Source organism: Aedes aegypti, chromosome 1, assembly GCF_002204515.2.
Source record: "Aedes aegypti strain LVP_AGWG chromosome 1, AaegL5.0 Primary Assembly, whole genome shotgun sequence".
Lineage (NCBI taxonomy): Eukaryota > Metazoa > Arthropoda > Insecta > Diptera > Culicidae > Aedes > Aedes aegypti.
Genome location: NC_035107.1, coordinates 284,398,966 through 284,471,054, shown reverse-complemented (window position 1 = coordinate 284,471,054; position 72,089 = coordinate 284,398,966). Strand labels below are relative to the sequence as shown.

Below are 72,089 nucleotides of genomic sequence, written 5' to 3'. Positions count from 1 at the left end.
GGAATTCCAGTTGAGGAGGAGTTTCCAACTGCAGAACAACCACGTCGGTCGAGTCAGCACTAATGGTATGCCACCATTGCTATACAATCAGGAATTGCATCTAGCAAGTTCATGCAACATCGAACCAGCGAGTTTGAAGGATGTAGTTGGAAGTCCACAAACAACACACAACAATGGGTTCAAGCGATGCAAGAAGAGCTACAATCACATAAGGATAACCATACATGGGAACTGGTTGAGCCACCTTCCAACCGGAAGGTCATAGGAAGCAAATGGGTGTTTAAGTTCAAACGTAGCAGTTCTGGTTCCATTATTGGTCGTTACAAAGCACGCCTCGTAGCACAGGGCTACAATCAAAAATATGGAGAAGACTACGAAGAAGTACCGTTTTGTCTCATATTCCGAACACTTAGTTTTTGTATGGCGATTTGGCTGAAATGTTTCGGTGAAATATGTCATCAAATTATCAGGAAACGGCAGTCAATTGTAATTCAATTAAACGTCCTCTTATCTACTTTATACTTTAGGAAAAGTGATGATTCTATAGTTCAAGGTCAGTAAAACTAGCTTAGATAAATCAATTTGCGAAATTATTCATTATATGGTTTATTTGCGCTGTTCGGAATTTGAATCAAGGTGTTCGGAGTAATTAAAATTTCCACAAATATCAGCTAATTTAAGCCTATAAGATGTTTTTGAAGTCACTGTTGGCCTTAATATAAGTCGAAACAGTAGTCGCACCCCAAACTCCGAACATTGCTGTCTATCGCTGGTAAACGTGGTCTACATTTGCGACACTTTGATGTCAAAACGGCGTATTTGTATGGAGAGCTACACGACAAAATATATAGGCGCCAACCACCAGAATTTGCAGTTAAAGGGAAGATGTATCTTGTTTGTCAACTTCGAAAAAGTGTTTACGGCTCGAAGCAATCCGCCCGCCGCTGGAACAACGCCGAGTCAGTAGTCCTAAAGTAGCTGATTGGAATGCAGCAAAGAGGGTGCTTCGCTATCTCAAAGCTACAAGGGACAAAAGGTTATATTTCGGTGGGCATGGAAAAGATCTGGTAGATTTTTCGGATGCAGGCTGGGCAGGAGACGTTGCAGCTAGCAAGTCGACGACGGGATATGTGTTCCTATATGGTGGTGCAATACTATAAGCCATTTTACGAGACGTTCAAATGACGTTTTCTGGCGGGCCGCTCATTGTTGTTGTTCAAAAAACTAGCATGATATCTGAATGGCGCTGGTCACATTTTTGTTGCCGATGACTTCCCCGTCTCTTTCAGCGCATGTTTCTACCCGGTTTACATGTATTACAGGTAACGTAGATGAAAAATATCTTCCCTGCCTACTGATTTAAATTTTACATGCGAACATTAAAAACTTTGTTGCATTGCCACCAGCGCCATTATTGAATATGCTCCTTCCAAATGTAGCGCTAGAAGAAACGTAAATAAATCGGCCCGCCAGAAACTTTCAAAGCTGGTAAACAAACGGAAACCATATGATTCGAAACGTCTCATAAAATGGCTTATGGAACAGCCACAAGCATAGTAGTGTGTCGTTATTGTCGATGGAGGCGGAGTACATCGCCCTAAGTGAAGCATCACAAGAAGTGACATCTTTGAGACAACTACTTAAAGACTTTGGAGAAAGACAGTGTAACCATCCTTCACGAAGCAATCAAAGTTGTCTTAGCTTCATACAGTCAGATCGGACTACTAGAAGATCAAATCATATCGAAAAACATCAAAAGTAAGGTCCTTAGGTCTGAGCACAACTTGGCGGATATGTTCACCAAACCTTTGGGACAATCGAAGCGGTATGGATTGAGCACATCTTTGGGGATGGCGGAAACAATCCCAACGATTCTTGAGGAGGAGTGATGAAACTATCAAAGTAGTTAATCATCGTTTGAATGCGCCAGCACCGTTCCATGCGTAACCACCGCGTGTAGCGTGCTGCTTAGTTTTTAGTTTAGAGTTAACCGTTGAATGAATAGGGTAGATGTACCAATAGTGGAGGTACTAAGCACGATTGAACTTCATGTTAATGTTGTAACGGGAAGTAACAACCTGGGAGGGAGAAACCAATACAAAATTTCTCTACGTCACAGTGAGCCGAGATTTTGCTGTCACGAACTGTCACTGTGAGCCCGGATCTTAAACAATGGACAAACATGATAAAAGCGCGTAATTAGCTTAAGCATATTTTTACATTTCATCAAAAGTAGCAAAAATCGAATTAGAATCAATTCATGCACATTCAAAAGTAACTTCACGAGAGCCTCGTTTATTCTTTTTGAATGTAACGTATAGAAATGAGACTTTTTTTACTGTTTTCATTAAAACTGAAAATTAAACGCATAGAAAACTGTGGCCCTTTTTCAATGTTTGTCCAGAAAAATCGAAGGCACACAACAAATGAAAACTAGCGATTTTCACTAAGCCTGCCTTGATTGTCGTTGGCAAACTGGAGTTATCTTGCAACTTGGAAAACAATTGTATCCAATTTCGTGTGTAGTTTCGGTGCCTCCCTCCCAGGTAACAACCATTGACTAAATGAGAAAAATGATTTCATCGCAGCAATCCATGACATGCCAGCGGAAAATAATACCTCCACTATTTGTACACTGTTCCTTTAGTTGCGGTATATTTTTAATTTGTGTTCCTATAGTTGCGGTATCCGTGGTTTTCTTATGGGATCCTCCACTATAGGAACACTTCACCGCAACTATTGGTACAAGTAAGAAAAGTTTTAGCAATTTTAGTAATATTTCATCAGTTTTGAACGCTCTTTTTAACTATTCCGTGTATCAACAAGAAAAAAAGTCGATTGGCAGTGTCGATACAGTGGCTAATGTAATAAAATCAGTGAAAACGGCACTACCGCAACTATAGGAACACCCTAAGTTGTTCTTAATAAATCAGTTGAACTTGCAAACGCGTGTGTCAGTTCTTACGGTTTGACTTATCAACACGATCGCCATATAGCAAAGGTTACACACTAACATTCCTTCCCCCAATCCCACCTAACTACAAGCACGTGGCCGGCGCCGTTATTGATCCTGTATAAATAGAGGCACTGAATTATGCACACTGAAGTAGATTTTGGCCATACCCAGCCGAATTTCTAGTTGATTCTTTGTGCATCTTTAATTCAGTGTAGTCAGTCTAAGCTAAATTTGCCGGGCCAACCCGGCCATCTGCATGCTAGGTTCTGGCCACTAATTACGTAATTCAAAATTGTTGGTTTTTATTAGACTACACGTCAGTTCTTGGTAAGATTTTTTGTCGAAAAATTTAAAATAATTTGTATGGTGCTTAAGAAATCTCAATGCTCCCACAAACCCATACGTAACGTAATGGATGACCCATTACGGCACTGCGGATATGTTAACAATTGTCTTCAACATCAATTACTTTCAGCTGGCTTCACTCAGACCCAAACGCAGCCGGGAAGCTCCGGTCATCAACAGCAACCGCAGCAACAGCAACAGCATGTGCAACACGAGTACAAATCCGAAGAGGACAGCAGCTGGATGGAGAAATCCCTAGACAACATCTCAGTCAACTCCGAACAACAGTCCGGGGGCAAATTCAAGGGCAAGTCCGGCGGTGGCAATCGCTCCAACCGTTCGACCGACGACAAGACCAACTGCCTAACGCCTCGCTGTTGTCCCGTTTGCTCTCGGTTGTACTCCAACGTGTCCAACCTGCGGCAACACATGCGGTTAATCCACAACCCAACGGCCGTCTGCTGTCCCATCTGCCAGAAGCACTTCAATTCGGAACTCTACCTGAAACGGCACTACTCGTCGATCCATTCGATCAACACGGGCAACCAATCCGACGGAGAAATGGTGGACCAGAAGCCAACGACGGCGCAGCTGGCCACCCAGCAAGCGCAAGCCCAAACTCCTCAACAGCAACAGCAAACCACCCAGCAACAACAGCAACAGCAACAGCAGCAGCAACAACAGCAAGCCCAGCAGCAATCCCAACAGGCTCCAGCCCCGGCCACTACAAACACCTGGAATCCATATCACCATCACGACACGACCCAGCTGGTGAACCCCTTCATCAAATAATCACTATTAGTCGCCTCTAGTGGTAAGTCACATGTGCAGGTACAAGAGCAGCAGCAGCAGCAGCAATGTCTTTCTCAGCTGGTCACAATCTGCTCGTTGGGTCAGCTAGCTGTCCGAGACGGTACTCCGCTCCGGCAGTGAATACGGGATGCTTGATTTCGTTTTATTGTAATTATAGGCAATCGGATGTCTAGAGTTGAACGTTTTTTTGTATAGGACTTTTAAGAGTGATTGGTAGACATAATATAGACGGTTAGCAATGGAGAATGAACCGTGGCCTTTTGCGGGCGGCATGGACAGCAATGAGTAAGAGGATGATGGACAGGGAAGTGCTCTGTTTTAAGCAGGGATTTTTCTCCCTGAGCTTGGTAGTCTAGGAAGTGAGGGTTCAAAAGTTTTCTAGATGGGTTCAACAGTATTTCCACCAGGAATTCCTCCGGGGATTTCTTTCAGGATTTCCAAGGATATTTCCTCCAGGATTCCCTCCCGGAAACCCTACAGGTATTTCCATCACAAATTCGTGGATTTCGTCTAGAAATTCCTCCGGGGTTCCAGAAATTTCTCTGGAGATTTTCACCAGTAATCCTTCTCCAAAAATTACTCCGTAGACTACCTCCAAAAACTCTTCCGGGGATTTGCTTACCCAGGAAGAAATTTCGGAGAATTCCTCTGAAGGAAATCCCCGGAGGAATTTCTGGAAGAAATATCCGGAGAAATACCTGTTGCAAATCTCCAAAGAAATTTCTGGAGGAAATCTCCAGATAAACTCTCTAAAAAATCCCCGAAAGAATTCCTGAAGAAATTCCTCAGAGGAATTTTTTAATGAATTTCTGGACGAAATCCTCATAGAAAATCCTGAACGAAATCTCCGAACGAAACGCTGTTGGAAATCCCATGAGAAATTCTTGAAGAAAACCTCAGAGGAGCTCTTGGGGGAAATCTCTGCGGGAATTCTTGGAAAAAATCTCCCGAGGAATTTCTGGACGGCTCCACCGGGAATTCTTTTCGAGCTCCACTGGAAGCTCCTCCGGAAATTCATTTGAAGCTCCACCGGGAATTCCTTTGGATTTTTGCCATAGTTCCTCCAAGGATTTAATAGGAGTTTTTCCAAGAATCCTCCAATAATTCCACGGAAATCCTCCGGAGTTTCACTAGGCGTTTCACTTTTCATCCTTCTGGAGTTACTCGGATAATTCCTCTAAATTTCCCTCGGGAAATCCTCCAAAGTTCCTCCGAGAATTTTTCACGAGTTTTCCCTAGAATTTCTTCAGAGTTCCCTGGAATTCTCCAGAAATTCTTTACTTCCAAAAATTCCTCCGGAGTTCCTCCAGCAATTCCTCTGGATTTCATCCAGCAAATCCTCGGAAGTTCCTCCTGAGCTCTACCAGAAATTGCTGCACAGTTCTTCCATAGCTTCCTCCGAAGTTTCTTCGGATTTCCTTTATGAAGTTACTCTAGAATTTTTTTTTAGATTCCTCCAGAAATTCTTTCATAGTTCCTCCGGGATATCCTACGGAGCTCCACCGTTCCTTCAGCAATTCCGCGGGAGTTCCTCCAGTAATTTCTTCGTAGTTTCTCCAGAAAATTCTTCTGGGGTTTCTCCATGAGTTTCTCTGAATATTTCTTCAGACTTCCTCCGTAAATTCTCCACAGTTTTTTTTTATGGAGACCCTTCAGCAATTCCTCCGAAGTTCATCTGGAGCTCTACCGGAAATTTCTTAGCAGTTCTTCCGGAAAAGTTTCCGGAGCTCCACGGAGAATAACTTCGGAGCACTGCCGGGAATCATTTCGAAGCTCCTCCGCGAATTCTATCGAGATTCATCCGGGAATTTCTTTGCGGTTCATCCGTGGAGTACACGGATTCAAAGTTTCATCGAAATTCTTTAATTGGAAGGTTTGATCAATTCTGCTGTTCAACTCACTATTTGTTTTTATTGATCACATTCGAAATGGATCAGTGCATGCGCCAAGATAAATATTATCACCACTGGGAGATAGAGGAGTATCTTCTCTTCATCGCAGCGTTGTTAATTAACATGTATCCATTCGTTTGCCCAATAACAAGAAGCTACACACTGGGTTACCAATAGCTTTTAGGGCGAAATCATAAATTATTCGAGATTTGCCCCAATAGTTCCTCCTGCGCCGTAGGATTTCAAAGAGTTATCCAGAGTAATTACAGTGGGTTTATTCTACGACTGGCGTGAGGTGACAATTGTCGGTCTCGTATAGCGAGGTGACAATTCTCGACTTGAGTGAAGTGACTCTCCATTTGATTTGCACGGTGAGTCACTTCACTCGAGTCGAGAGTTGTCACCTCGCTATACGACACCGACAATTGTCACCTCACGCCAGTCGTAGAATAAACCCAAAGGAATCAATGGAAAATTCCTGGGGGAGGATTGCCTAGAATAATACTTAGAATAATATCTGGAGCGAATATTTGGGAGGGTTTTCGAAGGAATTTCTGTGGTAATCGCTTGAAGAATAACAGAAAAAAAACGAAGATCCTGGAGGAATTGTCTAGAGGAATGAATGTGGGAATTTCAAAAGTAGTTCTTGGAGAAAACTTTGAAGGAATCTCAGGAACTCAGAAACTTCTGGCAGAATCTTTTAAGTGTAAAATCTGGCAAGGAATCGGATTCTAAATGGCAACTAAGGAATATGGTAAAATGTTATAAAATAAAACAGGCTTCTGCTGGTATGGTAGTCCGTGGTTTGAGAATCTTTCAAAGACATCCTGATGGATTGTCTGGAGAAAACTGAACGGATTTTTGAGAAAAATCCCAGGAGGAATATCTAGAGGAAAAACTTGAGAAGTCCTAGGAAAAACACATGGAACATTTTCTGAAGAAATCTAGAACTTATGGAGAAATGTTTGGAGTAAATCCCGATAGAATCCATTGAATATTGCCTGGAGAAATCTCTTGGAGAATTCATGTAGGAAGGGAATTCAGATAGACGTTCTGAAGATATTCTTGGAAGTATTACGAAAGGAATTCTTGGAGAAGTTCCTATGAAAAATCCAAAGATGAATTTCTGAAAAAGACCATAGAAAATATCCATGAGTCTGGAGGGGGTAAATTACTGGACAAATCTAAACAATCCCTGATACAATTGATAGTGAAGTCCTTATGTGAATTGCTGTAGGAATCGTTGAGTGACTTCCTGGAAGAATACCTTGCGGAATTCTTGGAGAAATCTGGCAGTTGTTCTGGCAGAATTCCTGAACGAATTACTAGCGGATTTTATCGAGGTTTTTTTGGCAAAATACTTGTAGAAGTTACTGATAGAATTCCTGGAGAAATTACTGGCAGAACTCCTCAAAGTAATACTGGCAGAAATAATGGAGGTATTGATGGTGGAGTTTCTGAGAGAACCCCAGGTGTAATTTCTGAAAGAATCCATGACGAAATTGCTGGAAAAATTCCTGTTAGAGTTCCTGAGGTTATTGGTGAGTTTACTGAAGTCATTGGTTTGGCAAAAGACCACGCTCCATACAATTTTCAACGCAATTATATGGCGAGATTTAAGTGGAATCATAGAAGAAATTTTATGGAGAAATTGAGGAGTGTTTACTGAGTGAATCCCTGGTGGAATACCTTCTGGAAAGGAAAATATCAAGATGAAATCTATGGAGGAATTACTGACATTCCTACAGGAGTTTTCGAAAAAAATCTCTTTATTATTTAACGATGAAATTGCCCTAAAGCAATTTTTTGACAAATACCTGAGTTAAAGAAATTCTTTAGAGGAATCTCTGAAAAAAAAAATGCTGGAACCCTGGGAAGTCCTTTTGAGAATTTTCGGAAGAATTCGTGGAAGAGACACAAGTGTACCCCTTTCGAAAATATCTATAATATTTCATGGAGAATTTTTTGAAGAAATTTTCTGAAGGATTTACTGCATTCTCTGAATAAGTTTTTGAAAAATCATTGAATCGTTTCTTTTTCAAATATTCTTAAAGAAATTCGTTGAGAACTCCCTGAAGGAGCTTCTGGAGTAATTCCTGAGAAAATCCTAGAACGAATTCCTTACAGAATTCGTTAAGAAATCCCTAGAAAAATTTCAGAAAGAATTCCTGGAGGGATCCCTTGAGGAACTCTGATGGACTGTCATGGAGAATTCTCGGAGGAATCTCTGGACGAATCCTCGAAGAAATTTCTAGAAATTGAACTCAGATATATGTGCAGTGAAATCATCTAATGAATTATTGAAATGCCTTAGTTATTTCTGTAGGAGTTTCTGAAGGAAAACTGTGGAGGAATCCCTTTGAGAATTCTTTTTTTGGATAAATTACTTGAGGTTTCTTCAGAAGAATTGCTGGGAAATATCTCGAAGACAATTTTTAAGGAAATCCTTGGAGAAAGTAGTGTAATCATTGAAGAAGTTTTCAAAAATAGAAATCTCTAAAGGAGCTCATGGAGGAATTTCTGAGGGAAACTTATTACAAATTCCTAGAGGAATCCTTTTGAGAAATTCTTTAGAGTAATTGCAAACGTGCTTATTCTGCGCGGCGTGTGAGTCGAAACGAGTCGCTCTCACCTCGAGTGACGTGAGACGACTAATGTTAATCAAATGGAAGCGGGTCGACAATTGTCACCTCATTCGACTCGTCTCACCTCACACGCCGCGCAGAATAAGCACAAAAATAGAGAAATTGCAGATGGAATTCATGGAGGAATCTTTGGAGGAACTCTGAAGGAATTCTTGGAGAAATTTATGGAGGTGTCCCTGGAAGAATTCGTTGAGAAATTTCTGGAAAACATCTGAATTATGATATCTAGGTCTAGGGAAAGTGTACCAGTTATGGCCATAGTGGTTCCCTATTTGGCCATATGTGACATTTTGATAACGTTCACATTTGTAATCATTTTGATTGCTTGATGAACATCAAGAAATATCTTAAATCTAACTACTACTACACACACAAATTTTCAAAACTTGAAGACATTAAAGTTATCACGTATGGCGAAATAGGGAACCACTATGTCCATAACTGGTACACTTACCCTAGGTGAAGTCTTTGAAAGAATTACTGAAATCCTTGAAGGAGTTTTCGAAACAATCTCTAAATTATTTAGTGGTGAAATTCCTTCAGAAATCACTGAAGGATTTTCTTGAGGAATACTGTTGAGGTATCCTTCTTCTTCTTCTTCTTGGTATTACGTCCTTACTTGGACAGAGCCTGCTTCTCAGCTTAGTGTTCTTATGAGCACTTCAGCAGTTATTACCTGCGATATTTCTTTGCCAATGTTGCCATTTCCACATTCGTATATCGAATGGCAGGCACAATGATACTTAAAATCCAGGAATCTTGGAAAAATCTCGGGAGGAATTCCTGGTAAAATTCTCGAAAGAATTCATAGAGAAATTTCTGGAAAACATTATGTCGAGTAGAAATCTACGAAGGAATAACTGAAATCCTTGGTGGAGTTTTCGAAAAAATCTGATAATAATCCCTTAGGGTTTTCTTGGAAAAATCTCTGGAGAAATCAGTGGAAGGATTCGGAAAGGAGTCTTTGGAGAAATCGTTGAAGAAATTTCTGAAAAGTATCTGAAATATGTTAAGGTAATTGGAGGAGTTTTCAAAAGAATCTCTGAATATGTGGCGGCATAGCTTCCCTAGAAAAAATCATTTGGAAGCCCTGAAGGATTTTCTAGAAGAATTCATGAAGAAATTTCAGGAAGAAATCCTTGATAAAACCCTAGAAGAATCATTGTGAAATCTCTATGAGAATATAGAACAAAATTTCTGGTAGGATTCTGTAGAGAATTTTCTGTACGGAATTTGTTGAAAATATCTGAATAAATATTTCCTGCCAATATGTGCCAAGAGATACTTGAGAAATTCCAGAAAAAAAACTTCTGGAGAAATTCCTGAGGGAATGGATGGACAAATTCCTTTGTAGAAGAAATTCCTGGTGTATCTCTGGATGAATTCCAGGCGGAGTTCTCGGAGAGGTCCCTGGAAAATGTTCGCACTATGGGTAGGTAAAATCTTTGAAACAACTATTGAAATTCTTGGAAGAATTAGAAAATAATTTCGTGGTGGAACTTTCCAACACAAATTCCTTGACAAATGGCCTTGAAGAAATCCTCGAAGGAGTTTCTGAATAAAACAAAATGAGGCATTCTTTGAAGAAACAGTGGAATCCCTGGTGGAGTCCTTTGAGAATTCTAGTAACAACCTTTTAACGAATCTGTGAAAGAATTCTCAGAGAAGTCTCTGGAGGTGTCAGTGGAAGAATTTCTGGAAAATATCTGACATATTTCTTGGTGAAATTTTTGGAGAAATCATTGAAGGAGTTACTGCATTCTCTGGATGAATAATCGCGGTATTCACTATCACAGATCACTACAAAAATGTTTTTGATTTGCTTCACCATCAGACAGGAGAGTGGATGTTAAATTTATTTGAAATAGTATTTAGATCAAACTGCGGTGGAAGCGTATGAAATTTGTTCATTTTTTGATGGTCTATTTTTTGGAACTGTTATACAATTGGACCAAAAAATGGAGCACCAGTGAAAACGGCCTTAGAATGAATGCTGGTTCAAAATACCTATCCAGGGATTTCCTCAGCGATTACTCTGAAAATTTTCCAAAATCCTTTCCAGGATTCCCTTTACAGGTTATTCTACTGATTGTTTCCAGTAGTTACTCCATAAGATCTTCCAAAAAATCCTATAGGAGTTCTTCCAAAACAATGCCCAAGAGTTTATTGCAGAGTTTTTGAAAAGAAATCCAGGAATTCTTCAAGTAGTACCCACGTCAATTTTTTCTGTCATTTATTCAGAAATTTTTATACAATTTCCTTCGTGTATATATACACGGTTTGTTTCAAGATTAACTCCTAAATTCTTCCAGGGATTATACCTGGAAACCTATTAATAACTACATATTCCAGGAATTTCCCATTGACTTCGACCAATGATTCATCATCAAGTTTTTCCTGATCCTCTAGAAATGTGTCCTTCATTTCATCCATGATTACTACAGCAGCGCTACAAAAGCAATAAACGTGCAATCTTTCCATCAAAATCTTCATGAATCCTTTAAAATTTAATTTGATGTTTAAAACCAGCAAATACTACAGCAATAATTCCGACCATTTTACACAAGTTTTCCAAAAATTCGGTTCAATGTTTTTTTTAGCATTGCCTTCAGAAAATGCTGCAGGATTTTATCTAGGGATTTAATTGATTTTTTTTAACCATCTAAACAAATCATCTAGAGAAACCTCCAAGCCTTCATCAGAGTATAAGTAGTTTTTCAGCGATCCTTGCAAGAGTTCATCAGAATTTTCCTTTGAGGCTTCATCGCAGATTACAATAGGATTTATTTTAGCTATTATTTTTAGATTTTTCAGGGATCTCTTCAATAATAACTGAAAAATATCCTTGACGATTCTCTGGAGGCATCCCTGTAAAAATTCCTTGGATAACTCTAAAAAATCCTTGGAAAACTTCTCAAGGAATTTCTGCTGGACTGCCTGGAGAAACCGTAGGAGGAATCTCTGAAGTAATTTCTTAAAGTATACTTGAACAAATTCTTGGTTGAAATCTTGGAAAAACTGAACGGTGGAAATCCTAAGAAATCAGTATTTGAATTGCTGATTTTCGGCAGAATTGCTGAAAATTTCAGCAAACCATACTGATATTTTAGCGAAAAAATATTGGTGTGTACAGTTACACTTTCTTATGCTATTGTTCCCGAAGAAAAAGTTTGAGAGCAAAAATGATGCTACAAAATTCCTTCTGCTTGTTGTACGATGAGCCGGATAGGTCCTTATGTACAGAAGATTCATCAATCTATAGCAAACCAAAATTCTTCATAGGACATCCATCAAAAACAATGAAAACGTTCACTCGAGAACACGTTCGTTGCTTTAATAGTAAAATAGGAAATAAATCTCTCAAAAACGAAATCAATGCACGCATAGTAAAAGAAAAAAACATTCATTGGAATTGTCTCCCCAAAAGTTACAAGAATCAAAAAATACAATGCATTAAAATATGGCGCTAAATCTTCAATCGTCGCGACTTTTACTCGGAAACCCAACCATGAAACCCCATCCCTTATTAGATAATAAAGCACGATTCATGAAAAAAAGAAACTCAATTCAACAGTGTATAATTGTACTTATAGCATAGAGTGAAAAACTTCTGCAAATTAATGAACTGTAAAAGTGTACAAAAATAATTCAAACGACACCGAGAACCGGGCCTGTCTCCGGTTGATCTACTAGATTACTAGGCTTTGTCGTTTCGCGTAGGTGGTGAGAAGACGTTTCTGTTTTTTTTTAACTATTACCTTTTAAGCTAGCAGAGTATATTGTGGTGTGCTTGTGTTTATTCGTTTGTAGGCCCTAGTTTTTTGAACCCCAACATTTGACGCACTCATCCGGAAATGAAAGTTCGAATTTTATTGGTTTTGTCTATGCAACAGTTTAGATATATTTCAGTGACAAATTAGCACTAAGGCTCCACCGCAAGTTTTGCTAAAGCCACTGAGTGGGCTTGAAGAGCATTCATGGGGGAAAGCAGAGAAATAAACCGGTTAGGTAAATCTAGTATCTAGGTAATTCTATGGTTATTTGCTAGAAGTATCAGTAAATGTTTAAGAATTATAAATAAAAATAGAGAGATAGCAGAGGATTCGCCCCTGGGGAATGGGAACCCTAGTGGCATCATGACCGTCATGTGCATGTAAATACAAGTTATATTAAGTACATTGATTAGAGATGAAATAAAAACTAAAGGATAATTCAAAGTTGAATAAGTATTGTACCTTTGTCCGAAACCTCCCAGCTCGAACGCGATTATGATCGCTGTACAATCCACTACGTCAAGATCATCATAGGAGATTTGAACGCCCAGGTTGGCCAGGAGGAGCCTCCCGTATCGGTACACCAGAAAATAACCTCAACGTTCTGATCGATTTACAGCAGTTTTTCGACATAACCGACGTCAGAACCTATCGTGGCACTAACATTAACTCCGACCACTATCTGATGATGGTGAAACTGAGCTCAAAACTGTCCTTCATCAACGAAGGACGGTACCGGCGCCCGCCTAGGTACAAACTAGCAAGATTGAAACAGCCAGTTGTCTCCAATGTTTACGCGCATCATCTTGATCCAACGTTGCCGGATAGGGCGAGCTCGATGGGGCCGCACTTGAGCCGAACTCATCAAGATTGGCCCGGAGAGGTAGACCGAACAGCTACCAGAGGAGTGGAAGCAAGGCGTTATATGCCCCATCTACCCAAAAAGGGCCAAAAAACTTGAGTGTGAAAATGATCGTGCAATCACTATCCACGCCGCCTACAAAGTGCTATCCCAGATTATCTAACCCAGGTTGCATCGATGGCCGCTCGACAACAGACCAGATCTTTTCCGTAAGGCAAATCCTCAAGAAATGCCGTGATTACCAGGTAGTTCAACGAAGGGAATGGTTTCGAAAGGATTTCTCTACAACATACCGATACCTCTGAAGTCGTTATTTGGGTGAATATTTATTTTGTCATTTCCTTTCACTTTTTTGTTACAGTGTTTCATTTACAACATTCTTATTAATGTTTTTAATGCTATCCCGTCGGTAGCTTTGCCCGAAAATCTCGCTAGTCAATTCGACTTCAATTCTCTTTCGAGATCTTTCAAAGAAATGATTATTCTTACATGCTATTTGTTGTACAGTTGGATTTTTTTTAGCATAGTCATGAATTACTATAAGTTTTAAAATAATGCTTAGTGGTCTTCCCACAGAATTGGGAAGGCCCAACTAACGGGAACAAGCAAACTGCTTCCCCGTTCATACTGTCGTCAAGTAGTTTTTGATTAGGAAATTCAAGCAAGTTTTACATGAGTGTGATTGTTTTCAGTAATGATTGGGTGCAACCTTGCGATTAACGTGGGAGACTGATTTAAGCTTACATTTAGTCTGGAATATCTACTAATTCTGGTTTAGTACGGCCGTTGTCGCTGGTCGCGATTTCTGTCGCTGTAAAAATAAGCAAATGTTAGAAGTTGTCACACAAGTGATATGAACAACTAGGTAGACTTACCCTCCACGCATGGCACCACCACCACTGCCGCCATATCCTCCATCGCGATTACCACCACCGAATCCACCACGACCACCTCCACCGCTGTTTCTAGGACCGCCGCCGAACGATCCTCGGCCACCACCACGGCCTCCAAAACCACCACCTCCGCCTCCAGCGGCACCATCACCTTTCGGAGCCTTACACCGATTGCACTCGTTTCGCCAGGCAAAGTTCTTATTGCTGCAATCTCCGCAGGTCCAATCTCCTTCACGTTCCTGGCCACCACCACCTCCGCCGCCGCCACCGCTTCCGAAGCGGCCACCACCCTGTTGGCCACCTCCGCGAGAGCCACCTCGGTCACCACCATCCCGATCACCATAGCCTCCGCGATCTCCACCACCGCCACCTAAATCATCGAAACCACCCTAATTAATATACAACATATTTCTAAGAACTTAAGGACTTACGGCCACCGAATCCGCCCTTGTTGAAACCACCACGGCTTCCTCCCTTGTTCTGCCAGGTGTTGTAGCGCTGGGCGAGCGAAACCTTCACAACCGATCCGTTGAATTCCTTGTTGTCGAACCAACCGATAGCGGACTGCGCGGCATTGGCGTCCTCGTAGGTGACGGTGGCCTCTCCCTTCATATTGCCGGTTTCCTTATCCTTGTACATCCAGATCTTGGGTTTCATGGTGCGTTTGTCTTTCTGCGATGTAGAACAAATGAACACTTGGGTGTAAGAAAGATGTTTTCCGTCAAATTCCACAAACATACCTTGATCACACCGATCGATCCGAAGCGTTCGGCAATTTCTTCTTCGGTCGTTTCCGTATTCATGCCCTGAATGAAGATCGTATCCTCTTGGGTGACCATTTCACCACTATCTGCTATGGTGTATCGATTCGATGGCAATCATAAGCAAAGCCAAGGTTCAAAAGTAGGAAACAAACAGAGAGAGAGAGAGAAAAGGAACGAGCATTAGTGCTAACACGAAGCTGGAGCTACTAAAATAGGTTTGACTTAACACTAGAGCTGTCTAAAATTTAACCGATTTTTACTCTTCTGTTGCATTGTCGAACTAGTTACGAATACTCTTTTTTTCGAACCAAGGAACACTTTACACTCTAAACGATTGATGTGACCTCTAACGCATTACTCGATTTGTGGAACGCTTCATTACTCGTTTTACAGACTATGGTTAAACCTTGTTTTGCTTCAATACTTTTCATTCGATAGCCAGTGTGTGCTTGCAAAATTGTCTAATTTAGGAATCGTAGAAAGTTGTAGCCCCTCTTGCATTACATATCGCTGGAACCATGTTTGATCTCTTCATTGTCACAGTTCAAACAATGAATCTATTGTAAACGTTTTATGATAATGTCAGCCCAATAGTACGCCGAGGACCTGTGATCAAATCCCATCCCCAAGATAGTCACTTCATATTTAGTTTACAATGGTGACTTTCCGTTGGTACCGAGATGAACTGGCCATAGGGTAAAAATCTCGATAATTATTGCAATAACAGACGCTTCTTCTCAAATGCGTAGGTATCAAAATATAAATAATTGAAAGATCTAGATCTAGAAACTATCATGGCCAGGCATTGCAGAATTCGTTCTCAATTGATTTCGAAGCACGATCAAACATCGCAACTGTTTCGGTCCGTGATTGACAACGTTTCGCAAGTTGTAATAAGCTTTATAATAGCATTAGCGAACGTGAGCCCCAAAGAGAGAGATCGATGATAAAACCCATTTTTTACCATTGCCGTCGCCGAAATGTAAACTGTAGGTACACGATGTGGGATCAGAGTTGCTTAATATCGATCATATCAGCTGATGGCTGATGGTCTAAAACTATCAATATCACTTCGATTTGACAACCAACAGCAGTGATGCGACATCGCACTCTAGATCATAATCACTGCAGAATGAGTGATCACGTGGTAATTGTCCATGCTATGAATGTTTTTCAGTGACCAACAGATAGTTTCAAACTATCTGCAGAACTGTCAAAAATATCGTACTGATAAATTGCCATTTTATCTGCTTAATTTAAGGCTAAACTTAACCCATCAATGATATCCATAGTCTATCGCCATCAATGCACTTGTGATGGAGTAGACAGCATGATGTTGATGTGATATAGATTGATCCGAATTGTATCGCAGTCGGCCTGTACAAATCAGCAAATTTTAAGCGTTGATAGTGACAGCGAGTAACTCTACTGTGGGATATCAAGAGGTTCTGTTGAAGCATCAGATTACAGTCGACTCTCCACATCTCGATATCTCCCTATGTCGATGATTGCTTCGGTCCCTTCATTCTGCATACGATTTCCCTCTCCACATCTCGATATCCTCCTTATCTCGATATCTCCATATATCGATGTGTTCCTGTTGATTTTCCGTTCTCAATTTTCTCTCCATATGTCGATATGAACCAGTGTTGCCACATTTTTTCCGATTCTCATCTGTGTTTTCGACTGAAAAAATCTTTTTTATCTTAAGTCAACCTCTAAAAATCTTGGTTAAAATCTGTGTCACAAAAATACCCAAAATTTTTATTTTTTGACCAAAAAGAAATTTTGAAAACGTATTTTGACTGTTTTTGGCATGTCAAAAATTTTTAATTTGAACTTATTCTTCTAAAAGTAAGTTAAAGGTACATAATAAATTCTAAAATATTAAAATACTAAAGCTTTCGAGAAAAACTAAACATAGTAAAGGCATATCTGATTTATATCTTCCAAAATCGTGTCCTAAACTCGTTAAATATCATAAAATCTTAAAAATCTTTTTTATCTAAAAAATCTGTGATCTGTGATCACAGATATCTGTAGGCAAGAATAGGAAAAAATCTGTGTAATTACAGATAAATCTGTGTATGTGGCATCACTGATATGAACACTATCAATGGTTACTAGACCAAATTTAAGGCTCAAGATTCCATCATTCAATCATCAGAAATCATTGCAAATAAAAAACCAGTTTTTATGCTCAAATTTGAAGCAATCTTCATGAAAATCTATCATTGCATTACAGGTTGCAAGTGTAAATGCAATGATAGATTTTCATGAACATTGCTTTGATTTTGAACAAAAAAAATTGGTTTCGAAAATTTGTAAAACGATGATGGTTATTTTCCTCTTAAGTGATTCAGACAAATTGGTTAACTCGAAATAAAGTTTGTTTATTTATTTTCCTAGTAACGGAGTGATTTTCAATCTAGTGTTCATTGTCGTCAGCACCAGCTGATAGTTTAGTTTACATCTTTCTCGTGACTAATACAAGCAAACACATACCAAGAACCGGACCTCTCCTATGCGACTGATTGTTAGGTACTGCCTATTTCAACAGTGACAACACAGATGACAAGACGATAGAATGGAGAATACCAGTTATCGATGTTGAACGGTTGGTTTAACATGGCTATGACCACTTTTTTGATAACGTATAGTGAATAGACAGCTGATTTTCTCACAGTCAATGATTTTCACACGGGACATTACTGTATGCGGTACGCAGAAATACTGTGCATCTGACCATAGACATAAATTGAAAATTACGTAATACTGTTAAACCTCGACCCAATACAAAAACCTTGACTGCTGTGATGGTCACACTCAACAGTGTTCCAATGCATTTCTGTTCAATAACTCGATATTTTCATGATGCGATAATCCCTCCAACTTTGCCTTTTGAAGATTTGACCACAGACGTCACACTCTCATCATTGTCCATCGACATCCTTTTTAACGGTCGATTCAAATATATTGTAGGTGATCAATCCACCACCCGCAGCGCTTGCATAGTTTTCTGTCGCGTTTGACGTTTGCACATTACCGTCATCTCTTGGTCCATCGGCCAACGATGATTTTAGCATTGGGCGTACATGTTTTCTCGACTATGATTTTGATCGCGAATTGTTCTAAGTGTTACGTCTGTTTGTCTGTGATTTGACTGTATAAAGCAGCTAGATTTTATTTATCACATTTATCAATGAACATGGTTCTGTTAAATTCCTATTGTAGATACCACACCCAAAAAAAAAGACCATCAAGCAAACATTCACACTTCTAATTTGCATTTTGGATCGCTACACTATTTGGTACACTTCATTCTTACAGTACCGTCATTGATTTGAGTATTAACAAAAGCAGTTTTTTTCGGTCAAAATCAAGAAACAAGAAACACAGTGAACACATTTTTATCGCATAATTTTCAGTTTTGAATGGAAAAAATGAATTTGAAGTTTCGATGATGACGATGATTACAATGACGTTAAGGACTACCGGAATATTCTTCATATATTTCTCCGATTAGCGACTGACTGGAAGCTCCGACAAAATATTACAGGGCTGTTACAAAAACTTCAAACTTTTATCCGCGAAAATCGCGACTTCTAAAATTCGATCCACGCCGGGAAGCTCCGATCCGCGCGACAAACAAAAAATCACTCAATTTTTTTATGACGATTACATGTTTGCTCATGAGAAAAACAATCATTTTCGTTACCTGAAGTAATTCTCTCAATCTTGACTTTACGCAAACAAAGTGCTGCGGGGGGCATAAAAGGAATGGAAAATATCTCGAAAAATTATTCATACAGACTCAAGTCAAAAGAGTATACAAACTTACTTTATCAATCCTACGTGTTTCGCAGACGAAATTCTACACGTTTCGCTCTGAACCAACTCATTTTTCACTCTTAGAACGTTTAATTTCCGGATTTACAAAACGACGAAAGTAAGATTTTCAACTTTCGCAACCTAACCACTACTTTCGTCACCCCGCTGTATAGAGAGACAAAGTGACTTAACCACGAATCAAAACAAAACACTACTTGAGTCGATTTTACACTGGTAGAAAAACGTCGAAAGTAACTGAATGAAACGACTTATCATTTTGTCATACAATTTTTGTGGGAAACAATAGGAACTATCTAGTATTTCAACGCGAGCTGAATGCATGCAAAATTTAGGCGATGTACACGGTAAAAAAAAAGTTAAAAAGTGGATTCATTTTAATACAGATTTAGAAGACAGGTTGTGATTCTTCTAAATTAATTTTCTCAAAACTGTATGAAAGTTACTTACGTCTATTTGAAAAAGTAATCGAGATATGTAGAAAATTGTAAAGGGTAATGGTATTTTTAAAAAACCTCACATCTTAAACTTTGAAGAGCTCTCAAAAATTTGTGATACGGTTTTGATTTATCTTCATCTAAATACAAGAAACCTAATTTGTTTTCCTCTATATATCGTTTTACCAGTTTTACTTCGATGTTTTTAGGTTCACTTAAGTGGATTGACATGATTGGATGGAATAAACTCCATTTTTTCTCCAGATTTAGAGCAAAACGTGCAAAATTAGGCAATGCGTTGATCTAGAGCATAATAAATATATTTTAAAACAATTTACGTCAACGTAGAATATGTTGTTCGGAGAGCAGCGTTGATAGTAAATCTACGAGCTGTAAGTGGAATACCTACAAATAGATGAAAAACCGAATTCAATACTATACAATTTGATTCCACTAGTTTGTATCGTTTGGCAGATACGCGTATTTCGACCTCAACTGCAAGGACGTCTTCAGTGTTTCAACCAGCGTGGAGTCGCTGGTTCGAATACGACTACCTTCCATCTAGCGAATCCGACCAGTTAGTTGGAACGACTGACAGCTGGTGAAAATGCTATAGACTAACGCATCTAGAGAGCAAATCGTCACGAAACGCCTTCAATGCGTCGGTACTCAGACGTCAAAGTCAGTTTGACATTTTCTCTTGACATTCGGGTGCTTTTGAGTTGGATTTTTTTTCAACCAGCGAACATCCAACCATCGAGTTATTCCATGTAGTGGACCCCCAACGAGCGAATCTCCAGTGTACTAGACTCGACTTTTTTGTCTTTAGGTCTAGTTTTGGCGAAGTTGAGGGGCTTTTCGCCCTTGGCAAAAACATCGCCAAAACGAGACCCGACTTTATGTAGTTTTTTGTTCCAGAAAAACTAAATTGTAAGGCGTATTACAGAGTGTCTACTCATTAACAGAAATAATATTCCCTGATATTTCCAGGTTTTACCAGGATTCAAAAAATAATTCCAGATATATGAAATTCTTCAAACATAAATGATTGACGAATAGTTAATTTTAGATGACTAAAAAAATTTCCAAACATAGTACTTAACCTAATATCTAACAATGAATTTCATTTTTTCTTTCAATAAAAAAAAAACAATCTGTTTTGTTCTAAACGTGTAGACAAGATGAGGAAAAAAATAAAAAATATTGGTGATTTTTATTTAATTTCCACGAGAAACAAGAATGTTTATCAAATGATCTGAAAGTGCCTTTATGATTAAGTCAGAAATAAAAAAAAAATTAATCTTAAGAAAAATAGTTATTTTCCTTAAAATGGAATTCAGATTTTTGAACATCAGCGACGTACCCAGAATATTTATTAATTGTTCTAAAATGAGAACTTTTGAGACCTCTTGCTTGAAAAAAAAAAAAAAACAAAACGAGTTCTTACATGGATTACCAATACAAAAAGACACCTAACAAGAATAACGACATGAGAGTTTGATTCCTAAGCAGAACAGACATTTTTATAAGATTGTTTCCAAAGCTTTTTTTTTTAATTCCTCGTGACCTTACAAGTATAACTGCTCGTTTTACTATAGATTTCATTCAAATATTACCGAAGATCTCTTCAGGAGATTATTTTGAGATTTATCAAATTTTAAAATATCTTCAGAAATGCTATCTGGATTTTTTCACAGAAATTCCTCCATCAAGAATCCCTCCAAATTTTCTAAAAAAATATGCCATTGATATCCCTAGGACTTCCTCCTTTATTTATTTTTAATACTCAAGGAATTCTTTAAAGATTTTTTTTTCCAGTCATTCATATAGGGGTGTCTCGAGCGAAATGTCAAGGAAATTTTTCAGATTGTTGTGGAGAAAATTGTTATACATATCCGCGAAGAATATCGAAAGAAAATCTTAGAGTAACCTCAGATGAAACTTGTGTGAGTTCTAACTATGCCTTGATAAATTTCTACAAGGATCTCTGAAACAACTCCTATATTGTTTATAATATTCTTCCTAGAAATTTCTTGATAAATTGCTAAGATAACTAAAATATACAATCTCTGAATAATGCCCTACAAGACTCTTTGATGAAATTCGGACAGAATCCATGCAAAAATTATCAATGAATGATCACAGCAACAACTGTAATAATTGTTGTAATATTAACTGGTATTAACTATATTAACTTGAACAAAGTTTTGAAGAATACATGGGGATTTGGAAATATTATTTGATTTCTTTCAGAGAAATGTTGAATATAAATACGCAATACGGTTCAACGCAATAATAATATTTTGATGGGAAGCTGGGAAAATGCCGTGAGAAAGTTCTGGAGGAGCTTAATGAGAAATTAACGTTCAAATTTATCAAGGAACTCTTAGAGAAGTTTGTAAAAGATTTCATCGAACAATGCCTGAAGGATTTTTCGAGCGAATTTTTAGAGTAATCTAGGATGAATTAAAAAAATCAGAGGAGGTTGTGTACAAGACACGACCGCATGACGTAAACTACGCCATAAATTAAAAAAATCCACATAGAAATCATTGTTGGGTTTCTTGAAAAAATGACGAAACGATATTTATTAAAAACTCAGTAATAAACCTTTGCAGAAGAGCTCCTGTAGGATCTGTGTTAAATCTTCTAGAAGTAACAACTGAAGAAATCAAATCGAAAGAATTAGTGCAAAAACATCTGGACGAAATCTTGGGATAATCGGCAAGATTTTTTATTCAGGGTAATCTTTATGAATATTACTGCAAGTTTTTTTTAACTCTGAAATAAACCGTTTTGGACGCGTGCTGTAAGATTTTCTAGACCAAATTCTGAAGATATTTTTCGAAGAAAATACTAGAATTCTAGCATTCTTCGGGATCTGATAAAAATATCATTAAGAACTTGTGGAAAAGTCGCGTAATAGTCTCTGATGGTTTCTCTTGAGGCTAAAGTTTTGCACCAGAATTCACTGCAAGCAGATTCATTAATTACATAATTAAATCAATAGAGACTTGCATAATAGTGAGCAACTCTAGAAAATATACTCTTTTTTACCTTTTGTAAATTTTGCTCTCTTCATACAAAGTTTATTATTATTGCACAAAAGGCAAAAAATAAATTGAAAAAAATTGGAATGTTTCAAACTATGTTTCATAAGCTCATGTACGACACTCAACTGGAACTGATCTTGCCTTTACCAACATGGCAATCTTAAGTTCTGCTTCCTTCCTTGTCTAAACATGTTTTTTGCTGAATATATAACAATCGTTAAAAGGACTAAACATATCATTTAGCGTTTTGATAGCAGCGCAGCCAAAAATTTTCTGGTTGAGAAGATTTGGTGTCACAAAAACGACATATTCTACCATGTACTACTGCTTCAAAATAATTTCCCTGAGTGTAGCTGAAATTCCCTGAGAATTCCAGGTTTTTTTCCAGGTTGAAATAAATTCCCTGATAATTCCAGGTTTTCCAGGTTTTTCCAGGTAGTAGACACCCTGTATTAGGTAGTAAAGTACAGTTTACTCTAGTAAAGCATAAAAAAGATAAGCAGCTATTTTCAACGCTTGAATTACTTATTTCGTGCCGAAATCGTATTAAGTTTAAACATCATGATAATTGTATTGCTGAGTTGGTCTAATCGATAACATTGCAGACAATCAACTCGTTCGATGTTGTAGTCAGGGAATTCCACTAGAGATCAGGGAAAAATAATCAATAATTTTTCCCTGATCTCTAGTGAAATTCCCTGACGTTCCAGGTTTTTTTTCAGATAGTCGACACCCTGGATAATTTACCATATATCTTTTTTAAATCATTCTTAGTGAATGTATTTAGAAAGTGATGATAATGTTCATAGGACCTAAGTATTTGCAGGTGTATTGCTGAGTGAACTCAGCTAACCAAGATCAAGATGGTGTTTTTTATATTTCCGTCGTTCGAATATTGAAAGTTTATGTAATGTGTAGCCAATTTACATTTGGAGATCTCTCATTTATAAGATTTAATGACACCTGCTGATCCGAAATCCAGAGTATTTAGCCCCAAAACATTCCAAGACCGAACGAAAAATGCTCTTTGACGTAACTCACGCTTGATTACAAAAATTAGACAATTCAATGGATTTTTCAAGTATCCTTTGCAAAACACTGCTTTGTGAAGCTATCAAACCATGACTTTGCACCAAACATGTTGACACAAATTCTTTTTACACACTTTTTCCGACATATACCAATAACCTGTAGCATTAAACCTATTCTCTACTTGAAACCAGTAAAAAATTTCTTCGATTTGCATAACCTATTTTAACCATTCGACGACATTACGAAGCGCAGTTAACCACGTTTGTATAGCAACTTAAAATCTCATATTATTTTGAAAACACACGCAAGACATGACCTCGAATGCGACGAATATGTTATTTTTGCTTTACTATTACTTTGTATCTAACTCTTCTTTTGAACCAAATTATTACTCAAACAGCGAAAAGTGAAGTAAAATAAAAAAAAATATATAGATAATATTATCACCGAACAGTCGATCGGTGTTTACCTTTGTTATTATAACCACCCTTGTTGCCGGCGCCACTGCTATAACACACGAAACCAAACCATTGCGTTACACATTTTGCGAATTTTCATTTGTGGTCATTTGATTGTAGGTAGGGTCAGTTGTTGAAAGGATGAACGTTTGATACACACACACGAGTACATTTTTTTTTTCGTTTGAAAGTAGAAGTTGCAAATATTGGAGGGTTTTTAATGAGTGAATAAAGCTACTTCAGTAGATAATTGTGAGAAGGAAACTCTGTGTTGGTTGTTAGCGGGATTTATGGAAAAATTACGATTTCTATATAAGATATTTGTTGATTAGGAAATAGGAAAAGAACAATATTTGGAAAGGATAACATGGTTTGTATTGTTTAGGATAATGTCGTCTTAAAGCTCAAGAATTCATCATCCCATCATCTGCAATCATCAAAAATTAAAAACCAGTTTTTTCGTTCAAATTTAGAGAAATCCTCATGAATATCTATCATCATAGTACAGATGGGTTTGCTGCCCATAAACGCATGTCAGTCCCATGTTTACTGCATTTACTATGCACATGAGACAATTATGCGTTTATGGGCAGTTTGGGTCATTTGGCATAAAGCCATTTGATTTGAGATTATTTGGCATAAATTACATTTGAAATAACAAATGACCCGCTGTCGTACAGATAGCAAGAGCAATGCAATTGTAGATTTTCATGAACATTGCTTCAATTTTGAGAAAAAATTGGTTTTGAAAATTTGTAAAACTATGATGGTTATTTTCATTTTAACCTTACAGTTTGCGATACTCTGAGAGAAGATTTCAAAGGCGTTCAAGCGATTAACCAGGACAGACATTATCCTAATGATCTTACCAACAGAGGTTTTTTATATTTATAATAAGTCAAATTAGGTAAAAGTATACTGGCAAACTATAAAAATGTAAATTACCTGACCCTAATAAGAGAATTTGGTTGAGTATATATAAATATATTGCCAGTTTACTGCTACACTTCCAAATTTAAGGAATTTAAAAACGGTTTCAATGATAGATTGAAAGGATACAGAGAATGTGATGGGCAACTACTGCAAATATGTGTGTGTGTGTGGGTGTGTTTGTGCATGATTTTGTGAACAAGGTCGTCTCTTTTTGAATGTCAGACAAGGAATGGGTTCCTCACCTGTAGCCACCGGATTGGTTACCACCTCGAGGTCCACCGTTTCCGTAGCCACCGCCACCACCTCCGCGGTTTCCTCCTCCATAGCCACCGTCGCGGTTTCCTCCGCCGTAACCTCCGTCACGGCCACCGGATTTGTAATCTGCAAAAACACAACATCAATGTTCACAGGGTGGCCACCAAATATTCAGTTTGAAATTCCCGCTTTTTTCCCGGTTTTCCCGGTATAAATTTCAAAATTTTCCCGGTTTTCAATTGAGAGCCCAAAAGCAAAAAGGGTGACCCTTTGGTCGGTTTCTTGATTGAATATATTAAAAAAAATCAACTTCAAGCTTTTCAACGGAATGTTTAGATGATTTGTCGGTCCAATAAAAAATATCTTTTAAGAAATTTTCGCTTTTTTTTGGCTTCCGTACAATTAAATATTATGTAATAAAAATTACTGAAAACTCTCTACTTTCTCAAACTTACATTTCTGTGCCAATAGGATGGTTTTTACTTTTGGCACTTTTGATTCCCTTCAGCAACGTTGTATTTCCCAGGCCGTAGAAGCTTTGAAAAAACAAAATCCCGGAGTTTATGTCTGATTTGTATTTCCCGTTTTTCAACTTTCTTGGAAGAAAAATATTATTCCACTCAAACACGTCAGAAAAACAAAAGTGAAATAATTGTTCGAATCGGTCGTCCTGTTCTCAAGCCAACTCGTGACTTACAAACACCATTCCATTTTCATGTATATAGATTTGCCCGTTTTATGCATCCTATTAGCCTATTTAAAATATTTCAATTTTAAAGTATTCTAATATTTCAATTTTTTTTCTTCATAAAATCGAAGAGTTCACTAAAGCAAATAAGTTTAAGGTGAGGATAGAACAAAGCCGTACCAAACTAAAGTAGCTGAAGAAAATTAAGAATCCAATATGTTTGAGTGCTTAAACCTTCTGTAAAAAATTTTAAAACTCTGGTTCAAAACATTCGTGCCTATTCTGCGCGGCGTGTGAGGTGACACGAGTCGAATGAGGTGACAATTGTCGACTCGCTCCCATTTGATTAACATTAGTCGTCTCACGTCACTCGCGGTGAGAGCGACTCGTCTCTACTCACACGCCGCGCAGAATAAGCACGATTGAGTTGGATAAGTAAGAGGAAAAATCAAGCGCTCATAGTAAAAGATGAAAATCATAAAATATTTTGAAACATTGCCAACCAATTTGAAACATTTTTTAGTTTAGTGTATCAAATTAGACTATTTATACAAGAAATTGAATTATTAATGTTTAAGAGTTATTTGTCCAAGATTACAGATGCTTTAATGGAAACTATGATTTGGTGGTTTGTAAATTTGGAGCTTGAAGATGTTCGTTCAAAATGATTTTCCCGGTAATCATCTCAAATTCCCGGTTTTTCCCGTCTTTTTCCCGATGGATTTGAATTCCCGTCTTTTTCCCGCTTTTCCCGTTTTTCCCGGTTCGGTGGCCACCCTGTGTTCAGCATTAGTCACGAAAGATTGTGAGTTTTACCAAGTAGGCTAAATATCTAAGTTTTACAGTGTTTGGGCACACTGACTTGTTTTAGTGAATAATCGAGCGATCATTGATAATGAATTGAAGCGAAATTGATAACGAAGCACTAGTTAATTTGAATTAATAATATTCTACATATGTTAAGTTTTAAGTATCGGTTGATTTTAATTTTAAACATCGTAACCAGAATCCGCAAATATGCAACTTCAAGAGACTATTTTTGTCAAAATAGAGACTTCAGAGAACTTCCGTTAAAAATTCGACTTTTTAGAGACTAGCATTATAATAGAGATCTGCTACCAGTCCTGACTTTGAAAAAAGCTGTCAAAATGAATTGAATTTTAAAATTTGAAGAAAACTTCATCATTTTGGTTAGAATACGTTATCCGTAGTTGATTCATAACTGTGGGATGACGGTAATAGAGGCATTCTCAATTCATATCCATATTGGCGCCTTAGTGCAAGGCGAAAAAGTGAGGTTAAGTTAATACAAATTAATAGAAAAGGGCTCACCATTTTGCGCACCGTAGCCGCCGCCTGCTGAGCTCTGGGATTGGTTGCCATAGCCGCCGACCGAGGGGGGAGGAGCATTATAGCCACCGGCACTTCCGCCGCCGCCACCACCCCCTCCCATCGGAGGAGGCTGGCTGAAATTGGCCGACGAAAGCGACGGCGGAGGAACCGAAAATTGCATCGGACCGCCGAAATCCTGCGGAGCACCGTAGCCGGAATATTCTGCACACCGGAAAATGGAATGAGAAAAAGGAGCAACGAATCAGGATTTTTGTTCGGGACTTATTTTTTCCAAGATGGAGGACAAGCTGCCGTGCGGCAGCCGCGGATGCGAAATTTTGCAAAGCCACAATTCACGAGGAAATAACACTTACGGTCAGCCATTCTTTACTGCTTTCGATCACACTCGATTAACTGCACAAAACGACGTTGGAATTGCTAATTTTCCAAGCAAACTGATGGGTTTTTAATACTTTTTGGCGATAGAAAAAACTAACACGCGTCTTCTCGCGGGTAGAGAAAAGCGCAGAATGATTTTCTTCGGCAAAACGCCAAAAAGGAGAGAATGGTTTTTACCTGGGCGCGTACATTAGGTCTACTATCGCGCAGTACTAGATTATAACTCCAAATCTGCACTGCACGCTTGTTTCAATCTACTCAGCATGAAACCAATCGATTTGAAATATTGCGGCGCTCACAGGGGATGGTAAACTCGACTCAATTGAAAATGTGCCGACTGTGACAGAGTGAGCGAATGTTACATTAGTCTGATTGAACTGGCAACTGTGATCGTTTCATGACAGATTGTTTTCGTTTATTTTTGAAATTCCGACAACATATTTTTGGTATGTTTCAAGTATGGACCGATAGTAGAAGCATTAACCTAAGAATGCTAAGGGCTTAGGCCCCAAGCACAATGTGAGCGGCAGCGCGGTACAACGGCATAACGACAAGCCCATCTTGATCTACACTTTACTTATCAATCCCATGTTTACTAAATTTTTTTCAACATTGACTTGACAAGTAGAGTGTAGCTCAAGATGGGCTTGCCGTTATGCCGTTGTACCGCGCTGCCAGGTCCGTCCCACTCGGTCACAGATTGGGTACCACTTCTAGTACTGCATTTGGTCCCTCGGTAGTGCAAAAGGTACCCAAGTTTGACAGATCGCAGTACACTTTGAACGGCATTCTAGATTACCTTATGAACCATAAAATTTTGGGCAACTGCAAGGGACATGGGGGTCTTTAATTTGTCTTTGGCGCTGCCGCTCACATTGTGCGTGGGGCTTTATTCACAAATTTCATAACGCTGAAGGGGGTGGGTGGGTGTCCTTGAGATGTTACAGAATTACAGAATTGGGAAAATATTCATACAAAATGCCTTACGAGGGGGTGGGTGGGTGTCAAAAATGGTCATTTTTAGCGTTATGAAATATGTGAATGAACCCTAATGTCGCTGCTGTTCGTGTGACCAACATCTAGTTTGCTGCGATGTTACAGCGTGAGTACCGGGCTTCAAAGTGTCAAAGGCCAAAACAAAACATTCTCTGTTGCGTGGGATCGATCAATCAATTGGGTCCTAAAATGTTTAATGAATTCTTGTTTTTATTTAATAATACGAAAGAGCATGTTATTGCAACTACTTTAGCAAGTTTTCCAGCTCAAATAACGGCTATAACATTTTTAAACTTCAATTTTAAAAGTGGTTCCAAATATGAACCTTGACACTTGTGATCTTGTTTGACATTCACTTTTTCGACAAAAATGCCACAGGGCATATAGTTTTAACACTGAGGTTGTTCCTATCTGACATTTCGGAAGCCCTGTGGTGTTTTTGTCGACTAAGCGAACGTCAAACATGATCTTAAGTGTCAAGGTTCATTTATGGACCCAATAGGCCTTTTCATATGACAGATCCGTCTATGCATTTGTTTACATTGGTGGAGGACCGGTGCTAACATGGGCCTGTCATTTTCATAGAAGAACTGTCAAAGAGCTTCCGGATCAGCTGATTTGAAACGTCATGTGAAAAGGCCTATTTTTAAATTGAAGTTTAAACATGATATAGCCGTTATTTGGGCGGGAAAAATTGCTAAAGTAGTTGCAGTAAGGTGCTCTTTCGTGTTATTGAATAAAAACAAGATTTCATTAAAAATTTTAGGACCCAATTATTTTAATAATCTGATAAATATGCATTGCTTAACTTACAGCACAAAAAAAAAACAGCAAAATTTTGCTGGCTTCAAAGAACAAAATAAACAGTATACAGCGGGGATTTGCTGGTTGGAACACGACTGCCTTCCATCTAGCGAATCTGATCCGTTTGTTTGGAACGACTGACAGCTGGTGGAAATGCTCCACACTAACGCATATGGAGTGCAAATCGTCACGAAACGTATATATTATGGATCCGACAGAAATAGGGACAAACAATTTTTTTTAGATATATTTTTTCTCAATCTCCAACCGTCGCGAATAATATTTGAATAGTGCGCTGTGTTCATAAACATCGTAAGAATGCAGCGCCACACACGTCATTATGACAGTTATGTCGGGAACGAGTCACACGTCGCGTGTCCCACACGCGCGTTCCGATTTGGTGGGCGCGCGACAATATACACGGTGAAATTAGAAAATACTAAATAGCATTGTGTTTAATATTTCATTGACATTCTTCGTTTTAATCCACTGCGATGCATATGAAATATGCACTGGAGGATTTGGTTTTATACGTTGTAATGAATATTGGGCACTTATTTCTTCCTGTTCATATTCGTTACCAGTTGTTAGTCTTGACACTTAGGAATTCAATTTAATGTACTGATTAGTAAACCAGCAACGTTTATCAAAAGTTTAGGAATATAGAGCAGACAGCGGGAGATTTTCCTGGATAAAGGTGATCAACTGGATGCCCATTGAAAAGGACAATCAATTGTGCGAGAAAAAAATATTCCGTGAAGGTTGGTCCGGAAGTTTTTCTTTTCGATTTTCTATCATGTGACCGTTCTTTTTTGTTACAGAGGCGGCTGTGTTCCGGAAAATTCCTGCCAGGTAGTTTGAGTATCGGATTCCGCACGCTACAGAAGAAAGATTGGCCCGAAAAATCGCTGGGAAGCAACGAGGAGGCAATCATGGAACCCATTGGATTGATCAAGAAAGTGCGCAAAATCGATTTGGGAGCCTATGGCCAACTTTCCGGAAATGCTTCCATTGACGGCGCCCACCATGAAGTACTTGTCTGGTAATGCCGCCTCGTATTCAAGTAATGTTATTATTATAATAGAACCATTAATCGAATGTATATAAAATTGGGTTGAGATATATAATTTCCACGCGGATGAATTTTACGGTGAAGATCTTTCATTTGTTTACAAAAACAAAAAAAAATATTTTTAAGCAATTTAGAGAATTAGCATTCATTATGCATTACACAAATAGTATCATAATATGCATGCGCTGCTATAAAAACCGTTTATACTAGCAAAGCATATTACGTATAAAATCATTGCAAAGGGTGAATAGACCGAATATGGTTTTAGTATGACTTTTACGCTATTTAGTATATATTTTTTTAACCGTGTACTACGCATTTGTTCTATTATGGAGACTTCAATGCGACGGTACTCAGACGTCAAAGTCAGTTTGTCATTTTCTGTTGCTTTGAGTGCTTTTAGTTGGAATATTTTCCAACCAGCGAACATCCAACCATCGAATCATTCCCTGTAGCGGACCCCCAACAAGCGGATCCCCGCTATAGTCCATTTTACGAAACGACAACACTGACAGTGATTGAATCCTGAGAAAATTGAGAGAATCTCTCACGTATCGCTCTCTGTAACTATCATAACATGCTGCACATTATGAGAGACTGTTTATCGTATACTGCTACAAGTTTGATCAGATTGGGGGGATAGTAGTGCATGATAAAACCCCTCTAAACATGCTCCAAGCCTGGGGGACACTGTTGTTATTGGAAGTTCGTGGATTGTTTATCGTGCCAGTAAAGAAAAACACCTATCCCCAACGGTAAACAAGCGAGAAAAATGGATTTTATCATCGCTCTCTCGTTGGGGCTCTCGCTCGCTGCTTCCATTTATCAGACTTGTTACACCTTGCGATACAAAGACGATCGTGGACCGCAACAGATGGGATGTTTTTCTTTGCTTGCTTTGATCGTGGTTCATTCTCAAATGAGAGCGAATTCTGCAACGCCTGAACACTGATGATATTACTGTTACTTTCACACGTTACGACATCGCCTTCTGTCAAAGTTTCATTCATAAAATAAGCGATCAGCTGTTCAAAACCGTCTAGTAAAATCCCGCATAGAAAAATCCAATATGTGTTATTGTCAAAACCTATATTACTATTTTTGAACAGTTCGGCAAACAGTTGCACGCATTGGTATTTGTCAGACAAGTTTCGTCAAATTAAAAATTTACACACGTGATATTTAACTTGTTCGCAATTATTGATAAAAGGCTATTTCATGGAGTCACACATTTCGACGAAAAATGTGGAACAACGCATTTTATATGATATTTCTATGTTTGTTACTTATAATTTGAATCAGAAGAATGAAATAATTTATATTTTTTAAAGCCAAGTAGAAATTACTGCGCTATTGTGAAAATTGTTTTTAGCGTGCAATTCATTTTTTGTTTTTCTAGAAACCGAAGTGAAAAAAAATATTTACGACTTCAATCCAGCAGTGCAAAAATCTCAGTGTCCGTGCTCTTTTGGAATCCATTGGTGAATGGTGAGTGTTTTATGCATTAATATTTCCTTTAGCTTCTAATAATTTCTTTCTGTTTCGTTTTCTTTCCCTATCATAGCAGTTATTTTACATTGAGGCAGCGCTAGAATGAGAAGCAACAACATTCAACCAGTTCCCGGCCAAGCCGGCCAGCCGGCAAAGTATTTATGCCTCAATGGTAGCGAAAAAGGACCAGACCCAAGCCAAAACCAGGGAAATAAGCCGAATTCAATGAATCCGATGTTTTTGGGAGCGTATCCATCGTTTGGGACCTACAATATCACATTGCGCAGTGCTCCGAGGTGTTATCAATATAAAGGTGACAATTAGTGCAAATCAAGCGTGTGATAGAATAAGGGCGTAAATAACATGATCGATTTCTCTTCATCGATCCTCTCTTCGGCTAATAAAGGTTATAAGATTCAAGTTTGTTGGCATTTTTTCACCTCAAGATGCAAGTTTACATCGTTGCTTAGCGTCCCCAAGTGAAAATCTGTCAACAAACTTACATATTGTCACCTTTGTTTGCGAAAAAGTGATCGATAAAGAGAAATCCATCATTTTACGTACGTCCTTATTCTAAAAAAAAACACTTGAAATGTTTTTAAAAGTTGGTTTTATAAATCGAATAAAATGTAGTAATAACAAAGTAAAATAAAAACAAATAAAATAAATAAGTTCTAATTGTCCTATTCATTGCTTATAATTTAAACACAAAGACACAGTACCATATTCGGTAAAAATACCACAGTGCACCGTAAACGTACTATTCCATATACATTAATTGCTTATTCAAATTTAATAGTTTAACTATTCTGAAACTGTTTCCTTTGCAGTAAATGGATCAAAACGTGGATGATATATGGACAACTGGGCAAATTGTGAAGGAAAAAAATTGTTCGAGAAAATCGGCATTTTTGAATGGTTACATAACTTAACCGCCTATTCCCCATACTGTACTTTGTCTAATAACAATTTTCCAAACTGTAAAAACCGACTTATTGTTATTATGGGTGGTATATGAAATTATTTAAATATTGTTGTAAATGGTTGTGGATAGTTTCGGAAACAGTGCAATTATGGTTCTTATTTATGCGGGATGGACTATACTTTATTTCCACCGTGAGGTGAACTTGTGGGTCCTTTTGTTGAATCCCGTTTCCGTGCATTGTCCTGTATTCTAGTACTGCACGTACCAACGATCGCCGCAATGGTTTAGCCAAATGACCCGATACATTCAAAACCCTCACGCTACTCTTCCAGAGCGGTGTAATTCGGTTCATTGTTGTGACAGTTTTCACGCATTATACCGTTGGTTTGGACACGGCTTCGCAAGCGGTCGATCGGCAGTCATTTTTCATTCATAAATTTATTATTCGTACCACTCGTCGAGGAGGAGGAGACGCATCACACACATCACACACAATATTCTACGTGTAAACTGCTCAATCCTCATCAATTTAGTAAACGCAGAAGTGCGTGAGATCGTGTATCGTACGGATGCTTGTTTTTCGTGGAATGCTCTTGTGAATGTGCATCAGAACACTGTTACAGTAACTGTAATTTTTTGTACATCAAGAGTGGACATTGGGGAAAGTGGAAACTTTAAAGATTTGCAGTGGCATATAAGCGAAGGGGTGTGGATTCCGACAGCTAAGTAATTACAGCCGATTGACCTGGTCCCTAATTTGGAAGCGCTTCGACAATGTCGTCACCATTCCGGTATACGCACGCAATAACCTGCAGGTATGGGATTAGCATGCAAGAGTAATTTATAGTACTACATGTATGGCTTGTGGATTTGGCTAAGAGCTCGTATGGAATGATGTCACCATTCTTCGCTGCCGATGATGCTTGACCATTAGGCCATCTCTATGCCATCGGTGGCCTTGTACGATTTAGGGTGTGGAATTGAAAAATCGATGACCGGTGGCGGTGGTACATTCCAACATCATAATGCCCTTGGTTCAAATTATGTGGGATCTTGCCTCGCACTTGCTCTCGTTTATGAGGACGTATACACTAAATTGAACGTTTCTTCAATTACAGAATTCCCCTATCGTTGCGCACCCGAGGCGAGATCGATCTGGAAGAAGCAAAGCTGCAGCATGAAGCGTACGTGAGGTAAGCATAAAACAAGAACACAAAATATGACCCAGCACCCGCGCCTTCAGTTAGCGTTGCTGATGAACGGTAATTGAGATCGTAATCACTCACACTCAACATTGTTAGGTTTTACGATTGGAACGTGGTTGGTGACGAACTGAATTATGTTTTCAACTTTTAGATTGTTACGCGACTTGGGATTGGATGTGTTGGAGCTACCGCCGGATGAGAACCTGCCGGAGTGCCCGTTCATTGAAGATTGCGCCGTGGTATGTAATGGCATTGCTTTGATCTGTCGGCCCGGGGATCCCAACCGATTGAAAGAGGTAATGGAAATTCGTTAATTCATGAGGCATATACGGTAGGGTGTCCCGAATGTTATATAGGGAAAGTGTACCAGTTATGGCCATAGTGGTTCCCTATTTGGCCATATGTACAATTTCGATAGTTTTCTCATTTTTAATCTTTTCGAATGTTTTAACATCGAGTTATATCGTATATCTAACTGCTGAAATACACAAAACTTTTTGAAATGTGGAATTATTCAAATTAACACGTATGGCGAAATAGGGAACCACTATGGCCATAACTGGTACACTTACCCTATTGTCGAATATTTGGGGGCTTAATCTCCAAATGTCTCATTGAGCCTTTAAAAATCATATTTTCTTGATTACCATCAAACAACCATTTTCTTGTTCATGTAGCTTCGTGACATTTAACATATTTTTGCGCGGGTCCCTCACGGTTCGAACTATCCGGAAAAAGTATATTTGTTCAAACATTTTGCATGCTGATCTTGTAAATAAACGAAAAGCATGATTTTTTAGTATAATCCTAATCATATATTTTGGGACATTCCAACATACATGTGATAGCTTATCTATTTCAACAATTGAATACTCCCTTTATTTTAGGTCGACGCTGTGCGCTCGGTACTCCGAAAGGAACTGGATCTTCCATTGGCGGAAATAGCCGATCAAAATGCACGCCTAGATGGAGGCGACGTTCTCTTTACTGGGCGGGAATTTTTCGTCGGTCTCAGCAAGTGGACCAACGAAGCAGGAGCTCGTGCGGTGGCCTCAGCCTTTCCAGAGTATCCCTGTGTGCCGATCAAGGTAGGCAAACTCCCAATTCCGAAGCCTACTTCCAAACCGTAGTTCCTCATTTGTGTAAATATGTTCGAAACAGTAACTCACTGTACATGAACTCCATTCGCTATCTCTCTAGACTAGAACTCATCTAGATAGAAGTGTAGAATTAGCGTTCCAATTTCTGAATATTAACTCAACCACTTTAAAGTGTGCATTCACTGTTCTTAATTTTCCTTCTTTCTTTCCTCTACCTTATTAAAAACTCCACACCGTCTTGGATCCACACCAAACACTTAACCGTTCCCACAATTTTCGGTTTCCATGTCTCGTTATCTACACTGTTTTACTTCCGTTGGCTGCGCGCTGATTGTAATTGTAATCACTATTTCTTCCGATTGTCCTGCGCTGCGTGTGTGTTTGTTTGCAATGCCCATTCGAACACTGCCTGCCCGCCCTGTAGGTAGAGGACGTTAATTTCGATGCAAGTCCGATCACGTTGGAATTAGTCAATGGAGTGATTCAGGTGTTGAACATATACTGTTGGATAGGCACACTACTTGTTTGTTTCGTTCGTTTGTTTGGTGCTGCGATGCGCGTTCGGCTAATACTAGCGATTAAATATTGAGGGAAGGAGTAGACTCGCAAGGGTTCCTTTCGTCGCCTGGTGCTTCAGTTTTGGTCTTATCGCTAGTACCTATCTGTCGGTGAGATTTCAATGAATAAAACCAAATAATATCTAGCGACAGGGCTGAAACAAGAGTCATACAACTAATCGCTCCTTTGCTTGTTATGTTAATGAATGATGTGAATTGAATGGCCATTGCACATTGAATGCGCTTGGAGATCTTAAGTGTGATTGTTTAGTCTATGATAAGAATGTCTTATATCTATTATCATTTTTGAGAGGTCGTTTGGCTTATCAGAGAGTAATATCATTTTAATATATTTATTTCGCTTTGAAATTGTGCTTCTTTTATTAATATACAATTGTCGATCGTCACACGTTTTTTTTTGTTCTTTATTAAGGTGATTTTTAGCGCATACGGCTAGTTCATCACCATTTGTCAGAAAAGCGCCAGAAAGGCTGCTTTTAATAAGGAGTTTTACAGGCTTTCAAGCAGCATATCAAAATACAAATAAACTATCACAAAATTTGAAAAACACGTTTTCGGTGAGATAAAATTAGTCGCCAGCAACAGGTTCAAACTAAACATAATTGTTTCACACTAAACCGGGAATGGAGGGGAGGCAAGAACAAGGTAGAGCTCTCCCGGAGGAAGGTCGAAACCCTCCACCGGCAGAGATACCCCGACTGCGGGAAAAAGTAGAGGTAAGGTTATATTTGGGAGTATAGTCCTGAATCTTTCAAGAAACAGATGACAGTGTTGAGTGTAGTCGTATCGTTTCATAGGTTTTCCCGAATGCTCCCCGTTAGTCCATGGTTTCTACGATGAAATTCGTACTGAGGGCAGACGCATAGGAAATGTTCCACCTTGTTGTGTGTATTGCAAGTGGTGCAAATTCTGTGGAAAGGCAAGCCTTCCATGTTGTGCGATAAACGGGTGTATCCAGTCCGCAGTCGGGAGATGATCCGCTGTTCTTTTAATGAAATAACATCGGTCCATGGTTGGGTATCTTGTTTGATCTTGCGTAGATGACAAGTGCTCTGCTGGGACCATTCGGTTGCCCACTGCGCGTTGACGGACTTGGTTATCCATCTTTTGATGTCCTGAAGAGGAACCTTGTTTGTATACCTTGTTGACGCGTATCCTGCACCAGCGAGGCGATCAGCAGCTGTGTTTCCAGGTACACCACAATGTCCAGGGATCCACGCAAAGGTGGTGTCAGGTGGGGCAAACCGTAAAATACCTTGAAGCCATGGATGGGCGGGGAACTCGGACTGAAGAGCTGATACTACACTAGCTGAGTCAGTAAGTATTAGGATGGGTTGTTCAGCAGGAGTAGTAGCCGCGATAAAAACGGCTGCGGCTTCGGCGGAAAAGATGGAACATAGTGGGGCGAGACTAAGGCTTCTCGAAACGTCAGGTCCATAGATGCCGATTCCCACGCCACGGTTCGATAGGGAGCCATCAGTGTATCTGTGGAGGTGGTTTGGGTAGTTATTACGGAGCCATTCAATGACAGACGCTCGAAGTGTGATGGAGTTGTCACCGGCACGAAAACGGTCCTTGATTGTACTATCGATTTTTGGTTTTCCTGACTGCCAACTCTTGTCTCCGTACCAATGAATCTTGGCCACTGGAGGGAGATCCACGTTGGCTACCGTACGAAGGATTCTGCACCCCTCGGAGAGGAGGAAGATCCTTTCATTTCCGGAGGTTTTCTCGGCGAAAGCAGCGGCCTTCTTGCAGATAGTTGCGGATATAACATGGCGGAAAGGAAGTATACCAGCTTCAGTACATGCGGCGTCCGCCGGAGTACACGGTAACTGTCCCGAGATGATGCGAACGTAGGTATTGTACACTGGTGCGAGGGTTTGGAGCAGCCTTCCAGTAGCGATACACGTTAATTCCAGACCGTAGACTAGACGGCTGTCGATTATTGCGTGAGCAACTCGAAAACGTATGGCCCGATTGTTAGATCGATGTGGACGAGAGATTGTACGCACTAGGTTTAACCGAGTACGACAATTTGTTCTCACAGACTCAAAATGTTGTTTGAATGTAAGCCCTCTATCGATTATGATTCCAAGGGTTTTGACGGTCTTTTTCAGCGGAATGGGTTGACCTTGAATGGTGATGGGGGAACCGGTAATTCGATGTCCAGTGTTGCAAATATGACAGCGAATGCTTTTGGGTGCCGACAGAGTAAACCCCACCGACGAGGTCCATTTGACGACGGCGTTGACTGCAGCTTGAGCTTTTATTCTGGTACGAACGGGTGTGCGGCCTGAAATTACCAGCAAGATATCATCCGCGTATACGAAAATGTAAATCCCACTTGGGAGATTTCGGAAAACACCATTCATCGCCACAAGAAAAAGGGTGACTGCAATAACGGATCCTTGGGGTACCCCGGTCTCTTCGGCGAAAAGCTTGGATGTGTTGTCACCAATCAGTACACGGAAAGTGCGATTGGATAAAAAGTTTTTGATGAAGTGGATAACGTGCCCGGACATCCCCCATTCCACTAGCTGTTTGAGTACCAGAGGAGTCCAGGTGCGGTTGAAGGCTTTGGAAAGGTCCAAGGAGATCAGCTCAGTGTGCAGCCCTTCGGAATGTGCGTTATGAAGGATGTCACCCAGAGAAGCAAAGTAGCTGTTAGTCCCGTATCCAGCCCTAAAGGCGTGTTGTCGGCGGTCAAGATGGCCTGCAGCCTCCAGTTGTTGTTTGAGCCGTCTATTGACCATTCGTTCCATAATCTTAGAGAGACAGCTAGTGAGCGCAATCGGCCGGAAGCTTGATGGTCCACGAGTTGGATTGTTGGCTTTGGGTATAGGGACGACGAGGCTTTCTTGCCATTCGGCTGGAAAAGTGTCCGACAGCCAAATTTGGTTGAGAATTTCCAGGAGTTTGATTTTTCCGGGGAACGGCAGATTTTTTAGCAGCGGATATCCAATGCCATCAGATCCAGCTGATTTGCCTTTACTGCGGCCAAGAGCGAATTTTAATTCTTGGAGTGAGAAGGGTTCGTTGATGGCTGCACCTCTTAAATCGTATGGAACGGGAAAATTAAGAACAGAGTCTGTCGAGGGATTGTAACGACGCTTAAAGAGGTCGTCGTAGCTATCAATAGCCGAGAGACTTGAGAAATATTGCCCAAGGGTATCGGCGACTGCAACGGGATCGGTGACTAATTTATCCGGCAATTGTATTGATAATGGAGCTAAGTTTCTTTTGCCACTCAGTGCGTTTACCCGGTTCCAAAGTTCCGCGGAAGTTTGTGAGGCGTTCATACCTTCCAGAAACTCTTCCCAACTAGTGCGTTTAGCGTTCCTGATAGTTTGTCTGCACTGGATGTGCAACATTCGATAGCGATTAAGCATGTTTTCTTTCTCAGGGTGGCCTTGTGGCAGCCGCTTTGCAGCACGAAGCGCTTTTCTTCTAGCCTTCACAGCTTTTGCGTGTCATCCGTCCACCACCGAAGCGCTTTTCGTCCGGGCTTGTTACTCGATCTGGGTACTGCAGCCTCAGCTGCTTTGTGGATGAGTTCGTTAAAGTCCGGGATACTGGTGGGATCGGTAGCCCGAAGTGCTTCACGAACAGAAGCATTATATATCTCCCTGTCAGCACGTTCATACAACCATCTAGGACGACGAGTAGTGATCGGAGAGCTAGCAGCTATGGTGATCTGTATCGGATGATGATCACTTCCGTGAAGATCAGTAATGGTGTGCCACTGGAGCTTAGGCAGAGTTGAGCGACTAACTGCGGTGACGTCGATGGCGCTAGAGTAGTGACCGTTGTAGAAAGTGTCGGAGCCATCGTTGAGTACTACTAAGTCGTGTTCTTCGAAAAGATCGAGGAGAGTAGTCCCTCTACGGTCTGCACGATTTCCTCCCCAAGCAGGGTGATGTGCGTTCATATCCCCCAGGCATATCACGGGCCCGTGAGCGGCTTCTAACAGGCTTTTGACTTGTTCGTGGAGATTCGGGAGCGCCCCACATGGAAAATATACGTTTATTACGGATATGTTCAGCGGATTTTGCAGTCGAACACCCACGGCAGGGACATCGCTTCTGAGATGTAGGAATTCAAATGGGATGGTACGTAGGACCCCAATGGCGACTGAGTGTCGAAAATTGTTTCCTTTTTTGATTGTCCATTCGTATTGACCTCGCAGGGTCCGATTTAATTGCTCTGCAGTGACTTTGTTAACTTCTTGGAGGGCCAGACACCAGGGCGGACTGGTCTGCGTGAGAAGTTCGAGGTCACCCAAGTTGTTTAGGAAACCATTGATGTTCCATTGAAGGATGAAGTTGGTGGGCCTTGGAAGAGACGGTGTGGGAAAATTGGTGTTGCCGGTGAAAGAAGAAGACACGTTACTCTGTGTACAAAAACGGTTGGCCTCACTGGTTTGCGTACTAGAAGCTGGGTGACTTGATGAATGAGCCGAACAAGACAGAGCCAGACCAGTGGCAGGTGGAGTTCGTCCACCCACCAAGGGCAAGGATGTCCCGACGGTAGGAAAACAGGTGTTTATTTCGTCCGTACTTGTACTATGCTCGGGTAAAGTTGGCTGATGGTTCTTGACTCCCACGCTGTCCTTCGGGGGACAGGGGTTGCCCCCTTTGTGCGTCCCGAGATCTAACGGCATAACGGTCTTGATTCCCTCGACGTCCTGAGGGGAATAGGTGGTCTCACCCTTGTCCGTCCCTCCTTCAGCTTCCCCCCGGCGCTGAGGGTTGTCCGCCAATACCGGTGTGGGAAGAACGTCCGCATTGTCGGTGCCCCAGCTACCAGGGGCTATCGCTGGATCTTCGTCCGTCGAGTGTCGGAGTCGACCCGGCTGTTCCGATTGGGTCTGGGCTTTCGGTCTGCCGGCGCCCCGACTGCTCGAGGCGCTGTTTTTGTTCAGATTTTCTTCATCTAACTTACTGTTCGAGTGCAGGAGTCGACCCGAAGGTTCCGGTAGGCGTTTGGCTTCCGGTCCAACGGCGCCCCGACTACTCGAGGTAGAGTCTAGACAATTGTCTTCGTTGATTGGTTGTGGAGTCATGTTGAGGGTGGAGGGTGTTTCGCCTGGTTGATGGTGTTTTGATGGGAAGGCTATTTAGAGTTTTTGCTAACGTTTTTCCGAGTAAGAGAGGACTGCCTTTGTACCTTCGACGCGTTCACGCTGTCCTGCAGCTTATCGGGAGAATTTGCTTTACTGTAAGGTCGTTTAGGAGTGAGAGGATGGCTTTTTGTAAGGCTTGACGTCTCCTTCTTGCGGATCATGGGAGAAACAGGGGGTCTTGGTGTTCCCATGTGTTTGGAAGAGCTCGGAATGTTGTCGAGAGGATGAGAATCGTCGCTATAAATGTCTAGCGGATCATCATTAGGCTGTTGTTTCTCGGGTGTGAGGGTTTTGGAAAGAGCGCTTTCGATTGGGGTTGCAAACTCGATAACAGAATCTTCTTGCGTGAGCGCGTTGTGTGCAATACTGGTAGACGTATTAATGGAGCTTTTTAAGTGTTGTACTTCTTTTTGCATTTCTATGTTGGCTGCTATCAAATTCTTAATAACTCGATTAAACATCGCTTCTTGTTTATCTAACATTGCTTGGAAGCTGGAGGGGATACAATCGACTGCTGGGGGATTTCCGTCCAGGTTTGAAGTTGATGTATTTTGGCCATTAAGAGCGCTCTCAAGCTGTTCAATGCGTCGGTCGCGCGTTTTTACCATCTCCATAAGCTCGTCGATCTTCTGATTGAGGTTTAGAAAGTCACTGCTAGTTCCTGTTGCTGTTATTTTTGCGTACGTTTTTGGATCATTTGACTCCTCGTAGATACGCCTAGCTTCGGGGTAGGGCACATCTTGATCGATTTTGATACGCTGGATGTCGTTTTCTTTTCTATAAGCAGGACAGGACCGCTCTCTGATTGCGTGCTGGGTAGTATCACATTTACTGCAGTATTTCGCTTCGGTGCAGGGCTTATCGGCGATAAAAGGGTGATCTCCAGAGCATGTACCACAGATTCCCTTTTCAATTTTACAGCGTGACTTCGTATGCCCGAAAGCCCAGCAGTTAAAACACTGCATGGGCGACGGGTAATAGGGACGTGTTCTACAGCGAATGTAGCCGAAGTCTAAAAACTCCGGTCTGTTGGTTCCCCTCAAAGAGATAATAAGGGTCGATGTGTTGATCCGAGTTTCACCGGATTTTCGGGTGATTCGCCTCACTTCCTTTACTCCTTGGTCTTTAAGTTCCTCTGCGATTTTTTGCTCTGATTCATCGATCACATCACGACAACTGACCACACAACGCGTTGTGTTCAGTGCAGGGTGCTCGATAATCTCAATGGGAGTACCGTCAGAGAGTTTGGTCATCATTAGCAGCTTTTCGAAGTGGCGGACATTCCTCACCTTTAGCGCGTAGCTGTTTCCGTTGGCCTCAGGATAGGCTCCTTCAATGTTTGCACCAAGATGAGCTTGTATAGACTTTCGAATCATGAAAAGGTGCGTGTGGCAGAACATTTTTATTCACGCCTTGAAGTCGGAGGACGTGTAGATCTCCGTACATCCCATCTCTGTCCATGAAGGCTGGCAGTGTAGCTCGTGAAAAGCTACCAGCGACTCGTCTTGAGATCGCACCATCCAGTTGGGGAGCCTCCCCCCAAGGTGGGGGACCCCCCGGCCCCGTTACCATAAAGGCAATTCACTAATTGTTCACTAAATAAACTGCTGTAACAATTTCGCAATAGCAGTTTCACTGTTCACTCGGTTTCTTCTCAGCTCTTCTGCCACTAAAGCTTTCTTCAAAAACGCGTCTGTGGTACGATGTCAGGAAAGGTTGCAAACGCCCTCGCGTTTAAACCTCCCCTTTGGGGAGGGATCGTAATAGTCTCACAAAATCACTCCCACGACCCGGATTACTACCTCACAATTGCACTGTGAGCAGAGAGATGGATTTGTTCGCCACCAATAATCTTTCACGTGTTGAAATTTGGCAGCACCACTATCTTCGAAAGCGAGAAAATCGCCACAGATTAAAAACCACACTACCCCCTTGCCCAGAAGTTGCTTTGGGACAAAGGGGCTTGGAATAAAACTGAATGTCTATCGCTTGTTCAACCGCGCGAAAACGAACAAATGGTATAGAAAAAAACAGGAACACAGCCGCGATTGATTACGGTTATTCCGTATGTACGAAGAGACGAATATAACAACGGAAAACAAAGTAAAAACAATTTAAAACTGTTTGTTGATCGACCGGTTTTGGTTAATAAAAGGATAAACAACTTCACAGTTGGAGATAGCGATCAACGCATCTACATTCAACCATAGCAAGTTGCAAACTGAGATCGTCACACGTTTTACTGAGGTGGTAACTACGTTTACTGAGGTGGTAACTACGTTTACTACGTTTTACTGAGGTGGTAACTACGTTTGTAAGGAGTTATCAAGCTGGCCTGGTGGATAACAGACGAATCTATGACAGAAAGTCTACGGAACAGAATATCGAAAGACCAAAGCTCGAAGAAAAAAGGAGGGGACAAAAGGTCGCACATCTTTGTGAGGGAAGGAAAAATTTCCCACTAAGCAAAACATTTTCGACTTCTCGTCCTTTCATTTTTTTTATTACGACCTTTTGCCATTTTGACCTTTTGTCCATAAACCCAATGCACATACGTTACTACTGATCGTGAAAAGCTATGGAAGTTCATAAACGGAAACGAGAAGCTTACAGGACTAATACAGGCTAGGGTAAAAAATGTATTTTAGACAGAGCGTTATGCGTATATAAATTTGGACATTTCTTTTTGATTTTGCCGTAAATTCTGTCGGTTTAGGGACCTAATGTCGAAAGACGAAACGTAAAAAGGGACAAAACGTCAAAAGCAGTTTGGCACATAGTGAGTTATTTATTTTTTTTTTGGAAAATAATCATCCTTTCGACGTTTGGTCCTATCGACGTTTCGTTAACCAACCATTACTGTCCCAATCACTTTGAATACCCTATGATGTATGGTGTACAGTGTTGAAAGAACTGTGACAATCGAAGGCGTTAAATACGAGATTGTTGATGAGCTTGTGCACCTAGGATTTGTGTTGACGTCGTTGACGTAAGCAAAATAATTTTGCTTTGAATTCGTTTATTTAAGGAAAATATTTTGAATTTTAGTTTAGTTGAAATGACAATAACGGTTTGACGTTTTTCTCTTTTTAAGTAAAATTATACAGTCGACTCTCCACATCTCGATATCTCACCCTATGTCGATGATTTCTGAAGTCCCTTCATCTTCGTACAATTTCTCTCTCCTTATCTCGATATCCTCCTTATCTCGATATCTCCGTATCTCGATGTATTCCTGTTAATTTTTCGTTTCCAATTTTCTCTCTGTATGTCGATATGATCAATATCGAAGGTTACTAGTCTCAATTTTTGGAGTTCAAAACGAATTAGAAACGTGCAATGCAATGACGTCTGATTGTTTATTATTTTCTTGGTGATGGAGTGTTTTTCAACCTAGTATTTATTAAAAATTTGTTCTTTGTCTCGAGCTCTCCCTATCTCGATGGTTCCTTCGATATCGAGATGTGGAGAAGCGACTGTAGTTTGAAATTGTTAAATAAAATTTGTGAAATAAAATAACTATCTTGTAAGTGTTTGGTTTGTTGATTGATAGTGTTGAGAAGATTTTGTAGTTTTTTTGGTCCGTAAAAATGTATGACAGGTAATGTTTGTATTAGTTATGCAGGTTTCCCAGACAGACCCACTAGACATACAAGTAGGGCAGTAGTATGTCGAATGACCTTAACCACACAGGCTACCACCCACTCAGCTTCTAAAACCCACCACCAGATGTCCTGGAGCATAACATTCGGGCGGCCATGAGGGGGGGGGGCGGGGGCGAAATTTTTGATAAGACCCGAATGAAAGGGCAATGACCGGCCAAGCAGGTCAAGAACCTGGAAGGCAAAATTTAAACCACAGATCGTTCACTTACCCGGAGTCTGCTGAAGAAGCAAGTTGAAAAACGAATTCCAAAATTTAAAGTCAGAAGTTAAGAAGTTTGAGAGGAAGAAGTGAATGAGAAGTGGAAGTCAGGTAACTGCTGAGAACCACTTAATTTCTATTACTGTGGTTTAATATCGCATCTAATCCCATACCAGGATCCCGCCGTTTTTTGGTATAGAAACCACTATATTTCTATTACCGCCCTACGACGTCCTATTCCGGGTCTATTCCGGGCCTATTCCGGGTACTTTCCGGCATCGGTATTAGCAGAAGACCGATCCGTCACCAAATCGGTAGCCTAGGACGCGTAGGAGGGTCCCAGTAGACTGCAGCCGAAGTCCCCCCAAGCCAACCCGAGGAGAGCGTGTCCAGACGTGGCCGAAACATACTTGTTTGGAAGGAGAACGCCGGCGGCCGATACCAGGCGGAGAGGAAGGAGTGGACAGGTGGTAGCTGTGCGAAGAAGCGGCCCCGATGTGAAAGGTCAGATTAGTACATAAGAAAGTGGGAGGAAAGTGTAGAAAAGAAGTGGATAGAGAGAAGGTTGTAGCCCAAATAGAACTGTTAGAGTGAAGACAATAAAGTAGGAGTTTTAAACAGTGAAGTGCTGTGGGTTTTCCTAAATTTCGAGTGCGAAGATTTCCTGTCCGCGATAAATTACGGTAAGCGTGCCGACCCTGAGGCAGTTGAGTCGGGGAGTCTCGAAGACGCTCCCGATTGGCTGACCGATACTTACAATCTGTAAATATCGACGGAAAGTATCTTGGACTTTGAATTCTCATTTTGACTTGCCTCATGTAGACGTGCAATAGGAACTGTATGTAATTGATTTGTTTCTAGCAGGCATTACAATCTCATCTGAACGAAGAGATCATCTTGGTATGGTAAAAAGATATTATCTTCAATCCAAGAACGCATTGAAGTGATTCTATCTTTCCATCTTGATGAGCTTGACAGATACCGTTTTGACTCATATTCCGAACACTTAAGGCCAACAGTGACTTCAAATGCATCTGATTGGTATAAATTAGCTGATATTTGTGTAATTTTTAATTTTTTCGCAAAGTCTAACTGTTAGCTGTTGGGTGTACCAATAATAACGTTGATTTTATTAGTTTTAATATTGTTTTTACTTAAAAGTATAGAACAACATTTTGATTCAAATGCCGAACACGGTGTTCATTCTGTCTCATATTCCGAACACCTTGATTCAAATTCCGAACAGCACGAATGAGTCGTATTCAAATGCATAATTTGGCAAATAAATTAATCTGAGCTTGTTCTACTGGTCTCAAACTAGAGAATCATCACTACTCCTGCGGTATAAATTGTATTGGAGACGCTAAAATTGAATTGAAATTGATTGCCATTTTCTTGTTATTTGGTGACATATTTCAGCGAAACATTTCAACCAAATTGCCATACAAAAACCGAGTGTTCGGAATATGAGTCTGTTCGGAATTTGAGACAAAACGGTATTTGGTGCTATGATGAAATGTCTGTTTTAAAAGTAGAAGCATTAACCTAAGAATGCTAATGTCGCTGCTGTTCGTGTTAGCAACATCTAGTTTGCCAAGAACTGACAGCATGAGTACCGGGCCTCAAAGTGTCAGATTAATTTTTAGAACCAAAACAGCATCATGGTATAGAACAAACAATGAAAAACCATAATTTAAGTTAATAAAAATTAAAATCAGTTTTGTGACAACTACGCCATTAGCGTTCTACTACTAATAATTCTATTGTTTTAAAACTAATTGCTGGTGCTCAATAACGTAATTTGTGATTAGTAATTCTGAAGTGATAATCTTTATCTTGGAAACAGTGGTCAGTGGACTAGAGAGATATTTTCCGTTTGATAAAAGTAGTTTACGGAACAAGTTGCGGAATAATGATGTTTACAGCACGAGTCGTAAATTTATCCTACGAGGCTTGTCGAGTAGGATAATTACGACGAGTGCTGTAAAAGTCGAGTTCTGCAACGAGTTACGTACAACATTTTTTGCAATTTCGTAGAAGGAGTGGATTCACCATTATTTTACAATTTCTGAAACTCTCGCTTCTCAGTACTCCCATGTATACCTACCTAAATTATCGCGAATTTTCTTATAATCCATGAGGTTTTAATGGCTAAGCACAGTGCGCTGTAGTGTGGAACCGGTATGCTACATAGTGGAATTTGGGGCAAGTGTGCCATCTTAAGCAAATTGTTCTCTAACTTTGCCTAAAGCTTGTAAAATCCACACATTTAGCTTGATGATGTTAGTTTCACATCTTTTCATAACCACTGTGCCATTTAAAAAGAAAATAATTTCAAAAAGTATTATTCCCCGGGGATGAACCAGCCTCGGGCTGAATTTCCCCTTAATAAAGACAATCAATCAATCAAAAAGTATTAGAGTTGGAGCTTCTCAAATATCATCCAAAATAACCTATTTTTCGACACTATGGGGCAAGACGGCCACCGAATGAACATCCCATGTAATTCTACTTGTAATGAAATTTTGTTTATTTCCTAATAATATTACTTACAAAGCAGACGCTAATCGATAGTTTAAAAAATAATTTTAAGTTTACCGTAATAAGGGGATGCTTTATATCAAGGTTCAAAACATGTAACTCCCTATTACTCGATTCGAATAACTAAAATGGTTATTTTTGTCTCCATTCAATACAATACCCTATATTGCGGCGAATATGTATAATATTAAACTAGATCAGCACTAAATAACGGTAAAATAATGATGTAAATATGAAAAACGGTACTTAATAAGCCGAAAAACATGTTATTATTGAATATTTTGAGAAAAAATAACTTGGGGGGGCAAAAATGTCAGTTATTCCCCTACTATACTCCAGAAACTACTAGTGGTGCTTCATTTTGGTTAATTATTATGACTTGGATGATGATGTTTACATTTTTTATAAATTTTACTCCAACATTTTTTTTTTTACCAAATAGGTGGCACACTTGCCCCAATAAGTATACATTTCAACTAAACTGGATTTCGTATGTTAAACTATTTGTATTTGTTTCGTTCAAATGCCACAATAACTTACAAATTTTAATAGTTTCACGATGTACAGTACGCTAGAAAAATCGAATAATAATTTACCTTTCACCATGCTATTTAGAAACAACGAAATCTTATAACAATCCACTCAAATTTGTTTGCCTTTGCCCAAGTCGATGTAAATACGTGAAAAATAGAGCAATTTTCATCATATTTTGATCATTGTATTGTGAACTATAAGGGAACATATTGTTAAGCTCAAAGAGAAAATATATATTGTAGTTTTTACAAAAAGCAGGGGTGGCACACTTGCCCCAAAGTCCGCTAGCGCATCATGCCCGTCTTAGTCATGGAACATGGATTTGGAGGGAAACAGATTTTCGAATGCCGTACAGGGAACAGCAACAAACTTCTCATTTCAAATATATAATACATACAAAATGCGTTTTTTTTTCTGCGAATACAATAGTATTTTTTTATTTAGTTTTTTGTCCATTGGACTAATTTATTGTCAGTGGAGCACTGCTGACAACCTTCTCTACATGAATAACTAATTTGAATAAAAGTGGTTTCCAGTAAATATAAACTTGTGATCAACCATAAAACATATTGTTGTTTGAAATATTCCGGCGACTACCTATTGTCCTCGAATGCTTGATGTTGATATCGATCTGTGAGAAAATTCGTATTAGAGATTCCCAATACGCGGCTAGATTCACTAGTACGTTTTACGCAAAAGGGGATTTTTTTTATTTCCGTACGGGTTTGGGCCGAAAGGTCACAGATTTTCATGAAGCTTAAAATAATAAAATAAAATTAAAAAAAAAAAATTGAGAAAAATTTTCCCGGAAAACTCAGTTGGAAATTTTTTGTTTTCCCCTGACACTACTTACTTTGAAAAATCATAACTCAAGAACGAAGCAGAAATGAAAATGAAAGCAAATTTTCTGAGGAATAAAAAAAAATATTAACTGGAAAAAGTTTTCCACAAAATTTTTCACCGTTGAGAAAATTCGTAAAGAAAAGCCGGAAAAACTATGCTCCAACTCGTGGAAAATTTTCAAAAAAATATTTTTAGAAGATAATTTTATAAGCTTTAATCGCTGAAATTTTTGAAATGTACTTTTTTTTCGTTTTTGAGTTATGGCCAATTTTGTCAAAAATGTGCAAATGTGCCATTTTGAGCCTTTTCTTTGAAAAATCATAAATCAAGAAAGAAGCATCGTAGAAACAAAGTTTTTTTTTATGAAAATGAAAGCAAATTTTCTCGGGAATAAAAAAAAAATATTAACTGGAAACAGTTTTCCACAAAATTTTTCACCGTTGAGAAAATTCGTAAAAAAACCGGAAAAACTATGTTCCAATTATTGGAAAACTTTCAAAAATATATTTTTGAGAAGGTAATTTCATAAGCTTTAATCACTGAAATTTTTGAAATGTATTTGTTTTTTCGTTTTTGAGTTATGGCCAATTTTGTGGAAAATGACCATATAAGCCTTTTCTTTGAAAACCCATATTTCAATCGAAGCATCAGGAAAAACAAAGATTTTTTATCAAAGCAATTGCAAATTTTCTAAAACATCTGAAAAAAAGATATGGAATTGGTTTTAATGAAGTATAAGTCGGAATGGATGATATTTTTCATAAAAATTACACCGCTAAGAAAAACTGAAAAAAACTGTTTCTGCCTCAATTTTTCATTATATTGAAAAGAGATTCTTTCTTTTCTATGGAACAAATAAGATTATTATTATTTTTTTTTTGATTTTATTTATTTAATTATTCAGTATATAACTTACATTTTCATCTTAATACTATCTATTTTTTCAACCGGGAAGATTGTCTGTGGTTGCTAACACCAGAAGGTTTTCGTTTCTTTGTATTATTAAGAACAAAGCATGCTTTATTTTCTTGGTTTTCATGTGCATCTGAGAATTAACTAGCAAAAATGCTTCGTTCGTCTTTTGGTATAAATGAATGATATTTTTTTGTTCCAGGAATTGGAACAAGGTTAGAAATTCTTTCCTGAAGAAATTTTCCAGCCTTTGAATAGTCATTTTCAGTTGCATAGATAAATTCCCAATCTTTTTTAAATTGGTCTTTCACCTTTTGCGACACAGCCCAGTCGAAAAATTGTTTGGCGTTATTAATTTCTGCTGACTTTCTAATACTAGCATCTCTAGCCATTCGCTTAACGTTGCCACCGATACATCACAAGGACCTTTTCCATGTAAGGTTGGGAAAAAGTGTCATTTTGCTTTAATTTTAAAATCATTTTCATGGTTGCATACATTTTTGAAATTTGACATTAAGCGCCACCTTCCCGTCCGTTACCAAAGTCAGAAATTTGGGACTAACCTCTAACTCTTAGACAAGATTGACGCATCCTCCAATAATCGACAGCTGTCCTGGCCACGTCCTTGCGAAAGCTGGGGAATGGGAAAGGATGATTGATTGAACACCTACTTAAGAAAATTGCAGAGAACTCTACGACCTTTCATAGGTGTTACGGGATGTTGTGGACTGTTGATGGAAAGGGTAGTGTCATAGGATACGTTCGGTAGACATTCTGGCCGACATATGGTTAATATTTACGCATTGTAATCATGCGCACCAAATTCCTTTTTCGAAACTTCTCTGAAATCCGTCGCTCTTCAAATAATGAAGCACCGCTCGGAAAATCGACATTTAAACTTCATTTTTTGAATTAACACGCTCAATACACGCCGGAGATATTGTAGGTTCGGTCAATCGTTAGAAAATGCATTTCACCGAAGTTGGATTTTTCTTGGAATCCATGCAAGATACCCTACATCAGAAGTAGGGCGCATTCGAGCGCATCCAGATGCGAATCGAATACACTACTTCCGAAGTTAGGTATTTCCCATAGGTTGTGAGAAAAATCTAACTTCGGCGAGGAATCATTTCTAACTTTTTACCGCACCGACAATAAAAAAACGAGGCGCGTGAAACGAATTCAATTGTTGAAGCCATCACAAAGCACTTTCGAGCAAAACGCAAGCAAATCGAATAAAATTAAAAAAAACCCTTATCACTTTGAAAAGTATATTTCCACAGAACATTTGCACGTGGGATAGCATCATCCGCCGAATCTGGGGAAAACCAGCCGAATTGAGCGCGGTAAACGTGACACAAAATTCAAAACGCAGCCGCCCGCGCGCGCCGCTTGCTGCGATCTCTCATATCGTATATTGGATGAATAGTCAAAAAATAATTCTGCTCGAAATTTCATTGCTACCGTCGATGGGGGTGACAATGGGTCTAGGGGGTGAGATTGGGTCAAAACGGAAAAATATGTTTTGTGAAATATATCAGCTAATAACGTTCATATTACTAAAATAAATAATTAATTGTTAGGGAACATATTATTACACATAATTCATAACAATATACATTTTTAGAAATAGTAGTGTTTGTGTACTACATCAATAAACTTGCATATTGAAACTAGATAAAATTTACAACATTAAATTTCTCCTATACAAAGTATCACGCATGTACTCTAGCCTCTATCGTTGTATTAGTAGAATGTTGAAAGTCTTTTCATTACACATCACAGGTATTTTCCGGAATCTGTTTGATTTTCCCACAAAAAAAACATTTTTTCGGTACGATGTCTAAAACATTGAAAATGGGGGTGAGATTGGGTCAAGCAAGAACGATAGTAAATGAAATTCCAAGTCCACTTTTTTATCATTTAACGGTGCCGGGTGTTCTCTTTTTTTCATTAAGATGTGTTTATTCTTTCTAAATACAGCATCTCTGAAACATCAAACAAGTCTACTTGAGTATTCCGTGCATTGAATAACAATACAACGTATTTTGACAACTTCTCAAACCAGCAACTGTGTTTCGTGCGCAGCAACATCGTAAATTTTTATCAAAAGGGTGTTTTTTTTCGAAATTTGATTATTTATCAGTGTTTTCATATTATAGAAACATCTTACGTAAGTACAAATGAGTTGGATTGCTGAAATACTGGAATTATGACGTCAACTTCTGCCTGAAATTTATTAATCGTGGAATGTCGCACCGAAATTCAACTATTTGCGAAGGTTCAAAATAATCACTGTTTCAGTACACCTTTGGGGAAACTGGATGGGCTTTATAGCAATGCGGATGAGACTTTGAAGACAATTTGAGGGAAAAACCAAGAAAATTTATGTAAACTTGACGATAAATGTTGGGTTTACATATTTTTTCTCATAGCTCTTCAATTTTCAGTATAATCTTTCTTTTAAGTGGGTTTATCATACTTGTGAAACATCTTAGATATCTTTTTGTCTTGTTTGCATCGTTTTTTGTTAATATTTTTCAGTTGTGAATGGTTTTGAAATCATATTAAAAAAAAAAGTTATTTCAATTACAGTGACCCAATGTCACCCCCTCTATGGGGTGAGATTGGGTCATTTTTCATTCACTTGTGGTGCCGCTGTGAATAAATATTTGTCTTTAATTTTTTGAACAGTTGTTAATGTACCATCAAAGTACATACACACCAAATTTGAAGTTTATTCGAGTTAAATTGCGATAGTTATTCAAAAAATAAATCGCACATATCCCTTTTTGACCCATTGTCACCCCCAACGACGGTACTACATTACGAGGCCCATGCATAATCTCAATGTGACTGTTATGCGGTTACAATTACCAATGTGACAAAACAACTTGGTATTTTTTTCGAATTTTCTAGAACAAAATTTCAAATTTTAGTAAGTTGGTTGGAAGTATGCGTCAAGTGTTAACCCTCCACGGTATTAACTCGAAATTGTTAAAAATGTCGAATGTGACTGATATGCAGTTATGGGCAGCAAAGTGCTCTGAGAATGTTGGATATATCGGTAAGTTCAGCAACAGAACGAAACACACCACTACCAAATATCGTTTTTTAAGGGTCATCAAAGCATCCAGCGCGGTTCGTTTCGTTTACTGTTCGACTGAAGACATGGTGCTTAGCAACGCTGTATGCATGCAATCTACATCATTAAAGTATCCCTTAGTTAAAAAAGTAAAATAAAATCAGTCTTAAATAAAACCTAGTACATTACAGACGTTTTCACTTAAATTTCCGAACCTAGAATGAAAAAATAGCATTGGAAAACAATGGAACAAAATGAAACAATATGTGATCGTAAGCCCAAAAGAGTATCGTTCAGATGGAAGTTATTTAGTTTATTGCCATTTGTGGCTTTCCATGATATATTGAGACAAAATTAACTATTAATAAAAGTTGTTAAAAAAACTGTTTTGAGGGTTATTTTATACAAAATGTTCTGTTACTATTGAACAAACATTTGTACAAAGTTGGTGTCTGGAGAGAAAGTTTTCCAATTATTTTTATCTACAACTTTGCCGAAGACTGCTACTCGATATGAACAAATATAGAAAAAAATATTTTCACACAGCACTGTAATGTGGATAGATTCCAAATGTGTTCATATCAAAATAAAGCAAATGGGATATCCTTCAACTCTTCAGAACACGGGAAAAAATTCTGTGGTAAAAATGACTATTCTAGCTGACTACGCCCATTCTTGAAACTGCCATGCAATTTCAGACCAATTTACTATGTTTACGGTACATCCCACCACATTACTGGTATATTTGACAGCAATAATTTACAACAATCTGATTTCGACTACAGACATGGTAAAATCAAGCGCCTTTCTGGTCTGCTGAAAATTGCCGGTGCGAGCGCTTAAGTTAACCCCCTAATATGGTAGTTTTTACCGCACAATTTTTTTGCGTGAAGACACCACTCTTCTAAAATCACGTTTAGACTTTGAAAACTATAAAAAAAACGCATATTTTTTCGGGCTCTGAACCAGTGTGCATCTGTTCAGCGTTTTCAATGTGCAGAATTCTATGACAAAAGGTCGAAAGATAAAAGGTCGAAGAGAAAAAAATGAAGATCAAAAAAGAAGAGACAAAACAAGGAAAAATTTCCCACCAGGTAAAACATTCTTGGCTTGTTGTTCTTTCGAATTTTTGTCTTGCGACGTTTTGTCCATAAACTCAATGCGCACATGACACTACTGATCATGAAAAGCCATAGGATTTTTGTTGACGTCTGATAACAACTGCAGCAGGGTATTTCGAAGACTGATTGTTGCGGACATTTTTTAACGATAAACCATTAGGATTTTAGTTTTTTATGTACAATTTGAATGCATTTTTAACAATACTTCTGACATAACTTGATTTTTAATACATATACATTTTTGAGTGTTTTTTTGCAAGTTCAAAAGTAATGACGTCGAAGCTGAACAAAGAACTTTTTTGGACAAAATTTGGACTTAATTCAACAAATCGATGAACTACCTTCAAGGTTTTCAGAAAACTTGTAATTTTTGAAAAGATAAAATAGTTAGTTCTGTAAGCCCTTCGTCATAGGCAGTGCGCTTCGGAAGCCCAAGCAAACGGTTTCTTTGTTTTCAACCGAGTTTGGTTCGCGATATGCAAGCGCGAAAAAAGTATAGCGAACCGTTTCTGTTGAGGGTGCTGGTGACGAAATTAAAAATGATTGGCAACTGCTCTATCAACGAGGACTATTAATTGGTGAGCTCGTTTTATGCTTCTATTTCAAACGAGTTATATATGTAAACACACTCGGTCTTAGTAACAATGGATGTCACACTAACATTCCTTCCCTTTCCCGATGACTGTAAGGAAGTGGCTGGTGACGTTATTGACTCTGTAATGTATGGAATTCTCGAAATTGTAAACTAACGATGGTAAGCTACTCCAAAGCTCCGTCTATTGTTTCCTTGTGCAATTTTGATTGTCCTTGTAAATCACGGAGTAGCTACTACGAATTGTTTGGTCATCTATGCTCATGCTCAATAATTCGAATCTACCGTCATAAACTCGTTAAATGTTACTCCGAATGTTTTTAGTTTTTAACTCGCGAAAAAAAACTAATAATAATATAAGTTACTGCTAAAGTGTTTTGAAATTTTCATTTCATTTAGTTCATAAATAACAATTTTTTTGCATTTCAAGGTTGACCATTTGAAAAAGTTGCAAATGTTTTGTGCAAAACTGAACATCATGTAGTTGAGAAGAATGATTCTTCATATCCTGGAAAGTCTATGAATTTTACCATAATGAATCTTCGAGCTATTTAGTAAAATAATTAAGAATACATAAAAAAAAAACAAAATTTACCAGTTAAAAAAAATAAATAAAAAGAAATCCAGGAAAGTATCAGAAATCAAACTCAAATACTTTTGGCATGGCTTTGCTTCATAGCTGCAGACAGTATAGTGGTATACCACAGCCTGAGCGGTTCCATTTGAATTCGAATGTCGGTTTACTTTTGTATTTTTTGATTTGGATGAAATTTTGCACATGCTTTCTTTATGCCCAAAAATGCCTTTTTGCATCATCGGCTCGCCATTTTGACTCTAGCCTTACTTTTGAGAAGGGCCTAAGAAAAAAAATCCTTAATAATTTTCAAAAAAATATAACTTAGAAACGGTTTGTCCGATCAGTTTAGTGCCTTCCGCAAATTTTTAGGTTATTGTTGGGACTATCTGGAAAAAATATACACTGTAAATAAAAATGTGTATATTTTTATATATCGAAAATAAAAATCGTATTTTTGATTTTTTTTATTTTTTTTATGTTAAAGTAGACAAAAAATGAAGTCTTTTGCACAGTGGGTCAAGATGGAGAAATCATGGACAAAAAAGTTATGATTTTTTGAAAATGGTCATAATAAACTTTTTAAATATTTTTCAACTCGATTTTATGAAAGTACGCAAAATTTACAACAAAAAAGGTATACGGAAAAATCAGGCTAACTTTTACCGTTTTAAAGATACAGCGATTTTAATACAAAATTATGATATAATTTTCAATTTTCGGTCATTATAATGTAACTTAGAAACGGTTTGTCCGATCAGTTTGGTGTCTTCCGCAAAGTTTTAGGTTATTGTTGGGACTATCTGGAAAAAAATATACACTGTAAAAAAAATGTTGTAATTTTTTATATATCGAAAATAAAGCTTAAAAATCAATTTTCTCAAAAATCGTATCGTAAAACTTTGCGGAAGACTCCAAACTACCATAATTTTGTATCTTTAAAATGGTAACAGTTAGCCTGATTTTTTCGTATACCTTTTTTATTGTAAATTTTGCGTACTTTCATAAAATCGAGTTTAAAAATATTTAAAAAGTTTATTATGACCATTTTCAAAAATTCACTTATATTCAAAAAATCATAACTTTTTTGTCCATGATTTCTCCATCTTGACCCACTGTGCAGAAGACTTCATTTTTTGTCTACTTTAACAAATAAAAAAAAATCAAAAATACGATTTTTGAGAAAATTGATTTTTAAGCTTTATTTTCGATATATAAAAATATACAAAAAAATTTTTACAGTGTATATTTTTTTCCAGATAGTCCCAACAATAGCCTAAAACTTTGCGGAAGGCACCAAACTGATCGGACAAACCGTTTCTAAGTTATAATTTTTTGAAAACTATTAAGGATTTTTTTCATAGGCCCTTCTCAAAAGTAAGGCTAGAGTCAAAATGGCGAGCCGATGATGCAAAAAGGCATTTTTGGGCATAAAGAAAACATGTGCAAAATTTCATCCAAATCAAAAAATATAAAAATGAAATTTGGGAAAAAAGTCGTCATTTTCTGTGGAACCGCTCAGCCTGACTAAGCTATCGTGGACCACAATGTTAAAAAAGAGCTTCACTAATACACATTTATCGTTCCATCTGCTCCAATAAATAACTTTAGAACTTACCTGTTTGTTTTCCCCACTAAAATCACAAACTAAAGCTTTAGAATTTTAATAAACATAACACTGCGGAATACGTTTTTGTCTCAAGCATCAAAATACCGCTATTCACTCAATTAAGGGTTGCTGAATCCATTGTCGTTTTCACTGTTAAAAATGCAACAGTTAACTATTTCAGCCAACTTGCATGCAAGTTTGCCAGCTTGTATGGCAATTTATTTGATTTATTTGTCACAGAATTCAAACTTCATGTGTAAAATGATACATATCGACAAAGTTCATAGTACTTTCGATAGTAAAAATTTTTTTTTGTGATTTAGAAAAGTATTATATTTTGCCATATAAGAGAAACAAAGAATTTTGAGACCGTAATCAGTGTGAACATGGTCAATCAGTTAGGTTTTTAGTGATCAGTAGTGTCTTGTGTTGGTGTAAGAATGATTTTCAAGTTATAATGCGTTTGCGGTGGTTTGGATGGTACTATGCCACCCGGATCCGAAGCATATTTCACAGTGTTTAATGCTCTAAGAAAAATTGTGTATCACGAATGATGTTTGTCTCGTTGTTTTCCGAGAAATAGTTGCTCAGTAATACCGTTTGAACTTGTGGTTTAGTGATGACCGAGTGTCTGTATACTACGTGGAAAGGTGAAGAAAGTCTTCGAATTGTTGGGTAGACAGCGTCGTAGGCATCTTGGATAAATTTGGTGAGATTGTTCCGATCTTTATTGTTACCTAAATAAACTGAATACGTGCCAGTTCCAAAGAGCATATCTTTGGATTTGGAAGTGTGTTTGTATTATCATTATCCATTTGATAACGGTAATGCACACGTGCGGGGCATATTGACAGTGAAAGTGACTTCTGAATGGACGTGTCTCTCCAGCCATTCTGAAATGGGTCACTGGATCTGCAATAGTGCTATCACCTTTTAACTCCTGGACTAAAGCTTTCTGCAAGAGCATCAAAAAGCATTGCAGGAAGGTTTCTTCCATAATATCACTGCCGGACAGTGGGTGTTAGTTGGATTACACACACACATAAGAGAAACAAAGAATTTTGTATGGAGACTGAAAGCATGTTGGAAAAATCGATTTAATCTAAATTTCAACGTATAATTTCAACTAAATTATATCTAAATTGAAAGTTCAAGTCCTATTTTGCATGCTTGGAAGATTAGATCACTAAGAAGTTTGATAAATCATACCTTAAATCTCATGTCAACATCAATAAAACCAGTGTTTTGTACAACTTTGGCGACCTGTAGCTAAAAATTGTGACGTGCTGGAACATTTCTGAGAACGACATCATATTTAGCGACCCAAAATTTACTAGAGACACATAATTTGATCCTTGAGACACGCAAAAATGTAATTTTTGTTACGCTGTGTTATCTAAAATATCAATTAAATTATATAGCATGAAGTAAGAAAAGCACGCAGTCATTCAACCATGTTCAAATACTTTCTAGTTATCTGTTGATACTTATATTTGTCATCATCTTTTTGTATTTCTTACCATCTGTCAAATACGCGATTCTTATGCTATATCACTATTTTCATCTCTTTTTATGCAATTCTTTCTATTGTTGATGATGCTCGTCAATTAATATTGTTGTGCACTAGTAGTGATTATAAAGTTATTCAGCTTGATTCCGAGTTACTATGTTATTGAACCCATAGACGTTCAACGCCTTAAGCGCGACTGGCACACCATTGTACTAACTCTCTTCTTATCTTCATACCTTCCCAACTCGAATCACAGGTGACGGAACACCACCACCTCAAGTACTACGTTTCGATGGCCGGCAACGACGTGCTGTGCGTCAGCCGGAGCAAAGAATCCCAGGAGATACTGAAACGGATCGAGCGGGAAGCTACCTACACCTACAGCACCCTAACGCTGCAGGAGGAACAGGCCGCCAACGTTCTGTTCGTCAACGGAACGTTGATTCATCGTTTGAGCGAGGAAATTCCCCAATCGGCGGCGGTAGGTTTCCTAGAGGTGTGACTTCGTGTAAAAACAAATTAAAGTCATTATTATTTCACAGATCCTTTCGCAAAAACTGGACATTCCCCGACAGACAGTGCCAATGTCGGAGCTGGGAAAATTCTCGAACGGCCTTACGGCATGCTGCATCCTGGTGAAACGTTCCCGGCACATCAAGAGTCTGTAGGGTGGAAGACGTGGGAGGAAATGAACCATTTTTTCTTGTTTTTTGTTTATACCTTATATTTGCATGTAAGTATTTACCAGAAAAGTATATTTAACTATTTATTGTTTAACCTATTTTCTACAAATGTGCTAAATTACGTGCTTTGTTACTAGCTCTGATAAGCTTATGGTAAATTCTCATTGTTGATTAAGGATTGTAGATTCCATTTTCTTATTGCATTAGGCAAAATTTCGTTTTTCTTAAACTTAGTGTAGGATGAAGTTAACATTTTTAAAAGCTTTTGCTAAGTAAAGATATTCAAAACTTTCCATGACTTCGGTAAGCGTACTGTTTTTTCCTGTATCATTGGGCATTATGGGGCAATCTATTGCGCACGTGTCTTCGTATAGATTTAGTTCAGGTCTGTCGAACTACGAGTTGCATAAAACCAAGAACAACAATAGATAAACGAATGTTACAAATTGGTTGTGACTACAAATAACAGAAAAACATTTCCGTTAGTGGTAAGTTCGAACCAATCGAAGGAAGATATAAAGCCAAGTAAAATGTGAAAAATATAGTTAGAACCGTACATTGAAATAAATATAGCTTAATATAACGACCAGTGCTCAAAAGTTTCAATATATAACATATAGTAACAGAATATCTTCCGATCAGTAAACGAGAACATTCTAAAACTTCCGTATTTTTGAGATAGTAAGCTTAGTAAAAACTCCAAATTTCACAGTATGACATTGTTTGTCTTATTTACTATTTAAAACGCACTTTAGTTCAAGCTTAGCAAATTATTCCATTTTGGTTCGACTGTTTGTCTGTAAGTGCTGTTTTTCGAATCTCCAAAACCAAGTTGACAGTCGTCGTCTATAATAGGTTAATTATCCAAACTAGAGTTAATATTTCGCAACAAACTGATAGTTTACATACATAACTTCTACAACATAATGAACTAAAAAGGGGGAAACAATCTCATTAATGCTACCTGTCATTCGAGTTACATTGATATATCAAATCAACTATTTAGGGATCATAAGCAATTCCAATAGAATTCGCGCAAACTGCGTCGTAATTAAAAAGTAGTCAAAATAAAGAGGAATTTTTATGCTTTCGAAAGAGTCTTCTGTATGTTTTTGAGATGGACTGAAAGAAAAATTATTTATTGTTTACTATAAATGTCCTCCTAGGAATAGAAATAATAACGTTTAGTTGTACCACGGTCAGTCAATCAAGCTCAAACTCAAGCAAAGCAAATTCTGGTTGAATTTTGGCAGAATTCTGAAAAATATTAAAGGATCCCATAGAAAAACCGCAGAACTGATTCCTGAACAAGTCAATGCGACACATTTTGCCCAAACTATGTTAAAAGTCAAAGCAGAAAACAAGATATAGTACTCCGAGGAATGCCCAGGAAGAGGAAATTATCGTAAAACTGATGGATCATTGTTTGTTGTTGAAAAATTCTGGATTTTCATAATAATTACTACATTACATGACACATTACTGACAGAATTCAAAGTTTTTAAGGAATTCCAAAAATAATCCATTAACTAATTTTAGGTGCTATTCCTGGGAGAGTTCGAAAGAGAATGCATAAAAACAAGTTATTGAAAAATATGTAGACGAGTTCCTGTAGGTACAATTAGTGCTATTTTAGACGAAACCTTACAGGATTGCCTAGACAAATGTCTAGAGGTTCATTTAGGGTTTTTTTTTGTGAAATTTTTGGACGAATTTCATTCGGGTAATGGTAGAATAAGCGTATAACTTCTGAAAGTATTTTTAGAGGGGTTTCTAAAGGGAAAAAAATAAAAAAAACTGGAACTGTGAACTCTTTGAAGAAAATCTAATTACTTCCTGGAAAACTGGAAACCGTTGATTTCCATGCAGGAGATTCTTTTCTCTCCACGATGAACAGAAGGACGTGGTCTGCGCCGTTATCAATCGAGAAATATTGAGGGTAGTGTGATTGTACATTGAGGATGATACAAAACTGAAGTCCAAGCTCCATCCGAGTGGTTCTCTGTGCAATATCACCATCCTGATTGATCACTACGAAGTGTATGTCAGTTCCATGAGGTGATTTTTGTCGTATGTAGTCAGTCAGTCAGTCAGGAGGGACAAATCCCAGAGGATGGAGAGCGTGCCCTTCACGCCGAAGAGGCCAAGAGCATCACCAGGAGATGCAAGACCGGGTGGTTCCAAGAAACACAAGGACACTCGCGTCAACGAGTCAGGCCCAGCGAACGCAGCAACCACCAAGGAAGGCAACAGTACCCCATTGGAAATCGTCAAGGCAAAAAATCGGAAGACGAAAACCTAGAGCAGGTCCGAAAAACAAAACCTCTTCAAGGGCCGGAAGAGAGGCGAGGCGCTCATAGTCAAGGCAAGCGATGACTCGTACGAGAAGGTTCTCCGTGCAATGCGGACAAACCCGAAGCTCGAACAGCTAGGTGCAGACGTGCGGAAAGTCAAGCGCACTCGCACCGGAGTTATGATCCTGGAGCTAAAAGAGACCCGAAGGCCAACAGCTCTTCCTACAAAGAGGTCGCCGAGAAATCCATGGGTAATACGGTAGAAGTGAGAGCCGTGTGTCCGAAGGCAGTCCTTGAATGTAAGAACTTGGACGCAATCTCTACGGATGAAGATGTAAGGGTTGCCATGAAAGAGCAGTGCAAGCTAGGGGAAGTGCAGATGCAGATCCGCATAAGGAAGGGGCACTCCGGAATGCTAATAGCATCAATTAGGCTTCCGATTGAAGCGGTCGTCAAGGCACTAAAATCGGACAAGATCAAAGTAGGCTGGTCGGTATGTCCACTGAGCGTCTCTCAGAAACCGGAAGCATGCTATAGATGCCACGAGTACGGCCATCTTGCTAGATTCTGAAAGGGGCCTGACAGAGGTAAATTATGCAGAAGGTGCGGAGAAGAAGGCCACAAGGCGCAAGCCTGTTGGAAGCCTCTAAAGTACATGATCTGCGCTAACGGAGATAATAGAAACCACGTTACAGGAGGCCTGCGATGCCCGGCCTTCACAAAGGCGACTGCTACTATACCACAGTGGAGGTAATTCAAATTAACCTCAACCTCTGTGACACTGCACAACACTTGCTGAGGCAATCTGTGGCGGAGTAGAAGTGCGATGTGGCTATCATATCGGAGCCATACCGTGTCCCGGCCGGCGATGGTAACTGAATAGCAGACAACGCAAAATCAGTGGCGATATGGACGGTGGGAAGATATCCATTCCAGGAAGTGGTACATCGTGCAGATGAAGGCTTTGTTATAGCCAAAATTAACGGAGTCTTCTTCTGTAGCTGCTACGCACCCCCGTGATGGTTCAACGAGATGCATGACAAGCTGACTGAAGAGCTCACAGACCGTAGACCAGTCGTCATAGCCGGCGATTTCAACGCGTGGGCTATAGAATGGGGCAGTCGCTTCACCAACTCAAGAGGGAGCAGTTTACTGGAGGCCTTGGCAAGGCTAAACGTAGATGTTGCCAACGATGGTTCCACCAGCACGTACCGTCGGGATGGCTGAGAGTCAATTATTGACGTAACTTTCTGTAGCCCTGGGCTGTCAGGAAGTTTGAACTCCCTTGAACTTGAAGTCGCCGCCCAGCTTACTGGAGGAACTCGACGATTGCCGATCTGCGTGCAAGCTGCTTTCGGGCTAGAAGGATGCAGAGAGCCCGCAACGACGCTGAAAGAGCAGATCGAAGACCAGCGTACAAGGCGGCGAATACCGCTCTCAACAGGGAAATCAAGTTGGCCAGGGAAATTAAGTGGCCGCGGGGAGAACATCCTGGTAGCGCTGCTGTCGTGGCGCCGGCCTACTGGGTGGATACGAGCCTCTGGTTGTTCGGGGCAGGTGGAGGCCCCTTCGTCAGCAATCCCAGCTGGTGCTAGCTGATAGGGCCTGAGCCTACAGTAGGTCAAATTGCGAAGCCCGCAGTATCAGTTCTTGATACCTGCGGTGCAGCTGGGCGCGGGCTTAGTGGTCGACCCTGCCCGCCTTCAGCGGACAACGGGAGGTGAGGACCACCCGGGAAGCTGGCAATGCGCCAGCATGCTACCTTGGTGGACCCCCATAAGCGTGTCATCGATGTTCGTTGCTGCATGGCTACGCAGCTAATCTGGAGGATGCGATGTGCAATAGCCCCTCTCCGAAGCAATGCCTTCTTGGTGGTCCCGGAGAGACGAAGGGTTTGGCGGCAATGGAAATGGTTTAGTGGGTCGGGGGTGTAGTCCTGTTTACTGCTTGTACGTAGTAAATGGTCCCCAACCCCACACTCCCGGACCTCTGTCCGGAGTCTGTTGAGCAGATTATCCCCCCATTGCTTAGAAGGAAAAAAAAAAAAAAAAACAGGGAAATCAGGCTCAGCAAGAAAGCCTGTCTGGAGGAGCTCTGTCGCAACGCCAATTCAAACCCGTGGGGTGACGCCTACAGAGTTGCAATGGCGAAGTTGAGGGGCCCAGCTGTACCACCCGATAGGTGTCCGGAGAAGATGAACACCATCATTGAAGCGCTATTCCCCCGGCACGAACCGACGAGCTGGCCGTCCACACCTTACGGAGCTCAGGATGACGACGAAAAAGAAGCCCAGGTGACGAACGATGAGCTGATCGCAGTGGCGAAAGCCTTAAAACCAGGAAGGCCCCGGGACCAGACGGCATCCCCAACGTAGCTCTGAAAGCAGCAATCCAAGAAAACCCGGATATGTTCAGGATCGTGCTTCAAAAATGTATCGAGGTGGGTAACTTCCCCGACATTTTGAAGCGACAAAAGCTGGTGCTGCTGCCTAAACCAGGCAAGCCTCCTGGAGATCCTTCAGCATATAGACCGATATGTCTGCTGGACACAGTTGGAAAAATGTTGAAGCGAGTAATCCTAAACAGGCTTACGAAATACACGGAGGGAGAAAATGGCCTGTGCGACATGCAGTTTGGCTTTCGGAAAGGTAGATCCACCATTGATGCCATCCGACCCGTCGTGGAAGCATGGAGACGGCGCGGAAGCAAAGCGGGCGTCCCACAGGGTTCTATTTTTTCCCGACCCTCTGGAACGCTAGGTATGACGGAGTGTTGAAGCTGAGCTTCCTTCGGGGTGTGAACATCGTCGGCTTTGCGGATGACGTGGTGCTCGTAGTCATCGGCGAATCACTAGAGGAAGGAGAGATACTTGCTACTGAAGCAGTAGACGCCGTGGAAGAATGGATGCGAGGGAAGAAGCTTGTCTTAGCCCATCACAAAACCGAAGTTGTGATGATAAGCAACCGAAAGGCAGTGCAGAAGGCGAGAATCTCGGTCGGACAGTGTACCATCGACTCAAAACGAGAAGTCAGACTCCTGGGAGTGAAGATCGATGATCGGCTGAGCTTCAACAGCCATGTCGATTATGCATGTGAGAGGGCCGTGAAGGTAATATCAGCTCTATCCCGGATCATGCCCAACAACTCAGCGATCAGTAGTAGCAAGAAGCGACTACTGGCGAGCGTGTCGACGTCGATACTCAGATACGCTGGCCCCGTGTGGTCCCAGTGAACCAAAAGCTACCTCCAACCGGAATCGCTGGACCGACCTTGGCATCCAACTGGTAAAACCAGGAGAGGTTGAGAATCAGTGAATTAGCAGCAGGCGCAGAAGCAATCAACAAAAGTTGCACAAGGCTCTGGAGCGATGTGTCGCGTCGCTGCAGAGAACAAAGCGTAGCAAACACAGAAGCGACAGTAGGAACATAGCTCCAAATGCAGTGTGAAAATAGGAAGGGAAGCGAAGGAGCATAAGATGCACGTGCATCACACGCAGAAAGCGAAAAAATATGTAGTGCTGAGTAACACAATAGCCTCCCCCGTGAAGTAATGCCAAGAGTCGGTAATGGAAGTTCCGAGTCCGACACTCTGGCGCACGATGGATGAATTCGATATGACCTGGGAGGGAGAAACCGATACGAAATTTATATACGTCAAGGTGAGCCGAGATTCTGCTGTCACGAACTGTCACTGTGAGCCCAGATCTAAAACAATGGACAAACATGATAGAAGCGCGTTATTGATTAAACATATTTTTGCATTTTATCAAATGTGACAAAAATCGATTGAAAAGCTATTCATTCTTATTCAAAAGTAATGTCACAATAGCACCTTTTATTCTGATTAAATATAAAGTATTCAATTACGCATAATTTTACTTTTTCCAATAAAAACGAAACTAAAATCCATAGAAAACTTTGACCCTTTTTCCATGCTTGTCTAGAACGATCGAAGGAACACAGCAAAAGAAAACTAGCGATTTTCATCAAGTCTGCCTTGATTGTCGTTGGCAAGCTGGAGTTTTCTTGCAGTTCGAAATAACTTTGTGTCATATTCCGTGTGTAATATCGGTGCCTCCCTCCCAGGATATGAATCCAGCTTGCTAACGACAATCAAGGCAGACTTGGAGAAAATCGCTAGTTTTCTTTTGTTGTGTACCTTCGATCGTTCTGGACAAACATGGAAAAAGGGCCAAAGTTTTCTATGCATTTCATTTTCGTTTTTATTGGAAAAAGTAAAATTATGAGTATTTGAATACGTTTTTTTCAATCAGAATAAAAGGTGCTATCGTGACATTACTTTTGAATAAGCGTGAATAGCTTTTCAATCGATTTTTTGTTATATTTGATAAAATGCAAAAATATGTTTTGATCAATTACGCGCTTTTATCATGTTTGTCCATTGTTTAAGATCTGGGCTCACAGTGACAGCTAGTGACAGCAGAATCTCGGCTCACCTTGACGTACATAAATTTCGTATTGGTTTCTCCCTCCCAGGACATAACTAGTCTACATTTCGATCGTGATGGCTGAGAAACTCCGTAAATAGTGATTTACCACCTTCTAAAAAAGAAATAAAAAATAAACAAAAGTCAGTCAGTCAGTCACTCGGACAGTCACTTTTAGCCCCAATATTTCTGAATATGCTCGTTCGACAGAGCTAAGAGATGCAACATCGCACAATACAGCCATTGTCTTACTCAACAGTATTAACGATGTCATTCATTTGGGAAATTTAATTTATCGCTTCTCGCTATTTATGCGTTATGATCCTATGTTTCGAACTCGTGTACCGTCTTTGGTCGAACGACCGGCAGCAATAATAGCATTTGGTGTGCTTTTGTATGTCTCGGCTCTTGCCACCCATTGAGAGGGGGGGTGTCTTCCAGCATAAGCTGTTTTCCGACCCAGTTTGTTGAGGGACCGGAAGAAAAGGATTAACCAAGCGAAAAGCAGCTTCGGAATTTGTCATCCATGCCCGATGATGAGCGCGAGGGGAGACACGAGCTGTTTGTAGGCTCTATTAAATAACACATCTCGCACATATAAATACCCGAACCGTATGTGCTCTGTGTCTGCACCCGGCCGAACAATGAAGAGCTTGAACTATTATGTGTAGGTTTACGTTTGTTTCTGGAGCAGATAGGATGTATTTCGGTGAAGGAGTGAAGCGGCAGGAATCGTTAGAGGATCTGTTTCAATACAACAAGCTTGATCCGTTTTGGTTCGTTTCACGTGCAATTTTCACACAAAGAGGAGATTTAATCAGAGAAGATATTAGTGATATACTTGTGTATGGCTCGAGTCGGAAGGGTTCTGTCTGACTGATATGTATTAAATTGAAATGAATAATTTCTCATTTTTAAGTACCATGCTGGGAGTCAACAGATGTAGAAAGGCAATGTGTGCAAGCCAATGTTCATGGAAACGCATGGTCTTTTAGCCTATTTCATTACAAAACAAGCGCTGAGGCAGTTTTCGCGCTTTCTCCTTTGGCAGATCTTCAACTAGAAAAATGAACTCTCATCCTCTGGAGCATGCCATACCGTTCCGGGTGCAATTGCACAGCACTTCGAGGGGCAAGGCATCAGCTGTGCTTAACGATGCTTTCATTTAAAGAGCTTTGTTTTCTTTCGACGATCGACTCGAAACTTCCGAAGACGGGAGAGCGCGACAATGGCGCTTTTCGCCCCTCCTGTGATGGAGAAAACATGGTCTCGTGGTTCCCTTTCCGTTGCCGTCGTCGTCGTCATCGTCGCGTTTGGCCGTGTTGACGGGTTTTATGGCACAAAGTGTGCGCGGAGATTATTATTATTACTATTATGGAAGAGGAGCATCTTTCAGCTTTTAGCTTTGAACCAAGCTGCCTGTAGTAGAAGACCGAAGACAACTGGCGCTGGAAGCTGGGATGGCGCGAGAGAAGATGTTTGTTCTTCCAGCAGATGGTTTATGGCAGCAATAAAGCAAATGGGCTACAGCAGTTCAATCTGTTTGGAAGTTTGCTGGAGGTAAGTAATAGAAGCAATAAAATCAGTATCCCAAGATGCAACTGATACTTAGTGCAGTAAAACAAATAGCAACCAGATGTCCTTCAAAACATCGTTTTGTTTGTAGGATAAGTAGTTTTTTATATCCAATCCAAGTACATATATGGAAGAGAGTTCAATAAAATTAAGACAAAAGTTTATCAAGTTTTAGCGGTTTCAAAGTACTATTCATGCAATGGCCACAAAGCTGCACTATCCGTAATAACTATAAAACATAAAAACTTTGTGACTAGACTCATTAAGCAAAGCCAAAAACTTCACTATCAAAATCAAATAGCACTGAATTGTTGCAACATAAGATGGGCGTAGAGAATTTTAAATTAAATCGTACTTCGGAAAGCATTCAGTAATACAAATATCTCAAAAATGCTTTTGAACGATAGGATGCTGACGGATAAATCTGAAATATGTGATGCTTCTTCTTCCTTTTTGTATTACGTCCTCATGGGAACCGAGCCTGCTCCTCAGCATAGTGTTAACTGAGCACTTCCACAGTTATTAACTGAGAGCTTTCTATACTTTTTGGGGATGAACCTGCCTACGGCAGAAAATCCCTTCAATAAACAGTAATTCAATTCAATTTCTATACTTTCTTTTATATTGGAAAATAACAGAATGAGTTATATTTTTGTTTGATTTGAAACATAATGAGTTACATTTTTGTTTAAATTATAACATATTTTGTTTCAATTTTTTTCAGTGTAGAGGAAATTGTGTTATATTTTTTGTTATTTTAACTACTACCTACCTTGATACCTTGATGGCTACAGCGTAGCGTCACGCCATTGCCGGGCGTATTGTAGAGCTCCATCTTCGTCAGTCTTGGGCGAAACTCCTCCAGTTGCCCCGAACGTTTAGGGTCGCCAGGTCCTCTTCCACTGCGTACAGCCAGCGTATTCGTGGTCTTCTTCGAAGCCGCCGACCTCTACCTGGTTCCCTGCTGAATATTATTTTCGCAATTCTCTCCTCCGACATTCGCACTAAGTGACCAGCCCACTGAAGTCTGCAGTATTTTACACGCTTGATAATACTCGCATCTTTGTACACTTGATACAACTCGTGATTCATGCGTCTGCGCCACACACCATTTTTGAGTTTCGTTCCGAGTATTGTCCGCAGCACTTTACACTCGAAAACACCGAAAGCTTTCCGGTCTGCCTCTTTCAACCTCCACGCTTCGTGGCCATAGAAAGCCACCGGAAGAATCAATGTTTTATAGAGGGCGAATTTTGTTTCCGTTTGCAAGCTGCGGGACATAAGCAGGTTACGTAGTCCGTAAAAGGCCCTATTCACAGCCACAACACGTCTTTTCACTCCGCGGGAAACGTCGTTGTCACATGTCACAAGTGTTCCAAGGTAAACAAATTCTTCAACAACTTCAAACACATCCCCATCAAACACTACCTCAGCTGCTGGCTCAGCACATACACCACCAAGCCTGACTCTTTCTCTACCTGCAACCATTTATTTCGTTTTAATAGAATTAATGGTCCGGCCTATCTTTGCTATCTCCCTCTTCAGAGGCACGAAGGCCTCTTCCACTGACCTGCGTTCGATTCCAATTAGGTCTATCGTCCGCAAAGCCAAGGAGCATGTGCGACCTAGTGATAATAGTGCCATTTCTCTGCACGCCAGATCTCCTAATAGCACCCTCGAGTGCAATGTTGAACAGTAAATTCGAAAGTGCGTCTCCCTGCTTCAATCCGTCTAACGTCACGAACGAGGTTGACACCTCGTCTGCGATCCGATCACTTGATTTCGAACCATCCAGCGTAGCACGTATCAGCCTAATTAGTTTCGCCGGAAAACCATGTTCAGACATTATCTGCCAAAGCTCATTTCTTTTCACTGAGTCGTACGCTGCCTTGAAAGCAATAAACAGATGGTGAGTCTGCAAGTTATAGTCTCGGAATTTGTCTAGAATTGTTCACAAGCTAAACATCTAGTCCGTTGTCGAACGGCCCTCATGAAAACCAGCTTGGTATTCACCGACGAAGGACTTCTCGAGCGGTTTCAGTCTGTTAAACAGGATGCGCGACAGAATTTTGTACGCCGAATTCAGCAGGGTAATTCCTCTGTAATTGGCACACTCCAGTCTGCGCCCTTCCTTGTAGATAGGGCGGATGAGGCCATCCAACCAGCCGGTGGCAATTCTTCGTCCTCCCATACCTTCAGAAGTACTCGGTGGATCGACTGGTAAAGCTGCTCGCTTCCGTGCTTGAGAAGCTCGACCGGGATCTCGTCCTTCCCAGCAGCCTTACAGTTCTTCAGCTCGCTGATAGCCTTTTCAACCTCTCCTATGGTCGGTGGGTCCACAGCTTGATCGTCATCATCTATGTTCATCCTGTTCCTTGCTACATTTCCATTTTCACCGTTCAACAATTGCTGAAAGTGCTCCTTCCACCTGGCAGCCACCGCTGTTTTATCGGTCAGCAAATTCCCTTCTCGATCATTGCACATGGCGGGCACTGGTACGGTATTGTGCCGCGCACCATTGACCGTTGCATAGAATCTCCGCATATCATGCCGGTCCATGCTTTCTTGAGCGTCAGCTACCACACTTTCTTCGTGCTGCCTTTTCTTTCTGCGGTGGATTCGCTTTTCTTCGGCTCTCGCTGCCCTGTACCGCTCTCTGTTCTGTCGGGTACCGGCCACAAGCATACGGCTTCTGGCGACATTCTCCATGTCTGTCACTCTCTGGCACTCTTCATCGAACCAGCCGTTTCGTCTTCGCCGTTAACCAGTGCCGATCACTTCCCGCGCCGTTGTTGTCACAGCTTCGTGAATAGGGTCCCACAGGCTGTCGAAGTCTCCAGCAACGTTGATTCTTCCCAACTGCTCGTCTAGTTGCTGACGGTACTGCGCAGCTACTCGTGACGCTGGATAACCGCGCCCGAATTTTAGCTACAACGAGATAATGATCCGAGTCGATATTAGGGCCTCGGAAGGTCCTGACATCCATGACATCTGAAAAATGTCGCCCATCAACCAGCACGTGGTCTTTTTGGGAGTAGGCATCGCATCTCAGGTGTCGCACAGGTGTGTTTGCGGATATTCTTTCGGGCGAAGTAGGTACTGCTGATTGCCATCCCTCTAGCAGCAGCGAAGGTTACTAGCCGCAGACCATTATCATTGGTAACGGAATGAAGGCTTTCCGTTCCAATGACGGGTCGGAAGAAATCTTCTTTCCCGATCTGCGCATTTGCGTCGCCGATGACTATCTTGACATCTTGTTTTGGGCACTCTCCGTAGGCCTTATCCAGGCTCTCATAGAACTCATCCTTCATATCATCGGGCTTATCGTTCGTTGGCGCATATTTGCAGACCAGGCTGTAGTTGAAGAACTTGCCCTTCATTCTCAACACACAGATTCGGTTGCTTACAGGTTTCCACCGAATAATTCGCTTCATCTGCTTCCCAATCAATATGAAGCCAACTCCACGTTCTGATCTGTCGCCACCGCTTTAGTAGATGTGGTACTTGAATGAAGTGTTGGCGATGGGGTCCGCCGCTCGAAATTCGCGTTCTCCGGTTCTTGGTCAGCGTATGTCCTGGATAGCTGCCACGTTCACGCCGACTTTCCGCAGTTCACGAGCCAAGAGCCCAACACGCGCGGGGTCATTCAAAGTTCTCACGTTCCAAGATCCAACTTTCCAATCGTTGTCCTTTATCCGTTGCCGGGTCTGTTGCCGTAAAATCAATCCGTTTGCTCTACTTTTGCCATTCTTTGTTGATGAACAGTCTTCGATAGGCCACCTAACCAGGGTTGCGCTACCTACATCGTGCTAGAGGGGCTGCCTCCTCGGTGCTGACACGATACAGCATTGTCCGCTTGTTCTTTACATGATGATCACGGTCATAGCCATTACAACCATCCACCTTTATCAGGGCTTTGGACCTGTAGCTCTGGTGCTCAATAGTTTCAAGTTCTTTCGGACATAATACTATGGTGAGCAGTCATGCGCTAGCGGTGTTTAACTACTAACCAGCCAAAATTGTAACATATTTTGTTAGAAAAGTCTGTTACAACTGTGTTGTAATCCACTGGTCGGGTATATGGAACTCCTTCTGAGATATAAGCGTCTAAAGTTTCAAAAATTCGCTGTTTTAGACCTTTTTTCATAAGAACCCCTCCCCGCTATCAACCATCCCCATTTAAAACTTTCTTATATTTTTTAGTAAAACTCAATTAAATTTGCTTTCCAAAACTACAAAAAAATCGAAAATCCGTACAAAGTTATCACGATTTGAATTTGGGGTCAATATGACCCCAGAACACAGACAACGTAACTTTTTTTTTGCACAGACAGAAGGTTAATTAGCATTAACCGTTTTACTTGACTTGTGGTTGGGTGAAGAGAACCTAGAAAGTGTTTTTTCTCGGATTCAGTTAAATATGAAGAGCAATTTACACATTGAACAGATTCATAGAAAGATAAACAAGCTTCTCGGCAGAGCAGTTACATTCTACCCATAAACGAAAACAAATCTGTTCTACGCTTGTAGGTACACTTACAAATTTGTGACTTAAGTGCAATATGGTATTATGCAATTACGTTATAAGTAAGATTTCAGTGACATTCCACAAATTCTTGAGAACTATCTTTTGGGGAAACTATTTGGACCCGGGCTTTGAATTGCAGATCAATACAAAAGCAACAAAATTATGTACTTAAATAATATAAAAGAAAATATTTTGAGTCGGTCTTAATTTATTGAAAATATTTAAAATTCTCTCAATTTGCACGAACTACTAACGACATAGTTAATAAGACATAACAGTAAGAATAATTATCAATTTCATGTTTTATATCACTTTTAAGGCGAAGTAGGCCGTCATTGAAACATACAAATTTCAATGACGTCGTTGATGATTGTTGCTTATTCATCTCACGATTTCGATTCAAAGAAAATCAGTTGGTTTTGCACTGACACAGCTGAAAAAGTATCAGCATACTTTATGCATGTTAGCGAGTACGGTGATGCATTTTCAAGTCAATATAAACTATCGAGACTGAGTTTTATCACTTTGAAATGCAAGCTTAAAAGTCGTCATTGTTGCCAAAATGAATGACGGGCTACTTAGCCTTTTAGAGTTACATATTTCTCAGGAACACATAAATGTACTGACGAGCCTCCAACCAAACCGTCTCTCAGCTCATCGGTATCCTAGTGTGCTGCGCTAGACGAAGGCTCACGAAAATTTTA

General features: G+C 39.8%; 3 protein-coding genes across 9 annotated transcripts in view; 2 read left to right on the top strand and 1 right to left on the bottom strand.

The window, feature by feature from the left end:
* LOC5576197 (protein bric-a-brac 1) overlaps positions 1 to 4,360 on the top strand; it is a 14,972-nt gene extending 10,612 nt beyond the window's left edge. For all 3 annotated transcript variants that reach the window (XM_021838010.1, XM_021838011.1, XM_001662490.2), the window contains exon 5: positions 3,432 to 4,360. In XM_021838010.1, coding sequence (XP_021693702.1) covers positions 3,432 to 4,093 — 662 coding nt within the window. In that variant the 3' untranslated portion in view covers positions 4,094 to 4,360. The remainder of the gene's footprint in view (positions 1 to 3,431) is intronic.
* A 9,233-nt stretch (positions 4,361 to 13,593) lies between these two features.
* LOC110674160 (RNA-binding protein cabeza-like) lies at positions 13,594 to 27,523 on the bottom strand. 5 transcript variants are annotated; one of them, XM_021838005.1, is made up of 8 exons: positions 27,355 to 27,523; positions 26,981 to 27,202; positions 24,948 to 25,086; positions 23,784 to 23,821; positions 14,920 to 15,032; positions 14,611 to 14,851; positions 14,162 to 14,549; positions 13,594 to 14,097 (listed from the first exon to the last, which is right to left on the bottom strand). In XM_021838005.1, exons 1-8 carry the CDS (start codon positions 27,362 to 27,364, stop codon positions 14,061 to 14,063), a joined length of 1,188 nt encoding a protein of 395 aa, XP_021693697.1. In that variant the 5' UTR covers positions 27,365 to 27,523; the 3' UTR covers positions 13,594 to 14,060. The 5 variants fall into 5 exon arrangements, with proteins under 5 accessions (XP_021693697.1, XP_021693698.1, XP_021693699.1 ...); XM_021838006.1 differs by having other exon boundaries at positions 14,920 to 15,029; XM_021838007.1 differs by having other exon boundaries at positions 23,784 to 23,818.
* A 5,510-nt stretch (positions 27,524 to 33,033) lies between these two features.
* On the top strand, positions 33,034 to 59,638 carry LOC5576204 (N(G),N(G)-dimethylarginine dimethylaminohydrolase 1). Its single transcript, XM_001662491.2, has 6 exons — positions 33,034 to 33,482; positions 33,786 to 33,860; positions 34,024 to 34,168; positions 34,760 to 34,960; positions 58,117 to 58,341; positions 58,403 to 59,638. The coding sequence occupies exons 1-6, from the start codon at positions 33,442 to 33,444 to the stop codon at positions 58,526 to 58,528; spliced, it is 813 nt and encodes a 270-aa protein (XP_001662541.1). The 5' UTR covers positions 33,034 to 33,441; the 3' UTR covers positions 58,529 to 59,638.
* The last annotated feature ends 12,451 nt before the right edge of the window (positions 59,639 to 72,089 follow it).

Coding starts and splice junctions, on each gene's coding strand:
- LOC110674160 (XM_021838005.1), bottom strand. Junction 14,550..14,610: donor CAAGGGCGGATTCGGTGGCC/GTAAGTCCTTAA, acceptor TCGATGATTTAG/GTGGCGGTGGTGGAGATCGC. Junction 14,098..14,161: donor GGTGGTGCCATGCGTGGAGG/GTAAGTCTACCT, acceptor TTATTTTTACAG/CGACAGAAATCGCGACCAGC.
- LOC5576204 (XM_001662491.2), top strand. CDS start 33,442: ATGTCGTCACCATTCCGGTATACGCACGCAATAACCTGCAG. Junction 34,961..58,116: donor ATCCCTGTGTGCCGATCAAG/GTAGGCAAACTC, acceptor CTCGAATCACAG/GTGACGGAACACCACCACCT. Junction 58,342..58,402: donor AAATTCCCCAATCGGCGGCG/GTAGGTTTCCTA, acceptor ATTATTTCACAG/ATCCTTTCGCAAAAACTGGA.